The sequence below is a fragment of the Azolla caroliniana genome, unplaced genomic scaffold (genome assembly GCF_043228905.1).
Source record: "Azolla caroliniana isolate FFs.n. ecotype wild unplaced genomic scaffold, voAzoCaro1.0.p SCAF_14, whole genome shotgun sequence".
Classification (NCBI taxonomy): domain Eukaryota; kingdom Viridiplantae; phylum Streptophyta; class Polypodiopsida; order Salviniales; family Salviniaceae; genus Azolla; species Azolla caroliniana.
In genome coordinates this window covers 12,896,917-12,969,005 of record NW_028230449.1, presented here as the reverse complement: position 1 = coordinate 12,969,005, position 72,089 = coordinate 12,896,917, and positions in this window count along the sequence as shown.

The following is a 72,089-nucleotide window of genomic DNA, read 5'->3' as shown; positions in this document are numbered from 1 at the left end:
CAACCGGAAGCCGATCGGACGAGACCAATCCGGAAAGAAGCTAATCTGACTCAACCGGAGATCGAAGCAGTCGAGGCCGATGAACACAAGGAAGAGGCCACACAAATGCACTACATGGATGACAAAGGCCAAGCGGATTTGAAGGGTGTTACCGAGGATGAGATCTCGACAAAGAAGGAGAACTCTAATGTGAGGATTGTTAACTCTAACACAAGATTATATGATGAGAGTGAACGAAGAATATGGTGGATCGGATGGTGACAATGGTTCAGGTGGAAGGAATGGGCGTGCTCAAAATGGAGAGACAAAGTCGACATAACGAGAGAAACGGAGGGTACTACGGGTAAAGGAGAATTATGAGCACCAGCAATTTCGACACATACCAGAGGATGTGCGGGTTCAAATGGGGCAAGTGTCATAGTGTATTTTGTCCACTACGTGAAAAACGTATAAAGTACCTGATTCAATAAATATGAAGAAATAGAAGAAAATATAAAAATATGTATTACATTCATAGGGCAAGATTCGAACCTTGTACTTCCATGTTAACAATTTGAAGCCTTACTAATGTACTAGTATATTATAAGTATTAAAGTTATCAATTCTAGCTATACAAAAGTTCATCATGAAAGAAAAGTTGCTCATGCATAAACACTCGAGTAAAAAAGAAAAAGTATGATAGAAAACGCTAACACATCTAGTGTGCATGAACACTCGAGTTAGAGAAAAAGCATCATGCTTGCATGTAGGAAGATTACTTAGTCTCTCCCATCGCTATATAAGGGTGGGGGGGAGCAAATTGTAATGGTTGTTGATTTTTTTCGTAAGGGTCGATTAATATATTTGTGGGATTCATGAATTTTCTATCTATTTCTCTCTTTCAATCTAAATTCATATTCTTTCATAAGTATCGATTAATACACTATACTCGTGGGATTCACGAGTTTCCTATCTTTCTTTCTTGTTCCCACCTGACTCACGCAACAATATGGTGCCGAAAGGCACGACAACGTTGGAATCGACCAACCCTCAACGATCGATTAGCACATATGAACCCAAGCCAAGACGAGAGTCGGCAGAGACATCCAGATTGGAGCCACCAATGGGTGGAAGAAGATACCCACTCAGAGAAAGAAGAGCACTAACTACATATGCAAGTCAATCCATCCTCTTGACTGATGAAGGTGAGCTTGTGTGCTATTAGGAAGCCATTGCCGATGAGCACAAAGAGAAATGGTTGAGCGCAATGCAAGATGAGATGGACTCCTTGCATGAAAATTATACCTATGACCTAGTAGAGTTACCGAAAGGTAAGAAAGCACTCAGGAATAAATGGGTCTACAAGGTGAAGTCTAGAGAAGTCGACAACACACACAAATATAAATCCCTCATTGTGGTGAAGAGGTTTCAATAGAAAAGGGTGTCGACTTTGACGAAATGAGGGATTTCACGACTAATGATACGTAGTAGAGGCTACATTTGTAAAGAGTCCATACAGTGTATAAGTATAAATACACTTAGGGCAAAACGTGAGAGTTAGAGAATAGAAGAAACAGAGTGAAGTAGCGCTAGAGGAAGAGCGTGAGGTGTGAGCAGAGAGACAGTGAGAGAGCGGCGCCATAGCTGTGTGCGTAACAGTAGACGCCAAGAGCCCTGCGTGGCTGATACACTCGAAGGAGTGTTGTAACATTCGGTGTTGTATATCCACTATACATAGTGAAGCTCTGATCCTATGGTTTTATCCCGTTTTAGTGTTTGCACGTTAAATCTCTGTGCACTATTGTTGTCCTGTTTTCTGGCATATCTATGATTCGTATTTCAGCACAATTCGTTTATTGTGATTCGACCGAGCGATTTCTCAACAAACGTGTATCAGAGCTTGAGGTGCAAACATGGAAGGAGGTGTGAGCGGTTTCCCAGGTATGATAGTTCTCAACTCACAGAACTATGCAGACTGGAAGATCAAGATGGAAGACCTTCTCATAGTTAAAGACCTGTACGAGCCAATCGACAGAGAAGAAATACCCAGAGGGGTATTGGAGTCAGACTGGAAGCTTCTGAATAGAAAGACGGTGGCCACTATTTGACAATGCGTCGATGTAAGTGTCCTTCAGCATGTGGCGAACGACACAAATGCTCACGAGATGTGGCAGAAGTTGTCGGGTCTGTATGAGAGGGAGAACACGCTCAATAAAACTTCGTTGATGAGAAAAATTGTACGGCTGAAATACAGAGACGATGAGAGCATCGTCGAACACATGAGCACATTCATGGGGTATGTAAATCAACTTGTTGTGACCAAGTTTCCCTTGGATGATGCAATGCATGCTATCCTATTGATGTGCCCACTGCCGGACAGTTGGGAGAACCTGGTGGTTACTCTCATCACCTCCTGTCAAGAAGAGAACCTATCTTTACAGATGGTGAAGACAAGCATCCTAAATGAGGAGGCAAGGAGGAAAGACAAAGGAGTCTTGTCCTAATCGGAGTCGAATCTGACTCAACATATGGACAGAGGAAGAGACCGGTGAAGAAGAAGTCTGCAACCAATAGACAAATCCCACGCCAGATTGAAGTCCAGAGGTAAGCCCGTGTGCTTTTATTGTGGAAAGCCTGGACATTTCCAGAAGGACTATTGACACTTAAATAAAGATAAGAGTGTCGGAAATAATGTCGAACCCAGGAATATTCCTGATGTAAAGAACACTTCAGCCATTGCTACGAGCAATGAAGAACTCCTGTTCATTTGTGAACAGACAAGTGCAGATCTTGCAAGTGAAGATTGCACGTGGGTGATTGATTCCGGGGCATCGTTCCACATAACTCCGTCAAGAGAGTATTTCTCGACTTACATAGCCGGGGATCATGGCTATGTAAAGATGGGTGACAGTGGAGAGTGCAGGGTAACTGGAGTCGGAAGTGTTTACTTAATGATGTCGACAGGGTGTCGACTGACTCTGAAGGATATTCGACACGTCCCCGATATCAAATTGAATTTGATATTGACTGGACGGTTAGATGATGAAGGCTATAGTGGTAGTTTTCGAAATGGCAAGTGGAAGTTCTATCGAGGAAATCTTATAGTGGCCCGAGCACAGAAAGAAGGCACATTATATATGATGCATGCCCGACTGTGCAAATCAGAAGTAAATGTGGCAGCCGACTCGTCTGGTGAGATATGGCATAAGAGGCTAGGCCACATGAGTGAGAAGGGAATGCACCTATTAGCCGACCAGAAACTTCTACCAGAAGTCAAGGGACTGCACCTAGAGAAGTGCGTCAACTGCTTAGTCAGAAAGCAGAATAGAGCAGCATTCCACACAAGACCACCGAGGAGAAGAGAAGTGCCACTGGAATTGGTACACACGGATGTGTGATATGTGGATGCTCCATCGCATCGAGGTGGACAATACTTTGTGACGTTCATTGACGACTATAGTTGGAAGACATGGGCCTTCGTACTGAAGTCGAAGGATCAAGTACTATCAGTTTTCAAGTAATTCCAGGCAAGAGCCGAAAGAGAGTCGGGTCGGAAGTTGAAGGTTGTCCCAACCGACAACGGTGGCGAGTACAAAGGGCAGTTCGAGGAATACTACGAGAGCCAAGGTATTTGGATCGAATACACAATGCCAAAGACCCCAGAGTTGAACGGGGTTGGAGAGAGGATGAATCGAACAATCATGGAGAGGGTAAGGAGCATGCTCTCTCATGCGAAATTGCCGAAATCCTATTGGGCTGAGGCGATGTACACAGCTATTTATCTGATCAACAGGTCTCCCTCAGTAGCATTGAAGGGTGATGTCCCACAGAGGGTGTGGACGGGGAAGGATGTCTCCTACCAACATCTGAGGGTGTTCGGATGTCTGGCGTACATGCATGTATCAAAAGATCAGAGGTCAAAGCTCGATAGTAAGTTGAAAGCATGCATATTCATGGGATACTCTGAAGATGAGTTCGGCTACAGGCTATGGGACCTAGTCGACAAGAAGGTAGTGAGAAGTCAGGATGTAGTCTTTCTAGAAGATAAGACTATTGAAGACTAGAAGCAACAAAAGTCAGAATCGACTCCCGAGTCTACCTTGACCACCATCTACTTAAGGCCAAGTGAGTCGTCACCAACAACTGTAAGGAGACAGCAGGCCGACAGAGCCGAATCTGAGTCGATCAACTCCGAGAGACCGACTGACTACAAGTCAGAGTCGGCAGAGCTGCAAAGGTCAATTGAAGAATATGAGTTGGAGTTGGAGTTGTCCAACCAGGAGAGGTCGATTGATGAGCAGAATCCCAAGCAGAGAGAAGAGTTGGCAGAGACATCTGAAAGAGAGCCAACAAAGAGTGGAAGAAGATACCCACTCAGGGAGAGGAAATCACCGACTACATATGCCAGTCAACACATCCTCTTTACTGATGAAGGTGAACAGGAGTGCTACGAAGAATCCATTGCCGATGAGCATAGAGAAAAATGGCTGAGCGCGATGCAAGATGAGATGGAATCCTTGCACGAGAACTTCACCTACGACCTAGTAGAGTTGCCGAAAGGTAAGAGAGCACTCAGGAATAAGTGGGTGTACAAGGTGAAGACTCGAGAAGCTGACAGTGAGCCTAGGTATAAAGCTTGTATACTGGTTTCCAAGAAACGAAGGGCGTCGACTTTGACGAAATATTTGCACCAATTGTTAAGATGACATCCAATGGAACTGTTCTAAGCATAGCGGCCAGGATGGATCTGGAGATCGAACAGTTGGATGTCAAAACCGCATTTCTGCACAGGAGCTAGAAGAAGAAATCTATATGGAGCAACCCGAAGGCTTTAAGGAGGAAGGGAAAGAGAATCTGGTGTGGAGACTCAAGAAAAGCTGGTACGGTCTGAAACAAGCTCCACGCCAATGGTACAAGAAGTTCGAGTCCTTCATGATGGAACACCGATTCTAGAAAACACAGGCCAATCATTGTGTGTTCGTCAAAAGGTACGAAGAAGGAGACCTCTTGATTCTCTTGCTATATGTTGATGACATGTTGATAGTCGGTCAAGATACAAGCAAGATTGGAAGCTTGAAGAAAGCTCTCGGCAAATCATTTTCCATGAAAGACCTTGGACCGGGTAAACAGATCTTGGGAATGCACATAGTTTGAGACAGAACTCAAAAGGTGCTATGGTTGTCACAACAGAAGTATGTGACAAAGATCCTAGAGAGATTTAACATGTCAAACACAAAGCCGGTCAGCTCAGTGTTGCCGACAAATTGCAGGTTAAATGCAAAGCAGTGCTCGGGAGGGGAGAAGGAGAAGGCCGAAATGAGAAAGGTACCGTATGCCTCGGCCGTCGGCAGTCTAATGTATGCTATGGTCTATACGAAACCTAACATAGCATTTGTTGTAGGAGTAGTAAGCCAATATATGAGTAATCCAGGAAGAGAACACTGGGCAACGATGAAGTGGATACCTAGGTACTTAAAAGGCACCTTAGAGGTGTGCCTAGGGTATGGTGTCGGAAAACCTGTGCTGGAAAGTTTTACCGACTCGGACATGTCGGGAGATATCGACTCGAGCCGATCCACGTCAGGGTACGTGATGACCTATGCAGGGGGAGCAATGTTGTGGGAGTCACGACTGTAGAAGTCTGTAGCTTTGTCGACTACAGAGGCAGAGTATATGGCAGTGGTAGAGGCTGGCAAAGAGATGATCTGGATGAGAAGTTTTCTGACCGAACTAGCGATGAAGCAAAAGGAGCTCTTGCTTCACTGTGATAGCCAGAGTGCCATAAATCTTGCCAAGAATGCTACATACCATTCCCAGACCAAGCATATACAGAGAAGGTATCACTGGTTGGAGGAGAGAGTCTAAGAAGGAGAGTTTTCCTTGGTGAAGATCCATATTGACGACAATGGATCCGACATGCTAACGAAGAACCTACCTATGGACAAACTCAAAGTCTGTCGACAGAAGACAAGACTAACTGACTTCCTCCCACAGGAGTGAAGGGGGAGTTTGTCGGGAATATGTCCCTCCAGTGGGAGGAAGAACCGATTGTCCAAAAGTTCCTCACAGTCGATGACTATGAGGAGCCGACTGATCGAACCAAGGAGTGCCGACAATTGAAGACAGGGAAGATCTGACTGCTCAGAAAGCCGACAGTCGAAGAGTCGAAAACAGGGAGTCGACTGTTTGATAGTTTGACTATTATTATTATTATAGCAATAATAATAATGATATGTAGTAGAGGCTACATTTGTAAATAGCCCATACAGTGTATAAGTATAAATACACTTAGGGCAAAACGTGAGAGTTAGAGAATAGAGGAGACAGAGTGAGGTAGCACTAGAGGAAGAGTGTGAGGTGTGAGCAGAAAGACAGTGAGAGAGCGACGTCATAACTGTGTGCGTAACAGTAGACGCCAAGAGCCCTGCGTGGTTGATACACTCAAAGGAGTGTTGTATATCCACTATACATAGTGAAGCTCTGTTCCCATGGTTTTCTCTTGTTTTAGGGTTTCCACGTAAAATCTCTATGCACCATTGTTGTCCTGTTTTCTGGCATATCTGTGATTCGTATTTCAGCACAATTCATTTATTGTGATTCGACCGAACGATTTCTCAACAATTCGAATCCTTCATGCTAGAACACGGGTTCCACAAAACACAGGGAGATCATTGTGTGTTTGTAAACAGGTGATGAAGGTGACTTGTTAATTCCCTTATTATATGTTGATGACATGTGGATAATTGGACAAGACACGAAGAAGATCGTGAGCTTGAAGAAAGCATTACGCAAATTGTTTGCCATGAAAGATCTTGGACCGGCTAAACAGATTTTAGTGATGCATATAGTTTGGGACAAAACTAAGAAAGTGATATGGTTGTCACAAGAGAAGTATGTGATGAAGATCCTAGAGAGGTTCAACATGTCAGAAGCAAAGTGAGTCGGGTTTGTGTTGTCAACCAATTGCAAACTCACAGCTAAGGAATGCCCAAGAGGGGAGAAAAAAAGTACTATATGCCTTGGCCGTCGGCAATCTAATGTATGTTATGGTCTATACGAGACCAGACATAACATTTAATGTGGGAGCAATACGCTAATACATGAGTAATCCAAGTAGAGAACACTGGGCAATAGTAAAGTGGATACTCAGGTACTTGAAAGGCACCTCAAGGGTATGCCTAAGGTACGATGTCAGAGAACCTATGCTCGAAGGTTTTACCAACTCCGACATGTCAGGGGATGTAGACTCCAACCAAACCACATCAGGGTACGTGATGACCTATGCAAGGGGAGCAGTATCGTGGCAATCACGACTGCAAAAGTCAGTGGCCTTGTCAAACACATAGGCAGAGTATATGGCAGCGATAGAGGCTGGAAAAGAGCTTATTTGGATGAGAAATTTTCTTAGTGAGTTGGGAATGAAGCAAAGGGATTTCTTGCTTCATTGTGATAGCCAGAGTGCCATGCCTCTAGCCAAGAATGTTGCGTACTACACCCGAACCAAGCAAGGTATCACTGGTTGCGAGAGAAACTAGAGGAAGGAGAGTTTACCCTCATGAAGATCCATACTGACAACAATGGATCCGACATGATGACAAAGAACCTACCAATGACCAGACTTAGACTCTGGCGACAGGGACAAGGCTAACCGACTCTACCCGTAGGAGTGAAGGGGGAGTTTGTTAGGAATATGCCCCTCCTATGGGAGGAGCCGACTGGTGGGACCGAGAGCCAACAATCGAAGACATGGTATAGCCAACTGGTCGAGCTGAGTGTCGATAGTCGATGTCATGGAGAGTCGACTAAGTGAGTCGACCTAGAAAGAGTCGACATGATTAGTCGACAATGTTGCAGATGTGATCCAAGTCGAAGAAACGACTGATTAGTCGGGCCAACTGGATGGTTGACGACAAGGCCGACTAGTCGGGCCGGCTGGATAGTCGACACTGGAGTTAGTTAGTCAAATCGACTAGTCGATCAGTCGGAGGATTAACTATTATTGTTATTTAGTATGATAATAGGAATGATGGTAGTAGTGATTACATTTGTAAATATCCCATACTGTGTATAAGTATAAATACACTTAAGGCAAACGTAGAATGTAATGTTGAATAGAAAGTGCAAACCATAGTGACATGTTGTGTAAAGGGTGAGAGAGAGTGTGATTGGCGCCATAGCTATGTCTAGATGCCAAGAGCCCTATGTGGTTGATACAATCTATTTAGAAGAGTATTGTATATTGTCTCCTTTGTATTCTCTATTGTATAATGGATCTTTATTCTCATGGTGTTCCCCGTTTAGGGTTTCCACGTAAAACTATGCATTCTATGCATTTGTTGTTTTTCTGTTTCCGCGTTATTGTGGCATATCTGTGATTCATATTTCAGCACAATTCGTTTATTGTGATTAGACCGAACAATTTCTCAACAATTCGAATCCTTCATGCTAGAACACGGGTTCCACAAAACACAGGGAGATCATTGTGTGTTTGTAAACAGGTGATGAAGGTGACTTGTTAATTCCCTTATTGTATGTTGATGACATGTTGATAATTGGACAAGACACGAAGAAGATCGTGAGCTTGAAGAAAGCATTACGCAAGTTGTTTGCCATGAAAGATCTTGGACCGGCTAAACAGATTTTAGTGATGCATATAGTTTGGGACAAAACTAAGAAAGTGATATGGTTGTCACAAGAGAAGTATGTGATGAAGATCCTAGAGAGGTTCAACATGTCAGAAGCAAAGCGAGTCGGCTTTGTGTTGTCGACCAATTGCAAACTCACGGCTAAGCAGAATCATAAGGATCAAATCCCAACAGAATATTATAGGTAGAATTAGTGTCAGGCTCATTTAAGAGCATTCAAGTATTGATGGTACTTGTGTCAGCCCACTTGCCAGGGCTTGTATAAAAACTGCTCACTGAGCAAGGTGTATGTTCAAAATATTGATTATTGTTGAATATGAGTTTTGTTATCTGCTCGCTCAGTCTCTCTCTCTCTCTCTCATATTCTATGTGTTTACCTAACTGTTGAGTTTCCGAATAATTGACTATGTACTTGGTGTCTTTCGCTCACTTTTCCGCACATGAATCTTTTTATAGTTGCATTACTACCAGGTTAACTTCTTGCTCCCCTGCCCATGTTGAATACTCCCAAAAAGTTGTCACATTGTCAACAATGCTCCAATTTTCTAGGAAGTCAATTTGCATTGTATGTATAATGTCCCCTAGTACTGTTTTCAATCAACTACTTAGAACTTTAGCCATGATCTTATAGGCATTGGTGAGAATCATCAATGCTCGCCAATTATCGAGTAATGTCAGATCTTTTCCATCCTTGTGTACTAAATAAATCATTCCTCTACACATTGTTGTAGGCATTACACCTTCTACCATAATGTATTGCATCCCTACCAACATGTCATCCTTAATTAAATGCCAACGTTTGATGTAAAAGTATATAGGGAGTCCATCAATACCTGCACAACTTTGTTTGTTCATATCTGCAATTGCATCCCACAATTCCTGCATACATATAGGGGTATTTAGTTGGTCCATCATCTTAGCAGTAACTCTCTTTGGTATCCTATTTATTATATTTCTAAAAGCATCATGATCAATCTATTCCTCTTTGCATACATTCAGTAGTTGCATATAATAGCTCGAGCCCATTTCAATCATTTGTGTTGAGCGGCAAGCTCAATTGGTGCCGGATCGGCTGAATAAGATAGAGCCAATGAGCGAGATGGACCAGTGAGCACCCGATAAGCAAAAGAGTCGGTGAGTTGGGGAGCCGGTTAGCAAGATCCATCAGTAACCGGAAGCCTAGTAGCAACTAGACTACTAGGGAGTTAATACTCTCGTAGTTAGTGTCAGACACTTAAGTGAGCATTGAAGTACACCGTACTTTTGTCAGTCTGTATGGACTTGTATAAAAGTGTTCATTGAACACATACTATGTACAGAGTGTTGATATAATTTTTGAATAGTGATTCTTGTTCTGCTCTCTCTGTCTCTCCCGCATACTGTTAAGCTCTCCATTAAACCTGCTCTCTGTTTTTTGTTTTCTATTGCTTCCGCACGCTATTTGTTTTTACATGGTATCAAAGCACGAGGGTTGAGAACCTCTACAGCCGACATTCGCCTTCGCAAGAAGAAAGCCTAACCTTTGTAAAGAACAAAGAAAAAACAATGGATAGAGGAATGGCTAGCTCTCCTCTGGTGGAGAAGCTCGATAGATCTAACTGCGCATCTTGGTCATACAAGGTGCACCAATACCTACTTGGGCATGGTTACTAGAGCTATGTCGACGGAGCTAACAACACAGCACCTAATACGGCACACAAGGACTTCCCGGTGTGGGAACCATCGGCAAGTATAGTGATGTACTGCTTTGCGTCCAGTGTCGGAGAGTAGCTGTTGAGCCACGTCCGAGATGCCAAGACACCGAAACATGCTTGGGGAAACCTGAAGAAGGTGTTCGCCGCAAGCACTAGAGCCCGAAAGCTGCAACTCCGACAGGAGTTGAGCAATGTCCGACAGAAGGACATGTCGGTGGCTGATTACACGGCCTGAATCAAAGAGATCTGTGACTCGCTTGCCTCTATCAACGTCATGGTAGAGGAAGACGAGATGGTACAGGTCTGTCTTGGGGGCCTAGTGTCTAAGTTTCGAGCTTTCCGGACAGCTATATGTACGAGGGAGAATACGCCATCATTTTTTGAATTACAGTCGATGCTCCTTGTAGAGGAGAACCACGCCGGTGCGTCAACAAGTGCACCCATTGACAGCCGGATGTTGTACACAGAGGCGGATCGGCCCCATGGGCGTGGTGGACGAGGCGGGTCGGCACGCAATGGAGGCGGCTGGCAAGGGCAAGACCGACGGCACAGAGACTGTGCCGACAGCAGTTCTGGGACTTCCACAAGTAGGGGGAGTCAAGGTGGAGCCAGAGGCCGGCAAGACAAATGCGCCACGGAATGCTGGTACTGTGGCAAAACGGGCCATAGAGAAAGTGAGTGCTAGAAGAAGTGCGCCGATTTGGACAGATCTGGATCCGGCAAAACCAGTCGGGAGAACCCGCAAAGCTCGCACTACGCGCAAGGATCGAAAGGATCCGGAACCGGGAAGACCGGTAACGGGCCAACCTTGGTGATGAAACACGAGGGTAACTCGATGAAGAAGACCACTTCCAAATCGGAGGAATTGTGGTACGTTGTTTCCGGTGCGTCAAATCACATGATGAACCACAAAGAGTGGTTCTCCTTCTTGGAGAAACCGGAACAACCGGGAGTTGTCGAAACCGGAGACGACACTCCTCACCCAATCGTGAATGTCGGAGAAGTTCCCCTAAGCCACGTCGGACAGAGGGGGAAGCTGATAAACGTATTACACGTTCCGACTATCACGAAGAACCTGGTGTCGGTCGGACAAATTGTCGACCAGGGAATGCAGGTGCGGTTTACGCACCTCGGGTGCTTCATCGAGGAGGAGAGCCAGATTATCGCGCAAGGGCGCAGAGGTGGGAGGATGTTCATACTTGACACCAATGACATCGGCACCGCCCTGTTTGTCAAAGGACAGAAGGTCGAATCGGACATCGACCTGTGGCACAAGTAGATCAGCCACGTCAATTACCGAAGGCTTCAAGACCAGCAGACGAAACAAGTTGTTTTCGGTTTGCCGAAGTTTAGTGGCCGGAAGGCCCAAGTATGTGAAACCTGCCAACTCGGGAAGCAACGCCAGCTTCCATTCCCCACCGAACAAAACCGTAGCTGTAACAAGCTCGACCTTATTCATTCGGATGTATGGGGATCGGCACAGAACGTGAGTCTTGGCGGGAGTCGATACTTCGTCTCCTTCATCGATGACTATAGCCTACACACATGGATCTACCTCATTGAGCGGAAGAGTGAAGTCTTCGACTGTTTCCGGAACCTCCATACCATGGTGGAACAGGAATTCGAGAGGAAGATCAAGTGCATGTGGTCAGATGGTAGAAAAGAATATTTTTCCGGCCAATTCAAGAGTTATCTGCAGCAAACAGGAATTCGGAGAGAGTTTAGCTACAGATACACACCGGAGCAAAATGGTGTGGCCGAAAGGAAGAACCAGTCGCTTGTCGACGCGGCAAGCGCAATGCTCGAAGAGAAGAGCATGCCCCATTTCTACTGGGCGGAGGCGGTCCGGACGGTCGTCTACATCCAAAACCGGATCGGTGACACGGTGTCCGCGCATGAGCTATATTTCAGGCGCAAGCCGAATTTGAGACACCTTCTGATTTTCGGCAGCATAGCATATGTGCATGTGCTGGATGAGAAGTGGAGGAAGCTGGATGCAAAATCGGAGAAGTGCATCCTCGTCGGCTACTCACATGAGCAAAAGGGGTATAAGTGTTATAACCCCCGGACGAAGCAAGTCTGAGTTAGCCGCGATGTTGAGTTTGATGAGACGGCATCATGGTATGCCTTACCAGCTCCGACTTCTGAACCCGACCCGATACCGGAGGATGAGGCTAGTGAGCCTGAACCAGTCCAGATAGAAGATGATGAATTCGGGACTCAAGAAGAGAGTCCGGAATCGTTTTGGTTGAGTGGGCCGAACGAGAGTCCGGAATGCGAAGATCACGCACCGGTTGCGTAAGATGGGGTTTGCGGCCTCCAAGTCCGACTCTTCATTGTTCATTCGGCAAGGTCCGGACGGTCCGGTTTGCATCTTGTTGTATGTTGATGATCGGTCATCACCGGACCCGGACTCGATGAAATGAGCCAAGTCAAGTCCCAATTGTCGGATGCGTTTGAGATGAAGGACCTAGGGGACCTTCATTATTTTCTTGGGATCGAGGTGATCCGAACCCCCGACGGCATATTGCTCTCACAGAGGCCCTATGTGTTGAATATGTTGTCCAAGTTCAGCATGACAGAATGCCGACCTGTCTCTACACCCATGGACCGGAACCAGAAGCTTTGTCCCAACTCCGGACCGGCCTGCGTTGAGAAACGGTTCCGACAAATTGTCGGAAGCCTTATATATTTGACTATCACCCGACCCGACATAAGCTATCAGGTCGGTGTGATTAGCCAATTCATGCAGAAGCTGACCGTAGAGCATCTTCAGTTCGCGCACTGAATATTGCGGTATGTGAGCGGCACGAAGGACCGGGGACTGTTATACCGGTGAGGAATAACTGAAGAGCTGGTTGGTTACACAAATGCCGACTGGGCCGACGATGCATCAAATCGCCGATCAACCTCTGGTTATATGTTTTCCCTAGGTATCATGGCTGTTGCGTGGAGTAGCAAAAAGCAGCCAACAATTGCTCTGTCGAGCACTGAGGCTGAGTATCGGGGCGCTACCATTGCCACCTGTCAAGCCATTTGGCTTCGGCGACTGCTGCAAGACCTACGAATTGAGGTACCGACCCCGATTCTGATCTACTGCGACAACATAAGTAGCATGCAGCTCACCAAGAACCCTGTATTCCATGCTCACACAAAGCACATAGAAGTGCACTATCACTTCGTGAGTGAGCATGTCCTGAGCGATGAGGTCGAACTTCGGTATGTTCACACGGATCGGCAAGTTGCTGACATCTTCACCAAACCACTCGGATCGGACAAGTTGCAGCACTTCACCGAAATGCTTGGTGTACAACATCTCAACGTGCCACACTTGAGGGGGAGAATGGGCAAAAACACCGGAATGGGCAAAGGCAAAGAGATTGCCTAATGCGCCGGTGAGGGAAGAACCGATAAAGGGAGAGACAAGAAGAAGAAAGGAGCCGAGTCGATAAAGGGAGAGACAAGAAGAAGAAAGGAGCCGAGTCGATAAAGGGAGAGACAAGAAGAAGAAAGGAGCCGAGTCGATAAAGGAAGTCGACACATCCAAACAAGTCGGAACAAGCGGCAGCGGTGGAGGAGTCAAGAAGGACCGAGCCGACCGAAGCAAGAAGGCCACGACCCGGACATGGTCCGACGTGGTGAAGGGCCTCGAATTGGAAGATGAATCAGGAGGGACCGATTTGGACAAGAGCTGGAACGAATTGGAGACAGTCGATTTGGTTCAACAGACAGATTCGGAAGGACCGGATCAATTCAAGGCCAAGAGGACGAGATGGCAGCGAAAGTCAACGCCAACACGAAGGAATCGATGAACCGGCACGCGCCGAATCTATTGTCAACTAACTATTGTATAGACCATGTAAATGGCATTTCTAAAGCCCAACTACCAGCAACACAACTATCAATAATTTTTCTTGATCAATGAAGAAGTCATCCCACCACACTTCTTGTGCATCATACTTCTTTGCATTATCAATATGCTTCCTTTTTTCTTTTAAGGCTTGTATCCAATAACTCTTTTGTTTATCTACTAATACACCGTGCAATTCCTTTTTAGTCTCAATTGGCATTTGTTTTGCACCATAAACTGTAGTAGATGGCATATGGAGCAAGAATTGATAACCACATTCAGGCTCCCAACATGGAGAAGACGAATACTGCTTTGCATATAGCAATGTAGAATTAGTTAAATCATTTCTCTTTATTAACAAAATATGATTGAAACTTATATTATTTAGTTGGGATAACACTTTACAATTGCCCTCCCCACCATCTGATATGAATATTTTGAAGCCATATATCTCCATTAGGTGCACAACTTTCGGACGTGGCATATATGCATCAGATATGATATGAACCAGCCTGGGTAAAGTGAAAGCATCATCACGAGACAACTACCTTGAGAATGTACTAAACGTCTGATCAATATGGTCATGAGTGTGACCAAATAGAAGGAAATTCACCTTTATTCTCCTGAACACACCTTGGTTCACCAACATACTCAAATACCCAAAAATAGTTGAATTCTTATTTTCCCTAGTAGTATTGTCCATCAAAACCCTCTAAATCACAGTAACCGTAAGGTTGGGGCCATTATGGACGTTAGGGTATGTAATGAAGACATGAGGTTTAATCATCCCATGATAAGCCAAGCAACCAACCACATGCATCTGTACGAGAAATTCATCATTGACATCTTTAGGAAGCCTCTGCATGTGGGGTAGACACGTATTCTTCTTATCCATGCCATTGATCATTAGACACATGTATTGAGTTGGATTCTTCAATGATTTCTCTCTATGAACCATTGCCCTCTTTTGCTCTAACATCTGAGCTTTGTGATGTTCTTGTAAAACCTTTTTATGATCGTCCTTTTCTTTTGTTGTTTTGGCACCCTTAGCCATGCTCTTCAGGTTTGCACATATTGAACAGTAACCCATACGGACTTTTCGAGGTATGAAAACATTTGAGTATTGCGCAATCCACAGTCTTGTAAATTGGTTATAGGTGATGTACTTCTCGCTTGAGGTCAACATCTCGGATTTGTAAGCATCGTATAGTTCTCTATGCGTGTAGTTATTTGAGAGATGCAATCAACCTATAGTTGGCATTACTTCGCAGTTGAGCTCAAAGTATTTTTTCATCCAACTGGTTACATTTCTTCTGACTGCTCCTTCCATACTTGGAATGTAATTGACATTGATACTAATATCACCATTAATAACTCTTTGTTGCACTTTATGTAATATCATATTGCTAACACAAAGAAATTTTAAATGCTACTCTACAACATTGTTGTGCACCATTTATGTAATACTCAAAGGAGATTGAAATTTCTGATGATTTGTCGGAGACCATTTGCATGTGTGTCACCAAATAAGTGTCCTACTCATCACCAATGAGTGAAAAATAATAACTTCTCAATTCACATAATTTAACCTTCCCCAACATTGACAAGCATCCATGAGTGCAACATCAGTTCGAGACATCTAATGTTAGTTGTTTCTCTTATGTCACCAAGTTGAACCAGTGTCGCTACATTCGATGTGGAACTCTCCTGAAATGGATTGGGCTAGCGGTCTTCATGTCTTCCTTACATATATTGGTGTCATCATCCACCTCAAGAACGTTGGTCTTTATTCGAAATTCAATGGCTTGGCTAACACTCTTTGCATGGTCTTCATGGTTAGAAATTTCATTGTTGTCATACTCATCAAGTGAGAACTCATTACTCACTTCCATAATTCTTGGCATCTGGCAACATATTCCAAATCCATATTGTATTTGTCAACAAAAAAAAGGTGAAGCTATTGACATTAAATATTCACTCATAGAAAAAGGAGAATTTTCACTCATTTCTAAAAGCACTTTGTTCTTTCCAAAAGTAGTTTCCCTTGTTCAAAACTAAGAGATCTAAAATAAGAATAGCTACAAAAGCTATCTATCTATACACACTTTTTATTAAAAATAAACAAATATTTTTTAGTATATGCATGGACTTTAAATTCAATAACTCAAATTTAATATAACTAGAAATATTAAATTCTATTACTTTAATAAAAAAGAATCTATAAATTTTAATATACCTAGAAATTATTACTAAAATTTATGTGTACAATGGTTAAAGGATAGTTATGAAGTATACATAAATTGAGGTAAGTATAATTTAAAACTTTAAAGTAGACCTCAATTAATATCCCAACAAATTAAATGTAAAACAATAGTGTGTTTGTACTTTCAACTCAAAATCCATAACTAACTATAGTTATGTATAAAGATTTAATCTGTTTGTACTTTTTGGTGTATTTGCACGAGTAACTAACCCTACTTACTTACTTCCCTATAAATAGGTGGACCATTTCATTTTCTCTCCACGAGAGTACAAAGAGCACACTTACGATCAATTGAGCACTAGAACACCTAAGACCTTTACACCTACAACAAGGAGAGCACCTCAACCATGTGGACAACACCCTTCCGAACAACCAACATGTAATCTAGGAAGACACAAAGGACAGACTCTAGGTTAGTAGGATGAGTTGTACAAACAATTTTTTTTCTTGTACCCTACACCCACATTTTGTGCACCAATACCTGACTTGAATGGGCACCAACTCGTTACAATGTATTGAGTTGCTACTAAACTCGATACATTGTATCGAGCTGCTGCCAAAAGAGTAGTAACTCGATCAAGTTGTTGCCCAAACTCGATACATTGAATCGAGTTGCTACCCAAACTCGATACAATGTATTGAGTTTGTGCACCACTCAATACATTGTATCGGGTTTGTGCCAAAAGGGTAGCACCACGATACATTGTATCGACGTTGGGTAGTAACTTGATACATTGTATCGATTTATGGCAACAATATTGCGAGAAGTTAGAGAGAATTTGTACAAAATATTACATATATTTAACCCCAAATTATACATTTTTTTCACTTTAATGAAGCCTAATACACATAGTTCTATGCTTTTAGATTATAAATCAATCTCTATTGTCAAATTTTAATCTATTAATGCAATTTTCATCCATGACACTAGGTCCACTGACTTTCAGGAGGAATGTCCTATTAAGAAGATTAGAATTAAATATCAAAGTTCCCCAAAAGAAACTAGAAAGCTCCCAATAGTTACCTATCAGGGAAAAGGGAAAAAATTAATGGTCGAGGAAGATGTGGTTCGCTAGCCTTCTGACAAAGTAAGCCAAAAAATAATGGTGGGAGCAGTTGGCGGTGAAAACTTGCCAGACAAAGACTTTACAGACTACAACTCGATGCAGTACATTGACTTGAATAAAAAGTTCATACTTATAACTACTCGAGCTAAGGGTGACGGCCAACTGGCTAAAGAATGACCTTTCTTCTACGGACGTATATTGCGATTGGACTACAAAGACCCTGATTCCCAGAACCTTATATTATTAATAGAGTCATCAAAGGGTGTACTTAAAATGTACGTCTTGGCGGAAAGGGTAGTAAAAGAGGTGTGCGGACCTGAGGCCTTCAAGTTGGCAATTGAGACTATGAGCAACTTGATTGTGACTTTGTGTCCATGTATACAAGGTCATGTGACATTGAGAGAGTCGTCCCCCTCTCCTATGAAGGTAGCACCCAAAAAAGCACCCACACACTTGAGGCCTCCGAAGAAGAAAGTGACAAAGATGTCAGAGTCATCGTCCTCGAGCTCTATATATGACGACACAACTCGAACAACACCAAGGACAGAATTAGCGTCTGGTGTCTTGTCTTCTGAGCAAAATAATATTAGAAGGGAGATAATTTAGAGGAAGCTTGTCCGTAAAGGCCATGTGTTTAATCTCCCTATCACACACATCCACCGACCATCGATGGACGAGACAACTGGACATCGCCCACTTGAAATTAGAGAACCTCATAAGTTGCACGTCTAGAACCTTACCAAGAAGATGAAGATCAATCCTCATGCGAAAGTAGTATCATTCATTGTAATGGTTGATCCAACGGAGTGACAATGTGCGACATTGGAAAATTTTGATGTTAGAAAACATGATCAATATAACTACTTCATCATCGGGGGATCACATTCAGCCGAAGCTAGAAAGCAACTCATTAGAGAACAACCCACAACATTCTTTTTCAAGTACGCTGAATGCAAAATATATGTGGGTCTAACAGTTGAAAAGGCCAAGCTGCTAGCCTAGGATCACAACAACGACAATGACTATAGACAAAAAATTTCATCAATCAAGCGTATTAGGTTTTTCCACCATGAATACCTCGACATCAAGGCCAAATTTGAACCTAAGCTACATCTAGGTCTTCAATGTCAATGTCTTCATGAAGTTGAAATCATGGTTGATGACATTGTGAAGTCTGAAGGCATAAGAGAATACAAGTTGTGGTTCTAGCTAGCTTTTAGAGATGGTGATGTCTGGGATTTACAAGACAAGATTTTCACCATGTGGGAGAACAAAGAGGTCAAAGGTCAAAGGAAGAAAAAGTCTAAAGTGGATCCAACTTGAGTTAAAGCCAAGTGTGGCAAAGAAGATTGACTTAACCATCGGGGAAGCCGCTAATGACATGAAGTTGTCTCTGTGGAGAGCAATGTAAGGAATTAATAAGGAGCAACTTCTTGTGTCTGTCCTATCAAGGGTTGTGGCGAAGGAGCTTTTGCTTGAAGACATGGTCATAGGATTCAACAACTATCTTTTTTGGGTCTGACACGTTCTCCCCTATTATTTTTGTTAAGTTCTAACATTTGCTTCTGTTTCTTTAGTCATAAGGTTTATATGAAAATCCAAGAGTTGATGATGAAACAACTGGGTTGTTTATCTTGGGAACAAGTGACCAAGGACTATCCGACAACGTCTTCGTACAAGGCTTTGTCGGAATATCTCATAGAGTTTAAGGATTGGGTAATTTTTCATGCTTATTTGTCATTTTAGTACATTGTATAGTAACAATATTAAGTAACTAATCTTTATATTTCTTGCTATATGTCGAAACCATGTCGTAGCAAAAAGCTTGGTGAAGTTAAAGACATTCACAACTTTCCAACATCCTTTCTCGCACATTTGGAGAGGGCCCGAAAAGGAAAAGGATCGGCGCCTTATAAAGGTGTATGATGTTGAAGATGACGGCCTCGTAAAAAATATTAGCCACAAGAAAGATATCACCCGAGATCTATACTACAACGTCTATTGCGATGATGTAGCAGAGATGGTCCTAAAGCTACCGAAGAAAGAGTACGCACTCTTGATCGCGGATATACCATACGACTTTCGTATGGCAAGATCATCATACGATGATGAACTGTTTCGGTTCATACAGTTAGTGAAAATGGTCAAGGACTTTGCGGAATTGACAAGAGCATCCTTGTGGCGGGTCGTCATATTTCATTCGATGGATTGTTGTATGTTTTAGGATTAGGTTTGATGATAATAACGAAGATGGAAATGGTTAGCAATGATGGATTGATGATGAAGATAGACATGGTGTAATAGTGGAGATGATGAATGGTATGATGGTGAGAGAGATCATGTAGATGTTGTCAAGCGTTGAGGGGTGGGGGGTGGTGCCTAGAATGGCTCCACCCCCCTCCCAAGGGGGCTCAACATTAGGGAAGAGGGAGAGAAAGAGATGACAAGAGAGAGAGAGAGAGAGAGAGAGAGAGAGAGAGAAAACGCAAAGTTCGGAGATGTTGGAGAATGACAAACACTAATTTTGATGTATCTTCTTGCTACGGTGTCCGTTTCCTTTGTTCTTTAGCTCGTTTCGAAGCCTGCACATAGAGCTTTCTAAAGAGTATCTGCACGTATCATTTGGAGGTCTTGGTAGAACGTTACGAGTAAAAATTCCATTCGATTACATGCATCTCATGATCGCTTGCTTTGATTCCTTCTCCAACACAATTACTTGTAAGTGAAATCTCTCCTATTTCTTGTCATATGGATGGTAGTGTTTTCATGAATATGGATGAGTCTCCAAATTCTTCGAAGGCTGCGTGCATGGTTGAGTTAGTATCGAGCCCAAGAGGGGATGGTAAAAGAAAACGATGTATTGGAGATAATAGTAATGACATGTCTTATGTTGATGCAATGCGACAAGATGATATTGAGAAAGATGATAGTCATTGGGAACATTTAAGATGCATGGCAAATATATTAATGGAAGATTGTATAAGGGAGAATGTGAAAGTTGCCGAGGAGTTTGTTGACGATGAAGTGGCTAAGGTAGAAATAGACAATAAGGAGTTTTTGGGCTCATTTGCTAATTTTTGTGATAAAGGGGTCATATTGTTTTTCACGGGGAAGATACCTTTCCTTTGGAGGGTCAAACAATGGTTACGTGGGATTTTACAAGCTGATTGTGTTCAGGATGTTTATGCTGGTCCTCGTGGATTTTATGAGGTTGTTTTGGTATCACAAGAGTATAAAGAGAAATTACTCAATAAATTGCCAGTTTTTTATGAGAAAAGTTTGGTTCATATTGTTCCGTGGAGACCATTAGTGGAATACCAAGATATATTAAAGCAAGAGTGTCCCGTATGGGTTGAGGTAGAGTGCACATATTCAGTGGTTTGGCCAATATTACGGTCAGCGATGGAAAAGTTGGGAAAGATCTTGGTGCCTCCTAGTGCTAATGCTCAAAATCGATATCGGATGTGTATTCTTTGTTTACAGATTGCATGTTCTGGTTTACAGATTAAATGGGGTACATTTGCAGGGCATTGTTTCCATTGTGGTGTGTTGGGGCATTTTATGGCTGAATGTCCTCAAAAAAGAAATGATGTAGTGGAAGTGGTACATGAAGAGCCTACAACTCATGATCAGATTCAAGATTTGATCATTTCAGAGCAAACAAAGGAACCACAAATTGTGAATGAGAAGGATGGAAAGACTCTAGAGGATGAAGGACAATGGTCAATAGTTTCTGGAAAGGTGAAGAAGTCTAATAAAAATGTTGGGCATAATGTATCTATGGAGAAGGTCACATCGACACATCCCATGCGGAATAAACCATGGGCTCGTCAAGAGGACTATCCAAAGAAATTATCTTTTGATAATAAAGGTAATTTGTATGTTCCTTGGAATAAACGGAAATCGGTGCCTCGTTCACATGAGGAGCCATCGGGGTCTGGAGTTTTGCATTCCCATAGTAATTCATATGCAATCTTAGGGGATTTATTTCAGGATATGGCAGAAACATTAGCAATGAAGGAGAAGGAGATTTCTTGAATAAAAGGAAAAAATAAAGTATGAAGATCACCACATGGAATGTGAAGGGATTGTGTTCTAGATTTAGAATGCATGAGGTTTGGAGGATTGTGTTAAGTGAGCAATGGGATGTTTTATGTGCAGTAGAGCATAAAGATCATCGGAATGCTGGTTTAATTAGTTATTCTAAGGGTTATACATTATGTTATGCTGGCAAGGTTCATGGGGATTATTCTGGGATTGTCATGTTTATAAGAGATAAATTTCACCCAAAAGTAATTGTTTCAGATGAATTTGGAAGATTTATTGTGGTAGAGATATGTTATGAAGGGCAAGCTATTGTGTTAGTTGGTGTGTATGCATCAAATGTTTCACAAGTACGAAAGTTGTTATCGAGATCTCTAAACTCAGTGCTTCATAATGGTAGACCGGGTTTATTGATGGGAGATTTTAATGTTTGTTGTGAGACAGATCAATCAACATCTATCCACTCTATTATGGATGGACCAGAAGCTCAAGAATGGGGAGATTTTGAGACTGAAGTCATGTTAAGGGATATATGGAAATGGATCAAGGGAGATGAACCTGGTTATACCTTTCAATCGGCTCAATATAAGGATACTTGGAGTAGGTTGCATCAAATGTATGTAATGCATACCGAAGGTTTTTTACTAGAGATTTTGGATATTTCAGTGTCTTATGGGTCAATTATATCAGATCATTTCCCATTAATTTTTGAGTTCAATCACCACTCAATTAGAGGTTTTCATGAGTTTTTAGGAAAACCACCGTTGATTTTTAATTCATCATTTTTGGATCATGAGGTCTTCCATGCCTATATGTGTCAATTGATTGATGCATTTGCTTATCGTATTCAATTTGATGGGTATGTAGCGTGGGAAGTATTTGTTGCAAATGTTCAGAGGTTAACTAGATATTATGGAATTCACCATGCTTTTAAAAGGAGAAAGAAATTAAGTCTCCTAGTTAATTTGCTTGATAAATGCAACTCATTGTTAACTTATTGGCCAACAGATGTAGAGTTGATGGGATATCAAGAGGTATTAATTTCTGCAATGCATGACCTAACGGCAAAAAATTATCAACATGCTAGACTACATCATCTAAGACAAGAAGTGGATGATGCTAATTGTCAATCACATAAGTTTTTCCATGACCTTCATGAATCACATGCACGACATAATGTGGTAAGGTTAGAGGAAAATGGTATCATGTCTTCCGATCCTCAAGAAATTGTGAAGAAATGCATAGAATATTATACACAATTGTTGGATGTACAAGTGTGTATCGATGATAATGTTAAAAAGGATAGAGATGTATTTTTTAATGGAGTGAAAAATCATGTATCGCATGATGTGGCACAATCATTAGATGCTAATATTTCAGAGGATGAGGTGTCATGTCACATCTTGCTAATGATAAGAGTCCTGGGTGGGATGGATTAACACATGAACTCTTTAAGAAATATGTGATTAAGTTAAAGTGGCCTTTTACGATTTTATTTCAGAAGGTGTGGACATCAGGGGAAATGCCTCATTCTTGGAAGATTGGTTTGATCAAGCTTTTGCCGAAGGTGCGTTCTCCATCTTCCTTTGCTCAATGGAAGCCTATTTCATTGATAGGGGGGGAATGTACAAGATTTTTGCAAAAGTGATGGCCAATAGGTTGCATAAGGTTTTACCTTCTATTATTCATAATGCTCAATATGGGTTTTTAGCAAAAAGAGACATTTTACATAATATTTTAAATGTTCAAATGGCAATTGACTATGCAAAGGAGTCTAAACAAGAATTAGTGTGGCTACAATTAGATATCAAGAAAGCCTATGATAATGTGGATTGGTCATTTATAAATCAATTGATGTCTCATATGGGTTTTGGTGATCGTATGTCTAAGTTGATATACACATTAGGGGAGGGTTCGGTTTCACATGTGATGTTTAATGGAGGAGTAACCCAACCGATTTCTATTCGGAGGTCAGTTAGACAAGGATGCTCGGTAAGTCCTTTACTATTCACTATTGTGACACATCCTATTCTTGTTAAGTTACATAATATGGCTATGGGGGCAGAATTGCTTGGGCTAAGGTTGCCATCAAGGAAGCCATGTATTGTTCAAGCTCTCGTAGATGACCATATTATGTTTTTGGCACCTAATCGGGAAAATATTAGTAAGACAAGAGATGTGTGGAAATTGTTTTCAAATGCTTCGGGGTTGAGAATTAATATACATAAATTTGTCCTCATTTCATGTACAGAACAAGATGTGTTAGGGTTGGGGTGGTCAGGAAGGATAGTACATCGTGGTATGATTTGTCGTCATCTTGGATATCCAATTAGGGTGGAAGTTTCTCATGTGAAACTTATTGAGTGGGTATCCAAAAGGTTGGAGGATAAGTTTATGTATTGGAGATCTCAATTTTGGCCTCTTCATGTACGACTTAAGGTGGTCCAATCGATTATGGTCTCTATGGTATCTTATTATCTTCCTTTGCTCCCATGGTCAAAGAAAGCTCTTGAAATGTTGTCATGCTCGATGCAAATGTTGTTATGGAAAAGAAAAGGGAAAAGTGCCTTGTCATGGTTGGCATGGGATCATGTTTGTACTCCAAAGCGTCTTGGTGGGGCATCAATATTGAATCTATATGAGCATATGGTGGTTCGTCAATTTACTTTCATTCGATTCATGTTTGAAAGTGTACAATCTTGGACCGAAATGGTGGCATACTTTATAGAGAAGAATGGAATAAAGCTTGGAAACATGAAGGTTGAAGCGAATTGGTGGAATGTAATTAATTCTGACAGGGATGTCAAATGTACAGGGTCTATGATAGTTAATCATTTGTTGACATCTTGGCAAAGTATGTTAGATTTTGTGGAATGGGATCCCCCACAAGAAAGGGGATGTGCCAATTCATTACAAATGGAGGTTTTGGCAACATCAAGGTTGTTGAGGTGGGAAGGTAAACAAATTCTTAACCTTCAATTTAATCGGATGGCTAGATTGGGTTTGGTAAGAGTTAAGGATGCTACGTTGGTTTCACAAAGAAGATTAATGGCTTTTCGAACAATAAGATCAACATTTCGTATTCCAAAAGGTTATAACTTTATTTGGGATAAGTTTCAACAAATACTATCTTCGCATGAGCCAATTCCTGATTTAGATGGGCAATCTCAAGAGCTTGATTGGAGGTTTGTTGGAAATAAGAGATTGACTATGATCTCAACGAATGTTGCTTATCACAAGTTGATTGACAAACATAAGTGGTTGGAAGAAAGGGTTATAAAGATATGGGGTTTTCATAAGCCCATTACTTGGTGGTTTCATGTGATCAAGGCAGGTTGGTGTTCTCGATTGATGCTACGAGCCAAGGTATTTATTTGGAAAGTTATGGTTGGAGCTTTACCATTAGGGGATGCATTAAAAAGAAGAAACATTACTAAAGGATTGTGTTTCTTTTGTTCGGTGGAATTGGAACATAGTAGGCATCGATTTATTTCATACCCGATGGCTAGGATGGTTTGGAGGTGTATCAGTTTAGTGTGGATGTCTCTAACATGAGTAAGTCTATCTTCCTTCAGTTGGGTTTTTGCACATATGGAGAACAATGAACCGATGCCTCATTTTCAAATTATTTTTGAGTTCTTGAGGTATTGGGGGCTATGGTTCAATTGGAATATGCGGAATGCCTTCATTTTTTATTCGCAAGTTGGGGTGAGAAAATATGTTCTTAAGTTAAAAGGACTTCTTTTGTGGCAATTGACAGTGCTAGAGAAGTCACAAGATCTCAACCAAGAAGAGAGAGAACTCTGCAAGGTCACATATCATCATCTTCGCCATTTGAATTGGTGTGTAGGGTGGCATTGAGTTTGGTGTCGTAGTTTTCTTTAGATCCCTAGATAGAAGGGGTTCTATAGTTTGTTGTAAGTTAGTCATGGTGGTGTTTTTTCTTTCGTAATGAAAGCCATTATTTACGAAATAAAAATAAAAAAATAAAGAGAGAGAGAGAGAGAGAGAGAGAGAGAGAGAGAGAACTATTCATTGTTAAATAGTTACAAAAGGGTAGATACACAGGGGTGCAAGGCCCCTCGGACATTCACACCACTCACTCACTCACACCTCCCCGTATCTGTCCACATGCACACACGTGTGCATGTGTACACATACGTAATTACTCACACTCACAATTACATTTACACATACACATAAACAACATTATAACATTCCACCCTCGCTCTCCGTACATCTCGTACGGTAACATGGATTAAGGATATTCTGTGACACAAGCCTTGAGATCTCGATGCCATGGTATCGAGAACCTCACTTGGTAAGATTTGTATTTGCAATGGTTAAATTTTATTTTTGGCCTTTCGACTGTTTCGATACAATTTTTATTATGGTTTTTGGATTTTAATTTTACTTGGCAGGATTAAGACCAACATGAACAGAGGATCGACGTTTCGATTCATCAACACAATTGAATACATCACAATTGGCTATTTCATGAAATGCGAAAACAACGGATAAAGGAGCATTCAAATGAGGTTGGGGGTTCTAATATGCTTGTTTATACAACAATGACTCGTAAGTTGAGACATGTTACCACAATAGAATGTAGTCTTGTCAATCCTTTCTAGAAGCCCCAACGTCTGATAATGCGCCTTATCGAGATGTTCTCAAGCAAAGGGGATTGGATATTGGACTTATTTTCTAGCAAGGGTATGTTCGCCTTATTTTAATTGATCGTTATGGTATAGGATACTCAAAACTTCTTATGACGCTAAGTCATTTCTTTACTATATAACAAGTACAACATCAACATGTGTGTTGAAACTCTTTCGCAATTCTATTGCATTGGAGAAGGACAAGGAGCAAGTAAGTTTTATAAACACGAGGATCAAAGCGTTGTGAGTGTGTCCGGATCAAGATGAGGAGGTTGGGGCAAAGCACATTGCGGATACTGAACGTTTTCAAACTGCTTCTTGCGAGCCGATTCCTCCATTGGCTGGTGAGCCTAGGAACAGCTCAATGATGAACTTTTAGAGGACCCCACCATTTCCAACCTATCTAGAGCGAATACCAATGCACAAGATTTGGATGAGAGTCCTAAAAACAACGATGAGGAGAATGATCAAGATACCTCGATTGCCATGTAGAGTACGTAATGTCACCCCCTTTTTTGTAAAAGCATTTGGACATATTATAATGTATCAAACTCTCTTTAATCTAATGGTTCTATTCAATTGTTTGAGTAATTCCTTCTTGGTGGACTCTTTTTATACGTTACAATGGCATAATAGTATATATGTCTCTCGTTATAGCAAGTTTTCTTCTAGACCATGCATTACCAATGTTTAGGTGTTTGAATATAGATACACATTTACGCATTTCGAATGTTTTGATAACATTGGACAGTTGTCAATTACACATTGTAATGTAGTACAGTAATGTTGCTCCAGGCCGTGAATCTATGTTTAATGCATAGGATGGTTCTCCTTACCTCCATTGTATATTGCCTTCGTTTTTAGATTTTGATCACCAAAGAAATTTAGACTATTACACTGTTAGAATGTTAGACTATTAGAATGTTGGACTCTACAAAGTTTACCCAATAAAATTTAGCCTAAGGTAAGTGACACACATAGACCAGAAGGTAAAGTTGAGCTTGCGATGTTTAAGAACCACAAGTATTATTTAGGGAAGTTAAACTTTATCATATAACCACCATGGATTACATCTTGCAATTCAATATCAATTACTATAGGTATCAAGTTACATGCCTGCACCTAAAACTCATTAGGATTTTGTAGTTTGGATATCAAATGCTCATACCAAGTTGAACCATATGTTAAGATATAACTACATTTTATATTTAGGTATCATCGAGAACTATCCTTTTTCAGAAATGTATATCAAATTAACTGACAATGGAATAAATTTAAGATGTCTCAAATGCAGAATCCTTTGCCAGGTGGAACTATTAATCTCATTTGATTATCCATATCTTCCACTCAGAAAATGTTCTCAAAACATCTTTTGTGTAAAGCTCAACCAACTCCTCCAAATACATTTTCATTTCAGTTAATGTTCGATTTAAGATCATTTCATTTTGAGTAACTCCAAGTTTATAAATATTCATTCTACAGCTAGCAAACATCTCTCTTAGCGGTTAATGCAAGTAAATATCATAAACATTAACTAGATTGAAAAAGATGTGATACTGGTGTATCTAGTTTTTGTACATCGCCTATATTTACATCATTGTAGAATGAATCTAAAAGTGGAATGCAAGATCCTTCCACTTGTGAACGCGAACATGTTTGTTGGATTGCTTGTACAAGCATCTGCTTTACACGTGTCAAAGTCTACATCCCATTTGAATACATAGGTTGTTGCATTGTGCCAAGTCAACGGGTTGCCCTCGATAATTTTGCATATATATGTTTCAGGCATCACAGTGACATGGTAAAACCCATTTCCCATAAATGTGGTGTCCTTCATTCTTCTAAGATCTTCTTGTAGGCAACTCTGCAACTAGTCACACAACATCGCTCAATTCGGCCGGCTACCCACCACTTTCACCACAAATGATTCCTATCTAAGTTGTATTATTTTAGTCTCCATTATGCATTCTTCTTCCGGGAAGAGAACGAACACTCCCATAGCTTGTATTGAGCTACCACTCTTACTGTATATCCCATCTATCCCCTGTTATCAGTCATCATCATAACGATTATACTTGCGTCCCCTTGTTGGTGAGAGGGCTTCGTGCTAATGTTCGTGCAGCCTCCGATGCTTCTGAAACGTTGTTCGATGACCCCTCTATTTTCAACACTCCTCTTATCCCTACCATCCCTGTCGCTCATTCCTCCTTACAAAGTGTTTTCACCATGAACCCTGTTAAAGTTACATCTTTTGTATATAGTCTTAGGGTGTTTCTTAATACTAATGCAATATCTTCTTCTTTTTTGGGGGGTGGGGGGAGGACATCTATTTTCTTGGTGATTTGACTCACCATCTCCATGAGTGATGATTCTCCATAAGGGGGACAAGAATCTCCCAACTAACAATGCTCTAATATGTGATGGCACAACCACCCATGTGGATTTTCATATAAGTATCCATTTCTCATACCATCTCCATGTACTATAGAGAAAATACATGACTCATCCAAAATTTGTCAATGCTTTAAAGCCACGGAATCTCTTTATAACAAGATCATTTACCCTAGTGATACACTTGCTATTTGACAACCAACAAAAGGTTGTTCATCTATATTGTGTATCACATCTATGTATCAAACTAAAGACCTTTGAGTTTCCAAATTGTTGACACGACTATCTCATCCTTCCCTCTCTCCAAGCCAATCATGTAGGTAAATTTAACCTTCAAGAATGATGACAAAATATCTCTCTCTCATCAAAGTCAAAAGACAACCATCTTGTTGAGAATGAAGCTCAACCTAGCCTAGTGTGTGAACACACCATTGAGATTGTATGAACACTCAAAGGTCCAAAGTCACACCACTACTCTTTACACATTAACTATGTGTCATAGAATCATATTCTATGACACATAACTAATGAGTTTCCACATTCCCCATGACTCATGAGCTTCTTTAGTTTATGAAGAGAGAGAGTGACTATATAAAGCACTCTTCTCCTACTTTGTAATATGTCGGTTAACCTCCTTCGTAATATAGATCTTCTTGAGTATTTTCCATTGTCTATTCTATCAATATTGTGTGTGTGTGTGTGTGTGTGTGTCTCTCTCTCTCTCTCTCACACACACACACATAACACACATCTCTAAACTATTCTGTTGCACAAGAATGTTATCGGTTTTAGGGTTAGGGTTAATATTTATGATAATGATAATGATTGATGATAAAGATAGACATTGTGTAATAGTGAAGATGATGAATGGTATGATGGTGAGAGAGATCATGAAGATGTTGACAAGCATTGAGAAGCATTGCAGGGTGGGGGGTGGTGCCTAGAATGGCTCCACCCCCCTCCCAAGGGGGTTCAATGTTAAGGGGAGAGAAGAGAGAGAGGGAGAGAGAGATTGAGAGAGAAATGGTTATTGTATTCATTCATTCCCCATAAGGGGTTAAATAGGTACAAAAGAGTAGATACACAAGGGTGCAAGCCCCTTGGGCATTCACACCTAGTCACTCACTCACACCTCTTTGTATCCACCACACTCACACTTACATTCACACTCATAATCGTATAAGATTACACATACATTACATCTTTCACCCTCACTTATCAATCACCCGTACATCTCGTACGGTAACAAAGAATCACCATCGATTCTTTACTTGGTATCAGAGCGATTTGGTAGCTCAATCTAGCCCATCCGCATCTATTGTGTTCTACGCCGACATTCGAGAAGAACCAGCTCATCACTATCGTATTGCCGCTACATAGTTCGTATTCAAGAGAGAAGAAGAATGAAGACATCTACATCGAACACCATAAATACTCAAATGGGGGGCACTGTCACGAATGGGTGGAATGAGGCTAAGTACTAAGAGAGAGCAAGAGTATAAGCAAGATCACAAGATTGTCAAGGACAAGTAGACAAGGCTCAATATTAAGAGATAGTGGGAGAGAGAGCATAGACAAGAGAACAAGCAAGAGAGAGGATAGACAAATAAACAAGAACTGTATATGCTTTCATAACTGGTGTTGTTCACCTTGATTGTAATCAAGGTGCACCCTAGTATTTATACAAGAATGTGGAGGTATGCATGAAAGCTAAAAGACTTCTAGAGAGTGCATGAAGATGCATTCTCTAGAAGGTTCTTGAAAGTTCTAGTGATCAATCTATAATAAAATAAGTTGACTTTATTTACACAAATAGATGGATGTGGCTCAATTGGTAAGGGTTCCCAATAAGACCAGGAGGTCATGGGTTCAACCCTCACCATTCCATGTGGCATCTTGTCTATGACATTATCCTCTCTCTAAGGCCGCCTCCTTGGACCCGCGGCTGGTTTTTGTGGATAATGTTCATGAAATGCTCGAACTATGTCCGGGGCATGCTTGAGATGATGTGTCGGCTCCCATGTTGCTTCGGAGATGGGGTACCCTTTCCAGAGGACAAGGTGTTGAAGCTAGAGACAAGAGTCGAGAATTTGGTCGACCTCATATTCTTCTTCGGTTAAGAGCTGGATTGGTGGAGGAGATGGGTGTCAACCGGGAATTTCAGATTTATATCGAGGTTCTAGAAGGGAGACATGGAATACATTATGAATATGAAAGTGGGATGGTAGCTCTAAGCGGACAGCCATGGAACCAATTTTCTCAATGATTCGGAAAGGGACTAACTTCTTGTACTCAAGCTTCGGACAAGGACGAGTGGTGGCAATATTGCGATTGAGAAGTCAAACAAAGTTTCCTACCTCGAACTGGGGAGCATCTAAGCGATGATGGTCAGCTTGCTCCTTGTAGCGTTCGCCAGCAAGGGTGAGCTCCAAGGAAAGATCGTGATGTACATCCTCCAAGAGAGGTACCCAGTCCTCCGCAGAAGGATTAACAGAGTCAGAGGGAAGTGAAATGTTGAAGCGGGGGTGGAGACCGTAGATGGCGAAAAATGGAGTAACTCCCATAGATGCATGCAGAGAGTTGTTGTAGGCAAACTCGGCAAGTGGGAGAAGGTCAACCCAGTTGTCTTGTTGGTAACTAAGAGAGCACAACAAGTATTGTTCCAAGATTTGGTTAACTCGCTCCATTTGTCCATCGGTTTGCGGATGATAAGCGGAAGATAGATTCACAGTACAACGCCACCAAAAATTGGAAACAAATTGTGGTCCTCAATCAGAAGTGATAACGTTCAGGAGTCTATGTAGTCGTATCACATTTTTGAAAAACAAATCAGTTGTCTCCTCTTCGGTAATGGTTTTGGCACATGAAGCACAATGAGCCATCTTGGTGAAGCGATTGACCATCACAAATACCGAGTCATAACCACCAACAAAGGGAAGGTCAGTGATGAATTCCATGGAAAGAGAGGCCCAAGACCATTTGAGGATTGGGAGAGGGCAAAGGAGACCATATGGTCGATGATGAGATGCTTTAGAGCGAGCACAAATGAACTCTTTGACGAGTTTCCATGGTTGTGGCCACCAGTATCCCTGAGATATCAACTGCAAGGTTTTCGCAACGCCAAAATGACCAACAAGTGGATCAACATGACACTCGTGAAGCACCCTTGTCTGACAAGGACCTTCTAGGACATACAAAACATTATCTCGAAACAAAAGATTAACCTGAATTCTAAAACAAGCTAAATCAGGTCTTTTGGGTTCATGGGAGCGGTTTGTGATACTTGCCTTGATCTCTGTGGCGAACTTGTCAGTCGTAGTGGCTTCTTCTATTTGCTTGAGCAAAGAGTCATCCTAGAGCAAGCAAGTCGCGAAGATGTAGAATTGGTTCATGTTAAGAATTAGGTAAGTAATTAAGAAAGTTTTAATTAGTACCTAATTATGTGATTAATTGATAAGCAGAACATTAAGTGATATGTGTGTATGTGTGTGAGAGGAAGAGAGAGAGCAAGTTACACTTATGAACAACACCAGATGGGGGGATGAGTAACTATATTAAATTAGCATTATCATCATCAAATCCAAAAATACCCACAATGAGGTATATATACATCTCATGTGCAAAGGTGCACACGTGTGAGTGGAATATAGGTACTAAGGTGTAAGTCCTATATTAAATGTACTTAGGAGTGGAGGATCTAGAATATCCCACTTAAGTACAAGGTCCTATTTAAGGCATTATAGTCAACACTTCCAACTAGATTCTATCTATGTAACTACAAAGTTACATGGTTGACTAACTAACTAAACTAAGTTGAGCTTGATCTCTCAATAGTTCACATGGAATAAAACCCTTTTCAAGGTTCTCATCGAGATACGTTCAGAGTGCCTAGAGTTCTAGTTCCGACAACCCATAAATTGGGCCAAAGGGAGGACTGGCACCTTCTTGCAGATAGATCGAACAATCATAGCATCGATGCTCAAGCAAGTGATCATCATTCTTTTTCTCAAATATGTCCTTGAAGTCTTCATACTTGGACGGTAGTGAGTCAGTTGTTGTCCTCATTGGATTGCATGCGTCCATAGCTAGCTTCCATTGGGATTGGCTTGGACAATCGGACAACTGGGAATTTATGTTTACGAATGAACCTTTCGTCCATAAAACACGTTGCACCGGAATCTAGAAGTGTTAAGGATCTAATTGAAATCGACTTGAAATGGATGCTTACTGGAAAGGAGAAATCTTATGTTGATGTAGCCGAACTATGTGAGCGACACGAATGCGGATTGTCCAACCACATGGCTCCTACTGTAGTTGGACACCGTCATTTTCCCATTGTCGGGGCCTTCTTGCTGTATTGTTTGTAGATATTTGTCGTTGATTATTCTTGATTGGGCAAAAACGAATGAGATGGGTGGATGAACCACAATATAAACATAGTCTGTTGGTTCGGCGATACCTCCGTTCACCCTCGGTGAGTGGCGGGGTGCGAGCTCGATCAATTTCCATCGGCACGGGTTCATCGTACGATGATGATGGAGAAGATCTCGAAGAGGGTTGCCACCTTGAAGTTTCTCGTTCCTCTTGACGAAGCTCAAACAACTGATTGTCACAACTAACTGCTTGTGTGATGGCTTGCGACAATGATGTAGGCTCCGGAAAGTTGAGTAGTAAATTTTTAATCTCACTTCGAAGGCCCCGACGAAAATGGTCGCAAAGAGCTCGGCCATCCCACTAAACATCACATGCTAATTGTCTAAATTCAGAGGCATAAATGGATACCGAACGCACACCTTGATGTAATGAATAGAGTTTGATGATGGCAGTTCGGCATCGGTCCGTATTGTCGAATACGAGTGTATAATGGCCGTATTCACACTGTCCCTTTGGACAACCCAAGTTCGGGCTATTTCTGTAAATAGCATAAAGGGTAGTTGCCCTAGGATAGTCACTATATAAAGTGACTTTGTAACCTTTAGTGGAGGTTGGTTGTCATTTGTAACAATTGCTATTTGGAATATAACATTTCCTTTGTGCCTTTCTCTCTCTCTCTCCCTTTATGTCTATCTTGCTCATGCATACACAAGTTCTTCTTCATCACGAATGTTGCTTGCTCTTCCGCATTGACAGCCTTATCCCCAACATTTGGTATCAGAGCGTTGGAGGTTTTTCAACCCGCTACCGGCCGTCATCGCACAACACAACATTCTGTTTTTGTTTTCTTTGAAGAACAAAGAAGGGAGAAGAAAAACAAAAAGCTCGCATCTCACTTTGTTAAATCACAAATTGGAGTAAGCCAATTGGTTGTACTCTGTTCCTGTCATTGTAATCGCTTGAGGGGAGCTCCTTGAGCAACAACCGACACAATCGTGCTTCATTCGGTTAAACAACATCCGAATAGGTCAGCGGACGCTATCCACCCGCTTGCTGTAACCACCTACTGCAGATTGGTCTCCTGGCAACAACCACTTCGTGCTTCACTCGGCTAATCGACATTTGGAAGGATCAGTTGGATCCATCCCTCTCATCCCTGCAGTCATCCGAAGTAAAATCAGCCTAAACAATCGGTTTCGTGTAATCGGTATTCGGCATACAATCGGAAGCTAACCGGGCTCACTCCGACTCGGCAACATTCGGGAAGACCAGCTGGTTCTGTCCCTCAAGTTATCGAAGTCACTCCGAGCAGGTTCAGCAACAAGTATCCGAAACCAAACCGACTCGGATTCAAAACCGACTAGAACGATATCGGGTGAGCCGACCGGTTGCACCCCACTAAGGTTCGTAGTCAACTCCGAACCGAGTCTTACCAACCGAAACTGAAGCAGATGGCATCAACATCCGGCTCATCAGAGATGAGTCTAAGGAGGTTCGACGGTTCCAACTTCAACTTCTGGAAGGAACAAATGCAGGACTATCTCATAGTCAAGGGTCAGATACACCCGATTGAGAATGAAAATCCTCCTGAAGCATACAAGGCAAATGAGTGGCTAAAGCTAGTCAGAATCGTCAGCACCATGATTCAAATGCACTTGTCGGAGTCAGTGTACTTCACAGTGTAATCATGCACGACAGCGTTTGAACTTTGGAAAATACTGTCAGAAACTTATGAAAAGAAGGTTGCCGCAACGAAGATGTATCTGATCCGGCGCCTCTACAACTTGCGGATGAAAGAATCTGATTCGGTTCAGGCACACCTCAACGAGTACGAAAGCATAAGCTCCCAAATCTCGTCTCAGGGGATGGCAATCGAGGATGAACTCAGAGCAATGATACTCATGAGTAGTCTCCCCTCCTCATGGGAAACTTTCATTACAACCGTGTGCAATGCTTCAACAATTGTTGTTAAGTACTCCGAAGTCACGAGCGCAATCCTGACTGAAGCAGCTCAGAGAAAGTCTTTCGCCAAAGACTCAATAGATGAAGCTTACGTAGTACAAGGTTCAACCGACCGATCGAACAACCAGGGAAGAAATTCTTCCCGACTGCCGAACAATGAGCGAAGCCAAAGCAAGTACCGGGACAACCGAATCTACAACTACTGCAAAAAACCGGGACACATCAAAGCCGACTACCGAGCACTCAAAGAAAAAACCGACAAAGCTCAAAGAGCGGATCAGAAGAGTAGCCGGCATTACGTCAACTACGTCGACTCTTCAGTCGAAATTTTGACGACCAACCCGAACATACTGTCCATAGAGAACCCAGTCGAATCAGAAGTTCTGCTTACGACTGAGGAATCGAGCACATGGCTCCTGGACTCGGGCGCATCGTATCATGTGACACCTCAACGATCTCCGTTTAGGCAAAACTCGAACCGGCACTCCGACTCAGTTCGAGTCGGAAACTCGCAGCACTGTGCTATAATCGGAATTGGCATCGTAGAGCTGAATCTTCCGGGAGGCTCTACACTCATACTACACAATGTCTGACACGTTCCTGAGCTTTCAAGACCCTTGATCTCAGTCGGACAACTTGACGAAGCCGGCATCCGTGCTGGATTCTCATCAGGAGGGTGGACACTCCACAAAGGGAACCTCCTACTTGCTCGAGGACCAAAGGTACATTCTTTGTATCCTTTATATGTCACACTCAAAGAGGGTGAGTTATTTTTGGTTGATATCCCCGTGTCATCGTTATGGGACAGACAACTTGGACACCTCATCAAGGCCGGCATAACGCACCTATCCAAAGCCGGTTACATCCCCAAACTCTCCTTCTCGGATCACTAATTCTGCGAGCATTGCCAGTACGGCAAACAGGTAGCCACATCACACTCGACATCAGCACCAAGAGAATTGAGTCCCCTCAATTTGGTCCTCTCAGACGTCTGTGGCCCGATGCCACATCAGTCTCCTGACGGTGCTTCGTACTTCGTCAGTTTTATTGACGACTCGACTCGGAAGGATTGGGCTTACCCCATCAGAACCAAAGATCGGGTGTTCTCGATCTTCTCCGAATGGCTTGCAATAGTCGAAAATCAGACCAGTCGGAAACTAAAATGTCTCTGAACCGACAATGGAGGAGAATTCAAATCTGAAGAATTCGTCAAATTCTGTCGGGAACGTGGCATTCGACATGAATATACGGCACCCTATAGTCCGAAGCAGAACGGAATTGCTGAACGCATGAATCGGGCGATCCAAAAACGCGTAGTATCCATGCTCCAACACTCCGGACTGTCGGATGGCTTATGGGCGGAGGCTCTACTTATGGCAGTACACATAATAAATATGTCGCCAAGTAGACCTCTAGGACTTCAAATACCTCAGGAAATATGGACCGGCAGTAAGCCGAATTATGACAAACAAAGGATCTTCGATTGCGAGGCGTATGCTCTCATACCGAAAGAAGACCGCCAGAAACTCGAACCAAGGTCAAGGGAAATGTGTTTTTCTTGGGTATGGACCCGACGGCGAGATCGGATACCGACTCTGGGACCCCAAGCATAGACAAATCGTCCGAAGTTCGGACGTTGTGTTCAATGAGTCGGCTATGCATAAAACGGCCGAAAGGCCTATTGAAGTCCAAAGGGTAATATTTTCTGAAGTGCCAACCCTTCATGACGGCCCAGTCCACAACACGAGATCGGTTTCATGGGTAAGCAACAACTCTTGCACCGAATCCACCGATTCAGCATAGCCGAATGGCTCGGCTCCCGACCATCTGACATTGACACCCGGTGCGACTAGTCCAGTCATACCTCGTAGATCCGAGAGACTGTCGCAACCTCCGAAGAGGTACTCTCCCGGAATTTTCCTTACCGACGTCGGTGAACTGACGTCTTACAAAGAAGCATCGGCATCTACCGATTCAGCCACATGGCATCTGGCGATGGAGTCGGAGATGCACTCCATTCTGGCAAACAAGACTTGGAACTTGGTCGAATTACCGAAGAATCGACGTGCTCTTCCGTGTAAGTGGGTCTATCAACTAAAAGAGACGTCCGACTCAACCACCTTAAAGTACAAGGCCAGATTAGTTGCGAAGGGATTTCGACAAGAATATGGCGTCGACTTCGACAAAATCTTTTCACCAGTGGTGAAAATGACGACCCTTCGTTTCATGCTCGGCGTCGTGGCCGCCGACAACTTGGAGTTGATTCAGCTAGATGTAAAAATGGCATTCCTCCATAGTAACCTACAGGAGGAAATCTATATGGAGTAGTCGAAAGGCTTTGTGGCATCCGGCCAGGAACATTTAGTCTGCCGACTCAGGAAGAGTCTCTACGGCCTAAAACAGGCACCCTGATAGTGGTACAAGAAGTTCGACGACTTCATCCAATCGGTCGGCTTCTCAAAGAGCGATGAGGACCACTGTCTCTTCACCAAAACAGCTCAAGACGGGTCTCCCGTCTTCCTCATCATCTACGTGGACGACATGCTACTCTCCGGTCGGCATGCGGGAGAGCTCGCCGACCTCGTTCGGCAACTACAATTGAAGTTTTCCATGAAGGACCTCAGCCCGGCAAGACACATACTTGGTATGAAGATTAGTCGGTATTGCAATACACGACAACTTTTCTTGTCTCAAACCGACTACATCAGACGTGTCTTAGAAGGCTTCAACATGCAATCGGCCAAGTCTACTTCGATCCCGCTCCCTGTCAACCTTCGGATGTCTCAGCGAGACTGTTCGACATGCGGTTTGGAGGTGGAAGATATGAAGTCGGTACCGTATGCACCGGCAATCGGCTCCCTCATGTACGCGGTGGTTGCGACACGGCCTGATATTTCTCACGTCGTAGGAGTCGTCAGCAGATTCATGCACAACCCTGGCTGATTGCATTGGAACGCAGTCAAGCATGTGTTCAGATATCTAGCTGGCACAAAAGACCACGGCATTCTTTTCGGCCCGAACTCAACCTCAGGCGTAGTCGGTTACACCGACTCAGACTTCGCCGGCTGTGTGGACAGTCGGAAATCAACAACCGGATATTGTTTCAAATTCGGCAATGGAGCAATCTCATGGAAGTCAAAACTTTAGGAGTCCACAGCCACCTCAACGACCAAAGCAGAATATGTAGCTGCATCCGACGCAACAAAAGAAGCTTTATGGCTCGGTCGGCTGGTGCACACGTTTTGGTAGGTCGACTCCGACTCGGCTCCAGTTGACAGTCAGGGTGCTATTGCTTTCTCAAAAAATCCGGTTCACCACAACGCCTCTAAGCATATCGACGTTCGATATCACTTCGTTCGGCACTACGTCATTTCAGGGAAAATTGGTCTCGAGAAGATATCCACAACCGATAATGTCGCAGATGGAATGACCAAGTGTCTTTGGGTGGGTCGTTTCCGATCCCTTCGGCACGAGATGGGCGTAACGAAAAATCGGTCCGGTTAAAGTCGAACACACAGCACAGGATGGTTTCGGACCACCAACATCGGTTCTCTGAGGATTAGCTTTAGCTCTTCCGACCCGACCTATTCGGTCTTCTGTCTTCGGATCTTGCCGACTCTGACAAAACCGATTTGTCCGATAAACCTTGTATATATACCTGTAATTCTTTAGATAACACAAGGGCTAATTAGCTATCTAAAAAGCTAAAGCTATAATTCTTTAGATAAACCTTGTATATATACCCTAAACCCTAACGGGTGAAAGCATTGGAATGGGAACAATTAGCTATGTCCTTGACATAGCTAATTAGCTATCTAAAAAGCTACATGTAATCTGTATATTTTGGCAAATTTAGGGATGATTAGAATTTGATCTCAGAAAAAGACTAGCTAAACGGTGGACCATAAATGGTAATATTTCCATCTCCATAATAAATGATACGTATCTTTAAGATCTTCCTACTAAAAATTAGCTATAAAAAAAACTATTTAGTTGTGGTCATTTTAGCAGCTAAATAGCTATAATAGTGTTTCCATTCGCATGCTTTCACCAATACGCCCATTACGGGGAAGTGTCGAATACGAGTGTATAATGGCCGTATTCACACTGTCCCTTTGGACAACCCAAGTTCGGGCTATTTCTGTAAATAGCATAAAGGGCAGTTGCCCTAGGATAGTCACTATATAAAGTGACTTTGTAACCTTTAGTGGAGGTTGGTTGTCATTTGTAACAGTTGCTATTTGGAATATAACGTTTCCTTTGTGCCTCTCTCTCCCTCTGTGTCTATCTTGCTCATGCATACACAGGTTCTTCTTCATCACGAATGTTGCTTGCACTTCCGCATTGACGGCCTTGTCACCAACACGTATCCCCAAATGTTGCCTCAAACTCTGCCAGAAAGGCAAGAAAATTTTGTAGAAGTGGTGATGAAGTTTCAACCAATAGTGCAAACCAGGCTTGTGCAGCTCCGGAAAGAAGGGTCCTGATGAGACCAACTTGACGAAAATCATCCACATACTGTTGAGGTTGTAATTGGATAATAAGCTTGATCTGATTTATGAACCCTTGAAAGTGCTTCCTCATGCCATCAAACGTGTCAGGTAAACTAATATTGGGCTCCAAACTTGTAGTGGGATGGGAAGGAGTCGGAGAAAGCATAGACGAGGAGCCAGGCTCTATAGGTTGAACATTTGTTGATGTAGGGAGGAGAGTTGTTTTGTTCTTTGAGTTCCATCGGTGTTCCAATTTGAAGCTTCCGTAACGATTCCCGAAGGTTGTCATTCTCAAGTTGAAGTTGATACATGGCTTCCATGAGATGATATAATCTCTCGATAAGATCCGACATGTTGAGGCTTACAAAATGGGAAGGTGAATAAACTGTCATGAATGGGTGGAATGAGGCTAAGTACTAAGAGAAAGCGAGAGCATAAGCAAGATCACAAGATTGTCAAGGACAAGTAGACGAGGCTCAGTATTAAGAGATAGCGGGAGAGAGAGCATAGACAAGAGAACAAGCAAGAGAGAGGATAGACAAATAAACAAGAACTGTATATGCTTCCATAGCTAGTGTTGTTCACCTTTATTGTAATTATTGTGCACCCCAGTATTCATACAAGAATGTGGAGGTATGCATGAAAGCAAAAAGACTTCTAGAGAGTGCATGGAAACTTCTAGAGAGTGCATGAAGATGCATTCTCTTGAAGGTTCTTGAAAGTTATAGTGATCAATCTATAATGAAATAAGTTGAGTATTACACAATACAATAATGCATAGATGGATGTAGCTCAATTGGTAAGGTTGCCCAATAAGACCAAAAGGTCATGCGTTCAACCCCCACTATTCCATGTGGCATCTTGCCTATGACAAGCGCTCTCCCTAGCGAGAAGTTGGACCGAAACAACTTCACATCTTGGGAGTACAAGATGCACCAATACTGTTGAGAACTCGACGTTCCTTATGTCCGACGCTCGGCCACAACCGAGATTCTTTTCATACACAGGAAAAACAGGTAATGAAACGCGACACAAAAGAGGAGAAATAGTACACAGGAGATATACGTGGAAAACCCCAAAATAGGGGAAAAACCACGGCAGCCCACAAGCTGCAAACTGTCACTATGCAGAAATATACAACAGTGAGATCACTGAGGCAACGACCTCGTGCTCTCAGATCTTCGCCACAGGCGGCGGTTACAACAGAGGCAACGACCTCGTCTCTCTCTTCCTCTCTCTCTGTACAGTTACGCGCTCTGATTTCTTCTTTCACCAACAACCACTAAAAAAGGTTTGCCCTAAGTCATATTTATACTAAATATGACTTTTCGGCTATTTACAAATGTAGCCTCGATGGGCTCCATCCGGCTCTCCGCAGTCGGGTACTCCTGATCCGGTTCATACCGGGCCTACACCATCCGACTCTCCGAAGTCGGGTTCTCCCCATCCGGTTCATACCGATTCGGCCTTGGCCTGTCGGCCTCGGCCGAGTTTGTTCGTCGGCACTGTTCTTCTCCCTTCCCATCCGGAGGGACCTGTTTCCCAACAAACTCCCCCTTCACTCCGGCATGGGGTGTCTTTTCAGCCCGATCCTCTTCCGGCACGCGTCCAGCTTGTCGGGTGTCAGCACTTTGGTCAGCATATCTGACCCGTTCTCGGCCGTGTGGATCTTCGCCAATGCGAACTCCTGGTCATCTACCCTTTCCCGGATCCAGTGATACTTCCGTTGGATATGCTTCGTCCGGGAATGGTAGGCCGCATTCTTAGCAAGGTGGATGGCACTTTGACTGTTGCAGTAGAGTCGGTATTCCTCTTGCCGGATACCGAGCTCCCCGATGAAGTCCTTCATCCATAATATCTCCTTGCCGGCTTCCACAGCCGCCATGTACTCCGCTTCTGTGGTTGACAATGCAACCGTCTTCTGCAGTCTCGACTGCCACGAAACAGCTCCCCCTGCATATGTCATCACATACCCGGATGTAGACCGGCTGGTATCCACATCAGCCGACATGTCCGAATCGGTGAAGCTGTCTAGTTGAGGTTTTTCGGTGCCGAATCAGAGACACATATTTGAAGTGCCCTTCAAATACCGGAGTATCCATTTGACCGCGTTCCAATGCTCCTTGCCGGGATTACTCATGAACCGGCTCACCACTCCGACTGCGTATCCAATGTCCGGTCGAGTACAAACCATTGCGTACATCAAGCTCCCGACGGCAGAGGCATATGGAATCTTCATCATATCTGCCTTCTCTTCTTTTGTCTTCGGGCTTTGCTTGCCGGACAACTTGCAGTTTGCCGGAAGTGTCGATCCGACCGGTTTTGCATCTGACATGTTGAACCGGTGAAGCACCTTTGTCACATACTTCTCCTGTGACAGCCATAGTTGCTTCACTGACCGGTTCCGAATGATGTGCATCCCCAACATCTGTCTTGCCGGACCCAGGTCTTTCATTGAGAAGGTCCGGTTGAGAGCCTTCTTCAGCATCCGTATTTTGCCTTTGTCTCGTCCGACGATCAACATGTCATCCACGTACAGGAGGAGTATCAGGAAGTCCCCTCCTTCGAACTTCTTCACAAACACGCAGTGATCGGCCTGCGTCTTGTGGTACCCTTGATCGGTCATGAAGGAGTCGAACTTCCGATACCATTGTCGGGGAGCCTGCTTCAGTCCGTATAGGCTCTTCTTCAATCGGCATACCAGGTGCTCCTTCCCTTTCTCCACAAATCCTTCCGGTTGCTGCATGTAGATCTCCTCTTCGAGGTCGCCGTGAAGGAATGCCGTCTTCACGTCCAACTGCTCTACCTCGAGATCCAAGCTTGCTGCTATACTCAGCACCGTCCGGATGGAGGTCATCTTTACTACCGGGGCGAATATTTCGTCGAAGTCCACGCCCTTCTTCTGCTGGAACCCCTTCACCACGATCCTGGCTTTGTATCTCGGGGGGTTGCCGGCATCTCCCAGTTTCAACTTGAATACCCACTTGTTTCGGAGTGCCCGCTTTCCTTTCAGCAGCTCCACCAATTCGTACGTATGATTCTCATGCAGGGAATCCATCTCATCCTGCGTGGCACTTAACCATTTTCGGCTATGGGTGTCAACCTTCGCTTCTTCGAAGCTTTCCGGCTCCCCCTCATCGGTCAGCAGGACATGCTCTGCATCCGGAAATCTCTGGGGCGCCCTTCTCTCTCTGAGAGGATATCTACGTCTTCGGACTTCGGTAATCGGTTCCTCCATTTGCTCTACATCCGAATCCGATTCGGGGTCTTGACCGGTTCCGGTCTCAGCTTCCTCTACTTCTTCTTCTGCCGGTTCGGTATCCTCACCGTAACCGTCTGGTTCCTCGAGTGCTAACCGGTCTCTTGCCTGTTGGGTCTGCTCATTGTAGAGTCTATCCTTACCGGTCGACTCGGAGTTCACTATCTTCTTCTCCGACTCCCAGTCGGCGAGCGTCTTGTCCTCCATGAAGATAATATCTCGACTCCGGAATACCTTCTTGTCGACCGGGTCCCACACTCGGTAGCCGAACTCATCGTCACCGTAATCGAGGAATATGCATGGCCGGGTCTTTGGATCTAGCTTTCCTCTCCGGTCCTTTGCTACATGCACGTACGCGAGACACCCGAACACCCTTAGATGCCGGTAGGACACTTCCTTACCGGTCCATACTCTCTGTGGCGTGTCTCCGTCCAGGGGTACTGAGGGTGATCTGTTTATCACATATGTCGCCGTCGACAGTGCCTCAGCCCAAAACTTCTTGGGTAGTTTTGCATGTGCTAGCATACTCCGGACCCTCTCCATTATGGTCCGGTTCATCCTCTCGGCCAGTCCATTTAGCTCCAGCGTCTTCGACACGGTAAATTCGAGCCGGATTCCCTTCGAGCGGCAGTACTCCTCGAACTGCCCCCGGTACTCACCTCCGTTATCTGCTCGAACCGCCTTCAGCTTCCGGCCGGTTCCTCTTTCCACTCTCGCGTGGAGCTCTTTGAAGACGGATAACACCTGATCCTTCGTCTTCAGCGGTGTGGCCCACAGCTTCCGGCTGTGGTCATCTATGAACGTCACGAAGTACTGCGCTCCGGCATGTGACTTCGTGTCTACTTGACAAACATCCGTATGCACCAACTCCAGTGGTGCATTACGTCTCATCGGTGGCCTTGGTCGGAAGGAGGTCAAGTTCTGCTTACTGGCCAGACAATCAGTGCACTTCTCTAAGTGCACGTTCTTCACTGGAATGAGGTTGTCGTCTCCAAGCCTCTTCATCCCCTTCTCACTCATGTGACATAGCCTCTTGTGCCACAGCTCACCGGCAGTGTCGGAAGCCACGTTCACTTCTTCCGGACATAACCGGGCATTCATCAGGTACAGTGTGTTTACCTTCCGGGCCCGAGCCACAATCAGGCTCCCTTTGCTGAACTTCATGACACCGTTCCGGATGCTACCCGTGTAGCCTTCATCATCTAGCCGACCGGCTGATATCAGGTTTAGACGAACTTCCGGAACGTGTCGGACATCTTTCAACAGCAACTTGCATCCGGTTGGTGTTGTCAGCCACACGTCTCCTATGCCGACAATTCGGCATGTTCCTTCATTCCCCATCCGGACACAGCCGTGATCACCGGCTGAGTAGGATGAGAAGCATTTCCGGTCCGGGGTAAGATGGAACGACGCTCCGGAATCTACCACCCAGGTCATCTCATCGCCGGCATGGTTTATCTCACTCTCCTCGGTGATGAGCATCAACTCCTCTTCACTTGCCGCAATTGCCGCCGTTCCCTTCCGGTCCGGCCCCCTCTGGTCTTTACCGTTCCGGTCTGTACCGTTTCGGTTCGGGGTTTGCTTCGAATCGGTACCGTCGGTTTCCTTGTCTTTACGGAAATGCCTACAGTTCTTTTGGAAGTGTCCCGGCTTGCCGCAATAGAAGCAAGTAGGCCCCCCCCTTGACTTTGATCGTGTCCCCGACTTCTCCCGGTTCTGGGGACTACGGTTTCTATGTCTTCCGCGTTCCGATTCGGTGAGCGCTTTGGAGTCGAAACTCGTATCTTTGTCTTTCCGACGAGCCTCCTCATCTAGCAAGCTTGACTTTACTCTTGCCAGGGATAACCGTTTTCCTTCCGGCCCGGCGTTGCCCAAAGTAACAACCAACGTCTCCCAGCTATCCGGGAGGGAACTGAGCAAGAGTAGCGCTAGGACCTCATCGGCAAGAGGTACTTCCAATGACGTTGCCTGGTGAATCAGCCCCTGGAAGGCATTCATATGCTCCGCCATGCTGGAGCCATCTTGGTACCGGAGTCTTACAAGCTTCCGGAATACCGACGCCTGATTGACAGCATTTTTGTTCTGGAACATCATGTCGATCTTCTCCCAGAGCTCATGAGCCTTGCTCTCTTCATTGAAGTTGTTGTACAGGCTCATGTCGATGAAGCACCGTATGTACGCCGTTGTCTTCATGTGCATCACCTCCCATATCGCGGCGTCGATTTTGTTCGGTCTCTTGTCCCCGAACTGAACCGGCAACCAGAGGTCTTTAACCACGAGCATGTCCCTCATCTTCGACTTCCACACTGAATAGTTGGAGCCGGTGAGCTTGAACATGCCGCCAAACGATTCGTCCATTTTCTGTGTCGATTTCGCTCTGATACCACTTGTTGAGAACTCGACGTTCCTTATGTCCGACGCTCGGCCACAACCGAGATTCTTTTCATACACAGGAAAAACAGGTAATGAAACGCGACACAAAAGAGGAGAAATAGTACACAGGAGATATACGTGGAAAACCCCAAAATAGGGGAAAAACCACGGCAGCCCACAAGCTGCAAACTGTCACTATGCAGAAATATGCAACAGTGAGATCACTGAGGCAACGACCTCGTGCTCTCAGATCTTCGCCACAGGCGGCGGTTACAACAGAGGCAACGACCTCGTCTCTCTCTTCCTCTCTCTCTGTACAGTTACGCGCTTTGATTTCTTCTTTCACCAACAACCACTAAAAAAGGTTTGCCCTAAGTCATATTTATACTAAATATGACTTTTCGGCTATTTACAAATGTAGCCTCGATGGGCTCCATCCGGCTCTCCGCAGTCGGGTACTCCTGATCCGGTTCATACCGGGCCTACACCATCCGACTCTCCGAAGTCGGGTTCTCCCCATCCGGTTCATATCGATTCGGCCTCGGCCGAGTTTGTTCGTCGGCACTGTTCTTCTCCCTTCCCATCCGGAGGGACCTGTTTCCCAACAAATACCTTGTCGGTCAAGGTTATTGGAGTTACATCGAAGGAGCACAAGAAAATCGACCCGACCCAAAGGACGCCGACTACGCAACATGGGAGCAAGTGGTGAGTCGAGTAATGTATTGTCTGGCGACATGTGTTCACGACTACATGCTCGGCTATCGAAGGAGCACAAGAAAATCGACCCGAACCAAAGGACGCCGACTACGCAACATGGGAGCAAGTGGCGAGTCGAGTAATGTGTTGCTTGGCGACATGTGTTCACGACTACATGCTCAGCTACATTTGAGAAACCGAAACACCAAAGGAAGCATGGGAGAATTTACGAAAGATTTTCACTGCCAACACAACCGTGAGAAAGCTTCAACTCTTCCAAGAGTTGAACAACATCCAACAAAGGGATATGTCCATCACAAGCTCCACCTTGAAGATCAAGGAGATCTGTGATGCACTCAGCTCGATAAGCATCAATGTGGACGATGATGAGATGGTGCAAATATGCCTCGGCGGCCTTGCACCACTGTTTGGTGCGATGAGGATCATTGTACTAGCACGAGAGAATCCTCCCTCTTTCTTCGATCTTCAATCCATGTTGTTGGTTGAAGAAAACCATGTTCGAACAAGGAGCAATGCCTCGGAAGGCCACATGCTCTACACGCATTCGAACGGAGGAAGAGGACGTGGCCGAGCAAGAGTCCGATTCGGCCAAGGACGAGATGGATAGGGTCCGACATGTAGAAAAATAGCGCGGAATGTTGCTCGGCCACAACCGAGTCTTGAATCACTTTGATTAGAATCAAACACAGAAATGGGAAGACTGAGATGACACGGGATGTTTACGTGGAAAAACCCTAAATAGGGAAAAAACCGTAGGAGCCCACAAACTCCAAACTATAACTATATGCGAAAGGTACAATCAGAGACTCAGAGGCAACAACCTCGAGCTCTGTATCGCTCTATGTCTCACTCTCTCTCACTCTTTGTACAATATATGGTCTCAACAACAACTGACAACCATACTTTTAAATGATTTCCCTAAGTCATATTTATACTTATATTAATTTTAGGCTATTTACAAATATAGCCTCAATGGGCTTACTCTAACATATTTACAAATATGTCCTTGGATCCGGTTTGCACCGGATCCATCCGGATTCACTGGTTCCAATTTCCGGATCTTATCTTGAACCCTTCCGAATCCGGTTTCTTCATCTGGCTCGTCCGGATCCCATCCTGAGGGACCAAATTCCCAAAAAATCCCCCTTCACTTTGGCATGGGATTTCTCGTTAATCCGATCCGTTTCTGGCTCACATCCAACTTGTCAGTTGAAAGCACCTTGGTCAGCATATCCGATCCGTTCTCCTTCGTGTGGATCTTCGTCAACACGAAGTCTGGATCTTCTACCTTCTCCTAGAGCCAGTGATATCTCCTCTGGATGTGCATGGTCTGGGATTGGTAGGTTGCATTCTGCGCAAGGTGAATGAGACTTTGATTGTCGCAGTACAACCGGTATTCCTCCTATCGGATTTCTAGCTCTTTGATGAAGTCCTACATCCAGATTACTTCCTTGCCTTCTTCCACAGCTACCATATACTCTACTTCCGTTGTCAATAGTGCCACAGACTTCTGCAAACGTGACTGCCACGATACGGCTCCCCCTACATAAGTCATGACATATCCGGATGTAGACCGGCTAGCATCTGCATCAGCCGACATATCCGAATCTGTGAATCTGTTGAGTTGGGGTTTACCATATCCAAACCAGAGGCACATACTCGAGGTGCCTTTCAGATACCGGAGTATCCACTTGACCGTTGTCGTGAAGATTCACGGCCATAGTGAAAAAACCGGGCCTATTGGGAATATCGGCGAGGTGCGGCGTGAGCACTCACCCTTGTATACCCGTGTAAGATAATGGGGTGCCGAATAGGAGTCAAGTTGGGACACAGAATCCCATGTAATAAGGGATTTATCCCACATTGTAACATCCCTTCCTCCTTGGGCTATAAAAGGAAGGGAGGGTCCCTTGTAGAGGGGTTGCCCATTTTGAGTTAGAAGGGTATACCACCTAGGTCTAAGGTATGATAGTTTTTCTCTTCTTTCTTCCTTACTTACTTTCTTTAGGGTTTCATCTAGGTCTTCTTCTTCGTCATCATGGGAGTTGAATCTTCGTGTCTGTTTAGGGTTTAGTCCAGTTAAGACCTTGTATGTCCTAAGGGGTTTTCGCTTCTACTCTATCTCCTATGCAAGACCCCGATCGGCGTGACGAGCCCAAGAGCTCCCCGATCGATGGCTTGGCAGCAGACTGTTTTTGTAACCTAACCTCCCTTAGTCTGGCTCGAAGCCGGAGTTGTATCTTGCTCTTGTACATATATAGTGAAGTTCTGTGCATCTGTGTCTGTGTCTACATCTTTGGAATTTTCTTCTTTCCTTTTCTGTACATAAGTGGTGTGTGTTGAGTCGGTGTTGCACGTATTCTCTCTCTCTCCCTCTCTCACGTTCGATAGCCTTCGGTACACGTCTGGAATCGCTCCGTTTTCTACCACAACCGGTGCAGCCAAGACCGGAGAGAGTCGGTTTCCCGGCATCCATCTCTTCCTCGTCCGAAACCCCCGTGGTTCCGCCCCTTTTGACACATACCCACAGATTACCGCGACACCGCGTTCCAGTGGTCTTTTCTTGGATTGTTCATGAACCACCTGACTACTCCGACAGCATATGCAATATCCGGTTGGGTGCACACCATTACGTACATTAAGCTTCCGACGGCAGAGGCATATGGTATCTTCATCATATCCGACTTCTCTGCCTTTGACTTCGGGCTCTGCTTTCCAGACAACTTGCAATTTTCCGGAAGTGTTGATCCAACCGGTTTCGCCTCCGACGTCTTGAACCTTTGGAGTACCATTGTCACATACTTTTCCTGTGACAACCACAACAGCTTCTTCGATCGATCCCGAATGATGTGCATTCCCAATATCTGTCTTGTCGGACCCAAATCATTCATTGAGAAGGTCCGGTTCAGAGCCTTCTTCAACATTTGTATCTTGACTTGGTCTCGTCCGATGATTAGCATATCATCCACATAAAGGAGAAATATCAGGAAATCTCCTCCATCAAATATCTTCACAAATACGCAGTGGTCAGCTTGCGTCTTGTGGTACCCTTGGTCGGTCATGAAGGAGTTGAAATTCCGGTACCATTGTCGGGGGGCTTGCTTCAATCTGTATAAGCTTTTCTTCAAACGGCACACCAATTGCTCCTTCCCTTTCTTCTCAAATCTTTCCAGGTGATGCATGTAGATCTCTTCTTCGAGGTCGCCTTGTAGGAATGCCATCTTGACATTTAGTTGCTTTACCTCGAGGTCCATGCTTGCCACTATGCTCAATACCGTCCAGATGGATGTCATCTTTACTACCGGGGCAAAAATCTCATCGAAGTCCACTCCCTTCTTCTTCTAGAAACCCTTCGCTGCAATTCGGGCTTTGTATCTCAGCGGGTTTCTAGCATCTCCCGGTTTCAGCTTTGACACCCACTTGTTCCGGAGTCCTCTCTTCCCTTTCGGCAACTCCGTCAATTCGTATGTGTGGTTCTCATGCAGGGAATCCATCTCGTCCTACATGGCACTTAACCCCCATAAGTTGTGGGTGTCTTTCTTTGCTTCTTCGAAGCTTTCCGGCTCCCCCTCATCGGTTAGCGATACGTGCTCTGCATCCGGATATCTCGGGGGGGCTCTTCTCTCTCTAAGAGGGTATCTTCGTCCTTGGTTTTCGGCAATTGGTTCTTCCATCTGTTCTTGATCCGAATCTGTTTCGGGGTCTTGTCCGGTTCAAGTTTCAACTTCCACTTCTTCTTCTTCGGTCGGTTCAGTTTCTGCTCTGAATCTGGCCGGTTCTTCGAGTGTCATTCGGCTTCTGACCGGATGGATCCTCAGCTCCTTCAGTTGATCTTTGCCTGTCGAGCTGGAATTCATTATCTTTTTCTCCAACTCCCAGTCGTCAATGGTCTTATCCTCCATGAAGATAATGTCCCGACTCCAGAAAACCTTCTTGTCGACCAGATCCCACACCCGGTAACCGAACTCATCAATGCCGTATCCGAGGAATATGCATGGCTTGGACTTCAGATCCAGCTTTGCTCTCTTGTCCTTCGCAACATGCACATAATCGAGACACCCGAACACCTTTAGATGCCAGTAAGACACGTCTTTACCAGTCCATACTCTTTGTGGTGTGTCTCCATCCAAGGGTGTTGAGGGTGATCTGTTTATCACATAGGTCGCTGCCATCAGCGTCTCAACCCAAAATGTCTTGGGTAGCTTGGCATGTGCTAGCATGCTCTGGACTCTCTCCATTATGGCCTGGTTCATCCATTCAGCCAGCCCGTTCAATTCCGGCGTCTTCAGCACGGTGAATTCAAACCGGATTCCCTTTGACCGACAGTACTCCTCGAACTGCCCCCGGTATTCTCCTCCGTTATCTGCTCGAACCGCTTTCAGCTTCCTACCGGTTTCTCTTTCCACTCTCGCGTGGAGTTCCTTGAAGACAGACAACACCAGATCCTTTGTCTTCAGCGGTGAGACCCACAGCTTCCGGTTGTGTTCGTCTATGAACGTCACGAAGTATTGCGATCCGGCATGTGACCTCGTGTCGACTTGACACACATCAGTATGCACCAGTTCTAGTGGTGCATTCCGTCTCATCGGTGCTCTTGACCGGAAGGAGGTTCGGTTTTGCTTGCCGGCCAAGCAATCGGTGCACTTCTCAAGTTGCAAGTCTCCTCATCCCCTTCTGACTCATACGGCACAAGCTCTTGTTCCACAACTCACCGGCAGTGTCGGATGCTACGCTCACTTCTTCCCGGCATATCCGGGCCTGCATGAAGTACAGTGTGTTGATCTTCCGGGCTCGAGCCACAATCAATCTTCCCCCTCTGAATTTCATGACTCCATTCCAGCTGCTACCCGTGTAGCCTTCATCATCTAGCCAACCGGCTAATATCAGGTTCAACCGAACCTCCGGAACGTCTCAGACATCCTTCAACATCAACTTGCATCTGGTTGATGTTGTCAACAACACATCTCCTATGCCGATGATTCGGCAGGTCCCTTCATTCCCCATCCGGACACAACCGTGATCTCTGGTTGTGTAGGATGAGAAGCATCTCTGGTCTAGGGTCGGGTGGAACGACGCTCCGGAGTAGACAACCCACGTTGTCTCGTTGCCAACAAGGTTTAACTCATTCTCCTCGGTAATGAGCATCAGTTCTTCTTCACTTGTTGCGATTGCCAACGTTCCCTTCCGATCCGATCCTTTCCAGTCCGAACCCTTCTTCGAATCGGCACTGTCGGTTCCTTTCTCTTTCCGGAAATGCCGACAATTCTTCTGGAAGTGCCCCGGCTTCCCAGAGTAGAAGCAAGTAGGCCTCCCCCTCGACTTCGAACTCGTTCCCGATTTGTCCCGATTTTGGGGACTCCGATACCGGCCTCTTCCCCGGTTGTGGTCATCTTCCATAAACAAGGCCTTCGGATAGGTTCCGGACTCCCGCTCCTTTCGGCGAGCTTCTTCATCTAGCAAGCTTGATTTTACCCTTGCTAGGGACAACTACTTTCATTCCGGCCCAATGTTGCCCAACGTGACAACTAATGTCTCCCAACTATCTGGGAGGGAACCGAGCAGGAGCAATATGAGTACCTCATCCGCGAGAGGTACTTCCAATGAGGTGGCTTGGTGTATTTGCCCCTAGAAGGCATTCATGTGCTCCGCCATACTAGAGTCTTCATGGTACCGGAGCCTCCCTACCTTCCAGAATACCGAAACCCAATTAACGACATTTTTGTTCTAGAACATGATGTCGACCTTCTCCCAGAGTTCATGAGCCTTACTTTCTTCATTGAAGTTGTTGAATAGGCTCATGTCCATGAAGCACCGGATGTACGTCGTCGTCTTCACGTGCATCACCTCCCATATTGTGGCATCGATCTTGTCAGGTTTCATGTCCCCAAACTGTACAGGCAGCCAGAGATCTTTGACCACGGGCATGTCCCTCATCTTCAACTTCCACACTGAGTAGTTGAAGCTGGTGAGCTTGAACATGCCGCTGAACGACTCTTCCATTTCCTGTGTTGTTCGTTCTAATACTAGATTGTAGAAAAATAACGCGGAATGTTGCTCGACCACAACCGAGTCTTGAATCCCTTCAATGAGAATCAAACACAGAAATGGGAAGACCGAGATGACACAGGATGTTTACATGGAAAAACCCTAAATAGGGAAAAAACCACGGGAGCCCACAAACTCCAAACTATCACTATATGAGAAAGGTACAATTAGAGACTCAGAGGCAATGACCTTGAGCTCTGTATCATCACCAAGCAGCGGTTACAACAGAGTATCGCTCTGTGTCTCACTCACTCTCACTCACTCACTCTCTGTACAATATATGGTCTCAACAACAATTGACAACCACACTTTTAAATGATTTCCCTAAGTCATATTTATACTTATATGACTTTTAGGCTATTTACAAATATAGCTTCAATGGGCTTACTCTAACATATTTACAAATATGTCCTTGGATCCGGTTCGCACCAAATTCACTGGTTCCGGTTTTCAGATCTTATCCGGAACCCTTCCGAATCCGGCTTCTTCATCTGGCTCATCTGATTCTCATCCGGATCCCATCCGGAGGGACCACTTCCCAACATGACCTACGAAAACAACTCCCAATTTCGGCATCAAGGAACCTTCGAAAGAAGGGGGAGCTTCCATTCCGGTTCGAGCCTACAAAACTCGATCGAATGTGGATATTGCGGCAAAATCGGTCACCACGAAGAAGAGTGCCAAAAGAAGATGTGTGAGTCGGCTTCCACTAGCCGACAACTCATCAATTACGCCACCAACTCTGACTATGAAGATAATGGCAAAATGTTTGTATTGAGACATAGAGCAAATTCTATGTCAGCCTCTACTTCGACTAATGCCTCCAATCCAGAAGATGTATGGTTCGTTGACGCAGGTGCTTCGAACCATATGACGTCCCATCAAGAATGGTTCAAAGACCTTCCAGAGCTGGATCGACCCGGTTATGTTGAGACCAGAGACGACATCACTCATCTGATTCAGCATGTCGGCAATGTCCCATTCGGGAAAGAAGGTGAACAAACTTGCATCAAAAATGTCTTGCATGTACCCACCAGAACGAAGAATTTGATCTTGGTCAGCCAAATTGTGGAGCAAGGGATGCAAGATCGATTCAACCAAGGTGGTTGCTTCATCAAGAAGGAAGGCCGACTAATTGCTCGTGGTCAAGAGGAAGGCTGAATGTTTATCCTCAAAGCAAACAAGGTAAAATCGGCCATGTTTGCAAAGGGCCTCAAGCCTGACACCAACATAGAGCTATGGCATAAAAGAATCAGACATATCAATCTCAATAAACTCAAGGCGATGCAATCGAAAGGAGTCTTCATTGGGCACCCGACCTTCAAAGAGAAAGAGATTAAAGGAGTATGTGAAGCATGCCAATTCGGCAAGCAACATCGGCACCCGTTCCCGAAGGAGAGGAACTTGAGCAAAGGCCTATTGGACATAGTCCACTCGGATGTGTGGGAACCGGCATAGACTGCCACATTCAGAGGATGTCGGTACTATGTTATCTTCATCGATGACTTCTCTAGATACACATGGATGTTTCCCATGAGGATGAAGAAGGAAGTGTTTTCACAGTTCCAAAAATTCAAAAGCGAAGTTGAAAAGACAATTGGCCGCCATGTACGATGTCTTCAGTCAGACGGAGGTAAGGAATACTTCTTAGATGCATTCACGGCATACCTTTGCCAAGAAGGAATTTGGCGAGAATTCACTTGCCGACACACACCACAACAGAACGGTGTAGCCGAACGCAAGAATCGACACATCCTCGAAGTAGCACGGGCCATGCTCAACGAGAAGCATATGCCCAAGTCATATTGGACAAAAGCTACAAATACTGTCGTGTACCTCATGAACTGGTGCACAACATCCGGAGTGCACGAGGTCACCCCGCACGAGAAATACTATGGGAAGAAGCCGGATCTATCCCATTCAAGGATATTCGGCTCCATTCTCGATGAGAAGAGGCAAAAGCTTGACCCAAAATCAGAGAAGTGCATCCTCGTGGGGTACTCACTAGAGAAAAAGGGGTACAAGTGCTTCAACCCCTCTACTCGGAAGGCTCGTGTAAGTCGGGATGTCGTCTTTGACAAATCGACATCATGGTACAAACCCGAGCCGACTCCTCCCAAACCATCTACGAACAACCTCGACAACACAGAAGACGATGATCAACGAAGGTCAATACCCGAAGAGAGTCCGATCTCAACCAGATTGAGAGGACCAGAAGAGCCTCCAAGCAACCAAAGCATATCTCGGTCAAGTCCAAAGATGGACAAAGGGAAGGCCAAAATGCAGGAATATGAAGGCGATCACTTCGACAACAACGAATCGGTTCACTCACTCGATAGTGAGTTCGATGGCTATGTTGTGCCTCTTATAAGGTCACCCAGAGTTAAGAAAGCACTCACATTGGGAAATGAGAAACTCCGTCACTCCACCCGAGAGAAGAATCCGGTTAGCCGATTCAGCTACAACGACTATATGGCATATCACTATGCCTTTATGATGGTGGCAGCAGCTCGAGAACCGGAGAGCTTTGCCGAAGCCACTAAAGATCCACAATGGGTCAAAGCGATGAGCGAGGAGATGCAAGATCTCAACAAGAACAAGATATGGGATCTCGTCCCTCACTCACCGCACATGAAGGCAATCGGTTGTAGATGGATATACAAAGTGAAGTATAATGCTGACGGTTCCGTCAACCGCTACAAAGCTCGCCTCATCGCAAAGGGTTACGCACAAACATAGTGAGTCGACTATGAAGAGACCTTTGCCCTAGTGTCAAAGATGACAACCATGTAGATCATGATAACGCTTGTTGCAGCGAAAGGGTGGCACCTCCACTAGATGGATGTCAAGAACGCCTTTCTTCAAGGCAAATTAGAATTAGAGGTGTACATGGTACAACCACCCAGCTTCGAATCTAACATTCATCCGAAAGTCGTTTGCCGACTCAAGAAGCCTCTCTATAACCTTAAGCAAGCACCACATGCTTGGCACTCAAAGATAACACAATATCTTCATCGAATCGGCTTTTGAATGTCAAAATCTGACAATTCTCTCTATGTAAGAAGCGATTCTGAAAGTCTGATTGTCATCATCCTATACGTGGATGATCTGGTCATTGGAGGTGCGCATCTAGTCGACATCAACAAGGTCAAGCCCCTCCTCTCAAGCAAATTCGAGATGACGGACATGAAAGAGCTCCATTACTTCCTTAGCATTGAGGTAATCTGGACTCCAATCAGAATAATGATCTCTCAACGGCACTAAATCTTCAACTTGTTATACAAGTTCGGGATGACCGAGTGCAAATTTGTGGCAACCCCTCTAGATCAAAACCTCAAAATGGATGCCGACTCCGGCACCACAGAGTGTGAGCCGACTCAGTATCGACAACTAATCGAGAGCCTCATCTACCTCACGATCACTCAACCCGACCTAAGCTATCTAGTCGGCCTCCTTAGCCAATTCATGCAAACTCCACGAGATATCCATTTGGATTGTGCTAAGTGAGTGCTACGATACGTGAGTGGAACGATGGACTATCGCATTCTCTATAAGTCGGTCATGCCAATTCAACTCAAAGGGTACACAGATGTCGATTGGGCCGACTACAAAGCCGATTGACGATCAACCTTTGGTTTCGTCTTCTTCCTCGGAAGTGGATCCATCTCTTGGAGTAGCAAGAAGCAACCAACCATCGCTCTTTCGAGCACATGGGCGCAACGGTGGCTGCATGTGAAGCCATATGTCTCAAGAGGATATTGAAGGATCTAGGCGTTCCCATTAAAGATCTGATTCCCCTTTACTACGACAACATGAGCAGTATTTATTTGGCTCGGAACCCAGTGTTCCACGCACGCACGAAGCATATCGAAGTGCACTATCACTTCATTCGAGAGCACGTTCAGGCTGGAGATGTCAACCTTCAACACATCAACATGAATCTTCAAATAGCTGACATCTTAACCAAAGCCCTAGGAGCCGACAAGCTTCGGCAATTTATGTCAGACCTATGATTGATTATCCCTGACTTGCCAAGCTTGAGGGGGAGTACATTCGAACCGGGTATCAACCGAAGCGGACACCAAACAAAGAGAACCGAATACTGTTCGAATCGGGTACCAGCCGAAGCGGACAAGCCGACCAAAGTTGAGCTTGAGGGAGTGTGTTGAGAATCAAGCTCAACCTAGCCTAGTGTGTGAACACACCCTTGAGAGTGTATGAACACTCAAAGGTCAAAAGTCATACCACTACTCTTTACACATTAACTATGTGTCATAGGATCATATTCTATGACACATAACTAATGAATTTCCACATTTCCCATGACTCATGAGCTTCGGTAGTTAATGAAGCGAGAGAGTGACTATATAAAGCACTCTTCTCCTACTTTGTAATATGTCGGTTAACCTCCTTTGTAACTCTATTCTATCGATCTTGTTTCTCTCTCCTCTCCTCTCCTCTCTCTCTCTCTCTCACACACACACACATAACACACATCTCTAACTTATTCCACTGCACAAGAATCACCATTGATTCTTTATTAAAGACCTTTGAGTTTCCAAATTGTTGACACATCTATCTCATCTTTCCCTCTCTCCAAGCCAGTCATGTCGGTAAATTTAACCTTCAAGAATGATGACAAAATATATCTCTCTCATCAAAGTCAAAAGACAACCATCTAAACTATGACTGTGTTAAATAGTTAATACTATCACTTGACCTTTCCTTATTGGTTACCGTAGGTCATATTTGGTCTCCAAAGTAGCGATCGGCAATGGTTCAATTTGAACCGAACAAAACCATGAAAGTGTGGCTTAATGGTTTAAACGATTTGGTTCATGTTCAAGTTTTTGGGAACAGTTCGGTTTCGGTTCACTTCGGTTTGGGGGTCAACGGTTTGGTTTGGTTTGGTTCGAACATTTATTACCTTACCAGTTTCAAGTTTTAATGGTTGAAAACCGTGGTTTAAACTTGCATAGTATGAACCATACGTACCAACTTCAACTTTAAAGGATTTGACAGTTTAATTTTGACACTTGATTATTTGCTTAAATAATTTTTTGAACAACCTTTTCATTTTTAAGCCTAATTCTGACATTTTAGGAAAAATCTTTAAAATTTTGGAAAATTAAAATTTGAAAATTGAAGAATTTAAAACTTTTAATTGAATTTTGAATTTTTGAATTTTTGAATTTTGATCAAACTTGGAAACCGAAACCGAATTCTGAAACCAGGGTTTTAATGATTTAACGGTTGAAAATCTCTAAAGCTATTTGATTTGAGCTTAGATTTTTTGTAATGGTAAAGTTTGAACAATTTTGGTTTAAACAGTTTCGTCTTAAATGGTTTCGTGATTTGGTTTGGTTAAGTTTAAGTTTCAATTTTTTAAACGGTTTGAGTTTGACACTCTCGAACCAAACTAAACCGTTGTCAATTGCTACTTCAAAGGCAACACAAAATCTGTCTGTTTCTCATATAAGTCATAAGATGTGACTATCTCAACTATAGCCCAAATGGCTCTTCCTCTCTCTCAATAAAATGGTAACTTCTTCACTCTTAATATCTTACTTCAGTAGCTTGCTAGAATCACCCAAGTTTGAAGTTTGGATATATAAACTTTTGAAGCTAGAGGGAGAAGAAAGTATTTTGGACAATTTTTGGGTTTGAACATTATAACATGAAGATGTTGTGTACCTTTAAAATGTCGCAAGATTTGGTATGTTTTTCATTCTATACTTTGCCTTTATTGCCAAGTTTGGTGGTAAAATCCTCCTCCCCCAACCCCCACCACATACCCAAAAGAAATAAAACAAGAACCATCACCACCACAGTCCAATATATAAGTGGGCCTCACATCACACTTCTTGTAACCTTCTCATTCTTCTTTCCTTGACAACCTTACAATATAAATATATGAGTTTATCCAAAATTGTTCACAACTTCCTTTCACCTTATCCATATCTCCATGACTTGGAAGAAAGAAAGAAAAGACAAGAACGTAGTTTATATAATAACCATATCTTATCCATTCCTCTGTTAGTTCGTTAGTTGGTTAGTTTGTTTTGTTTTATACATGTTCATAATGCTTATCCATTTATTCTACAACACCTTCTTTTGTTTTGTTTTCCTTTGCTTTATTGAACCTCTACCGACCATGGGAAACTTCTAGCAACATTCCTATAAATATATTTCTTTTATCCACATGTGTAGAATATGAATTGTAGATAAAGTTGCGTGGTGAATTAACAACTTGATAAGTTGTTCGTTGATTGTGTCAAAACCCTATAAGACACCACAAATATATATATATATATATATTGTTGAAGTTCATTCTTGAATAGAACAAACTTATGAAGGAATACAATAGTGGCAGGTATGCAAAATCAAAGGGGTATAGCTTATGGATGCATGGTGCACATATAGCTTAATGGTTTTAACCAATGGAATATATTTGACGAAGCAAATTTATAATCTAATTAAACCAATTTATAGAACGTGTTCACATCTTCTGACAATCACATCAATTCCTAGATGTCGAATCCCTATGTATAGAGTTGGTGATCAAATTTTCGAGTCATTGATTTATGCCTCAAGATTATGAACATAAAAAATGTTCATCAATTGCCACTAGTTTAATAGTAACATAGGTTTAGGTTTGCACCACGCATTATATTTTTCCATAAATTGTTTTCATTGGCGATGTTCCTACGAATGTCCGAAGAGGCCCCCACACAATCCTTATGCTCCTCGACATTGGTTCGAAAAGTATTTCCATGATGATTATGCTTAGTAAATGACATTTGTGCACACCACGTGAACAAATACAAACATGTATACGCATGCACATGTTTGCGAGGGTAATCAATCTTGAATACACAAACACGTATTTATTTACTAGGGAAATGTTTACATGAAAACTCTAACATAACAAATCTTTTCCTTTTGATCCACTTGCACATCGAATAAGAACAAGTTATTCCACAACCTAGAGAAATATGTGGCACTTAAAGAAATATCTTGGCCAATATTGGCATAAATAAATGTAAGGCGGCGTTAGTCAAAGTGGCGAATAGAGTTAATGCTGCCAATACCACATTACGTAAGCGACAAGAGCAATAGGATGTGATGGTTGATGGCAACATACCATCCTATTAATTCTACAAAAGCATTGCTAGTTCAATTGGACATGAAATTTGGAAAACTCATTGAAAACTCATGGAAGGGCCTAGAGCTCATTCTCTTTACTCTTTTTAAGTCATCATGGAATCGATTATGAGGTTTAAATGTTACCACATATGTCCTCAAAACTCAATGCCAATAGACATGCATCATACTAAAATAATCTCAATCTCAAAATGTATATGCTCAAACAATTTCTCGCTCCCAAGTAGTAGAGTTTATCTATATCAGTAGTGTTGATTTTGGACTCATAATGGAGGTCACTCCGCAATAGAATATATGAAACCCAAATAACTTGTCAATGTGAACGTACTTACTTACATCATCAACGTGCTTAATCGAAGTGACTATTTCATTACCCAAACAAAAAAGGTTTGACTAGGTATATGCTTAAGAGTGTCTCATGTAGTGATCATTGAGGCTCATCAAAGTCTCAATGGTCATCCATCGAAGCAAAAATACACAAGTGTATATATACATACACAAGTGTATATATACATAATTAAGGCATTCTGCCTTTTGAGCATGTGTATATCCTTGTAAAACACTACTGTCATTTCTTACTGATTCACAGAAATAAAACAAAAGAGTCGTAGATGCGTGTCGAAATTTGTTGTCCGGACTTGTGGTTTTTTTCAAAAAAAAAAACATGTGATGGATGGATGGATATCACAATTTACAAACACCCTTTTGATTTGTTTAGTTTTCTGTGTTAAGGATATTCTCTGTTCTTGAGCATGTGTGCTAATGATGCTCTGCTTTTTTGGTTTTTGGCTTTTTTTGGCTTTTTGGGTTTATGCTTTCCTTGATTTGCCAAGTGCCCATCTTGCTTTCCGACTTTCAAGTTGTTAGACCAGTTCTTTCCCTTCATTTTCTTCAACTCAAGAATACAACTGTCTGCCACTCTGTCTTCTTTTTGGCTTTTAATACAAATGTTTGTTTTGCATTTCCTCTCTGTCTCTCTCTCTCTCTGTCTAGGTCTTTTCCAAAAGATCTTTTCTGTCAAATCCTGCTATGACTCTTTCTTATCCATTTGTGATTTACATATATAGCATTCCTTCTCGCTTCCATCCATCAATTGTCTCTTATAAATCCTTCTCAACTCTTATCCACCATATAACTTAATTATTAATCCTTCTAATCCCTATCCATTACACACTCCCACTCTTCTCAAACTCCATCCATTATAACTTCACATTAGCCCTTCTAATCTCTGCCCATTATAAGTTAATACCAACCCTTCTCAACTCTTACTCACTATAACTCAGCATCAATCTTTCTCAACCTTATACATCATCATAACCACATATTATAATCGATCAATCTCGACTCGATCTGCTATAACATAATACCAGTCAATCTCAACTTGATCCGTTGCACAGCTTAATACCAATCCCTCTTAACTCTCTCTACCCATTGAAATTAGAGACAACTTGATGGCATATGTCATTCTGTAGCATAGGCGAGAATCGGTTTCCTCTTCATATAACATATGCAGCATTTAATGTTATAGAGAAGACAAATAAGAATCCCCTTCCCATATAAGAAGTTACCATTTTCAATCCATCATATTGCCCAGAAGAAGTACAGAGGAATAATTCCTCTTGCATAATACAAGAAGAAAACAAGACTGTCTCCGGTAATATCTTTACATCTATATACATTTTTAAGATATCTCTTCCATAACACATAAAAAAATAATCTTCATCTGGTTCATACCATCTCCATTCCTACACATTTTAAGGAATTACTCATTACATGTGACAAAGAAGCTTGTGTTTAGACATCCATTGCATAATACATGAGAAAAAAATCCTCTATCCATGCAAACTCCTTTGAATAAAAATTCTCTTGCTAATTGGAAAGAAAATTCTGGCTATGCCACATCCATTTTTAACACTCCTGACCTGAGGCACTTCTTCTTGCATACTACATAAGAAAAGAACCTTCCATTCACACACATTTTTAAGACAATTCCTCTTGCATAATACATAAGAAAGGATTCTTCTTCTGTTCACATTTATTTTCCTGAAGAGGAGACCCATCACTGACGAATCATATTTCATCAAGAAGATCCATCAAAGAAGAGTCAATTCTCATCAAGGAGAGGTTCATCACTGAAAAATCCATTTTTATCAAGAGTAGAGCTATCACTGAAGAATCCATTTTCTCCAAGCAAGAGTTCCATCACTGAAGAATCAATCTTTATCGACAATAAATCTATCAGTGAAGAATTAAACAACTTTCTTCTCCTCCCGAAGAGCTTCATTGCCATCGACAGCAGTAGCAGTGAAGAATCAAGCACTCAACAAATATATGAGGATTAAACAAGACATTTGAGACGAAAATTCCATAAGAAGAGATGATTGAATCTGCATCATTGCGAGACTATTACTACAACAGATCAAGCATAAATATGGAAATGGAGTTCTTTAACAATTATCAAAACCAACAAGCCTACGTTGGAAAGCAAGACGAAGAAGCAACATGGGGGAAAGTAGGTGTATCTACATCAGAAGACAGTAAAAGCTCATCAAGGAGAGAGGAAGATGGAGGAGGAGGAGGAGGAGAAGAAGATATGGCAAACAGACAACACATGTCAGAGAGAGACGAATCACTACAGAAAGATGACGCTGAAGAAAGGAAGAAACGAAGAATGTTATCGAACCGAGAATCTGCAAGACGATCGAGGCTAAGAAAACAACAACATTTGGACGATCTAAGGTCTCATGTAACGCAGATGAGATCCGAGAAAAGTGAAATGTTGGCTCGATTCAATCTAACCTCCCGGCAATTAGCGCAGATTTCTACAGAGAATCAATCTCTGCATTCTCAGGCAATGGAACTTCAAGCGAAGCTTCATGAACTCATCCTTCTTTCTTCGTCCTGCTCCTCTGCCTCTGCTTCTGATTCATTTCATCGTAGATCTCAATAGATATTCAAATATAATGTTGCGGACGTCTCGCCCTTTCCACTTCTTCTTCGATAGCTCCGACAAGAAGCCATGGAATTTCAAACAAAGCATCATGGAATTCTTCTTCTTTGCTAAGATCCATAGACACGAGCAGACAAGAGGAACACATTCGATCTTCGATCAAAGCATGGTCATCGACGTATTCTTCTGTCTCTTTCGTCTGTTTCTGTTTCTGGTTTCTGCTTCTTCGATCTTCTCTCTGCTTGGTTAGGTCCATAGCCTCATAAAAGAAAACAAAACAAAAACAAAAAGCCCAGAAAGAAGCCATGGATCGTCAGTCACGCTTCCATTCTTCTGTCTTCTTCGAGCTCCCATAGCCAGGAAGCAGAGAAACTCCCGGCCGTTTCACACTTGGGCAGCGGACAAATGTGGTCACACACACACACACACACACATTTTTGGGGATATGTATGCAATGTATATGTACATATCTATGTATGTATGTGACTAGATACTATGTATGTATGTATGTATGTATGTATGTATGTATGTATGTATGTATGTATGTATGTAATGTATGTATGGTTGTATGTGGGTATGTCTGTATGTAGGTACGTACATACATATGTATGTATCATGTTATTTATTTATGTATGTATGTATGTATGTATGTATATGTATGTATCTACGTATGTATGTGACTAGATACTATGTATGTATGTATGTATGTATGTATGTATGTATGTATGTATGTATGTATGTATGTATGTATGTATGTATGTAATGTATGTATGGTTGTATGTGGGTATGTCTGTATGTAGGTACGTACATACATATGTATGTATCATGTTATTTATTTATGTATGTATGTATGTATGTATGTATGTATGGATGGATGCATGTATGTATCCATGCATATACATACGTACCTATGTATGTATGTATATGTATGTGCGTACATACGTATGTGTGTGTGTGCGTAGGTGCGTAGGTACGTACGTACGTATTGTATTGTATCTTCATTTGTATGCATGTATCTATTCGTGCATTTTATGTATGTATGTTGCCTTACACCCACGTCCACATGTGTGTGTGTGTGTGTGTGTGTATACTCGGCACATGAATGCTCCTACATTCGATCCCAGTTTTTGTAAATACATTTGTTGTTCTTCTTCTGTTTTTTAACGAGTAGTGTTGAAAACCGAAACACGTGGCTTAGGCCCATCTTCAAAACGATGTTCACACGATATTATCCAAAATTGTGTTACAGTTGTATTCGCTAATGAATCAAATTATTCTTTTTATTTGTGCCCCTCTACTGTTTGATTTATCATTGTTCATTAGACAACGTGTTCCCTCGTACGAGAGGTAGGATATCCCATTGGTCTTTCTATTCTCCAAGTTCAGAGACCTAAAATGTCAATGTGCTACATTCTCTATCTTTATTCCTAATGTCAATTCAATAATCTAAATAGAAAGCTACAATGTTGATGCAAATGCAAAGAGAGGGTGATGACTCTAACGGCTTCTTCGTGAGGCAAGAAATATTACTCATAAAGGGTGTTACAAGAGAGTTTGAGTAGCGATTGTGCCTAAGACATGAAGGTCGGTGTGTCCGCCTTCAAGATGTACATAACTACTTTTGAATTACCAATTAACATACATGCATGAACATTTCCAATCCAAGTTCACATCATGAATACAACATCATTAATCTATAGATTAACTCCACTTGATGGGCTCTTAATCGTACTACATAGCATATCAATTGTTTTTTTATTTAATAATGTTTTATATTACTCGTGGGAAACCTCAAGGCATCGTAAAAAAAAAACCCACAAAAAAATACTTTTGTGCAATATGATGGATCATGGGATAAAGAGGCGTCAAATTTCCAAATGACAAGCTCACACAATGAAATCAAATCGTTTTCTTTTCCCCTTAATTTCCATTGATTATAAATATAGGATTGCAAATACAAAAATACCCTATTGAATTTTTTAAGGGCAAACCATGCTTACAAATTGAATGACAATGTCAATATTGAATATTTCATCACCATCACAATGGAATCACTTAACCCATTGAGTTTACAATAAACTTGGTATCAAGTGAAAACAAGTTATCACCATATACATGATCGACACTGGTGAATGTATGGAACACGTCTCCTTGAGACTACATTATCAAACCACCCTCGATATCACTCTTTATTGCCCTATTTCCACCCACATCTATTCTATAGAGTAAAGAAGAAGGTAATAAGGTTTACTTATGTATGTGAGTCGTGTGTGAGATCAATGGAGAGGATTACTCTTTCACAAACAATAAAAGTAGGGCTTCAGTGTCAGTTGAATCAAGGTTGTCGTGAGCTTCCTCCTTCACTTTTTTCCTTTCTCTATCTTTTGATGTTGTGATCTCTCTCACTCTCTTTTCTTTCTTATCTCCCACACTCATAAATTGTAAGTGTTTGGTTTTCACTTCTAATTTTCTGGTTTTTTTTCTTTGCTACTCCTCTATTGTGGCATATTAAGAATGAGTAAAAAGTTGTGCTAAAATTACACAAATAGCCCCTGCTTTTTACTTATTACCTTTTTAGCTATGGGTTCTACTTCAATGAAAAAAACCACATGATTCTTCCCCTCCATCTCAAGAGTGTTATTTTTTGGGGGGAGGGGCACAACCAAAATTTGAAATATCATCAAGTTGGAGACAATCACAACTTATCTATACTCCGTAGTTGATTACCGTGTTGTTTTATTCATGGAACAGAAGGTAACAATGTATATACCTTATTTGTTGTAATTGGATGCTTTGATACAATTTTGGAACTAGTAACCATGATCCAAACTTATGAATGATTTTGCATCCCTAGTGGTGGAAAAGATTCCTAATCATAAACCAAATCTTATTCTTTTGGACAAATTTCTCTTTGGAAGGGATGCAATATGTGCATATTGGCTTCCTGTAGTATGTCTATTGTTTTTTTTTTAAGAAAAGAAAAGAAAAGAAAACTTTCGAGGTTCTTGATCCACTAATGTAGAAAGGAAAAGTGAATCCAATGAATACTCTCCAATTGCATTGAATTAACATATCTTAATCCCATTCTATTTCATTGCATATGTTGTTTAGCTTTCTTTCAATTTTCGATCAACTTTTTTACACATGGAGATCAAACAATACTACAACGTTATATGATTGCAAAGCATCCATAACAAAAAGCATATTGTGTGGGACATTATGAGACATAAAAAAAACATCAATATAGACCTGAATTCATAAATGTTTGCTTTTGGACATTTCAAATCCTTGGAACTAAACTAATTCAAACCAATTTCCCCATGTTTGGAAGAAATGAATGCCTTGAAGTGGTACTAAAGAAAGCACTTAGCTTATAATCTGTCATAGACATGACAACAGTCATGTCAAGATTTAAACTCTAAACCTCTTGACATATATAGTCAAGTGTTGTGTTCTAACCAACACATCCAAATATATGGTCATGTTATGTATATCGTAGTATATTATTAATAGATTATCTATTTCAAGTTCTAAGAGTTTATAGACATTTCTAGAACTAGAAGGTTCTAGAGGGTTCTACAATATTCTCCCGAATATTCTCCAAAATATTCTAATGCATGTACTTCGACTCACAGTATAAATACTTGTAACCTCCTTGGTCCTTTTCAAGGGATTCAACACCATTCATTGACACATCAATCTAGTATTCTTGTTTAACCCCATCTTCTCTCCTTGATTTACATCTCTGTCTTTATGCTCTTGTATTGTTCCTAGCGTCTTAAGTTCCTCATCTCACGATCCCAACTTCCTGAGTTTCTAGCCTCATCACGTCGAGTTCCACGTTCGTAACCTTATCGGTCGTAGCCTTGTCATCTGTGCTTTGTCGTAGTCTAGCGTTGATGTGTCTGTGACATAATCTTCTCTTATTGAATATTGTCCATAACTTTGTCAAATATCCATTGAGAATGCTTTGTTGACCTTTCTGATAAGAAATGTAATAGCACTTAATCACTTATGTGAGACAAAAATTATGTTGTGCAAAATTAGTCAAAGAAAACAACAAGATACACAACAAAAACTATGCACAATGTAAAGAATCAAGAGATGGATTCTTGTGAAGCGGAAGAGATATGAGTTATGTGTGTGTATGAGAGAGAGAGAGAGAGAGTGAGAGAGACAAGGAATAGGCAAGGTAAAAGTATATTGACAAAGGAGAAAGACTCAACATGATACAAGGTGGGAGGAGGGTGCTTTATGCAGTCACCCTCTCTCTTCATTAACTACAAGCCTCATGGAGCATGGGGAATGTGAAAGCTCATAAGTTATGTGTCATAGAATATGATTCTATGACTCATACTAAATGCTAGAATATAAAGTGGTGACATAATGGTGACTCTTGACCGTTGGAGTGTCTCTTTACTCTCAAGGTGAGTTCACACACTAGACCAAGTTGAGCTTGATTCTCAACATGCCCCCTCAAGCTCAAGTCGGGTCGGTTTTAGACTATATCCGAAATCCGCTTCAACTTGCGTTCTGGAGTCCGCGTCAACTTGTGTCGACTCGCATGTATGCGGAGTTGTGGAATCCGTGCTCTAGCTTGCGTTGTGCGTAGTTATGAAGTTAGTGCTTTGGCTTGCGTGCGTAGTTGCGAAGTCTGTGCTTCGGCTTGCGTCTTTCTTCGCGGCTTTGTTGCGTGGTTGCGGAATCTATGCGTTATTGCGTAGTGTCATGAAGTCAGTGCTTCGACTTGCGTGCGTAGTTGCGAAGTCTGTGCTTCGGCTTGCGTCTTTCTTCGCGGCTTTGTTGCGTGGTTGCGGAATCTACGTGTTATTGCGTAGTGTCTTCAATACTCCCCCTCAAGCTTGGCAGGTCAGGGATCGTCAATCCGAGATCGGTCATGAATTGACATAGCTTGTCGGCTCCTAAGGCTTTAGTGAAGATGTCAACCGTTTGAAGATTGGTGCTAATGTGTTGTAGGTCGACATCGCCAGCTAGAACGCGCTCTCGGATGAAGTGATAGTGCACTTCGATGTGCTTTGTCCGCGCATGGAACACCGGGTTCCGAGCCAGATAAATACTGCTCATGTTGTCGCAGTAAAGGGGAGTCGGATCCTTGATGGGAACGCCCAAATCCTTCAAAATCCTCTTAAGCCATACGGCTTCACATGCAGCTGTTGTATGTATGGCTGGACTAGCCGCAACACAGGTGTCTATCCGACACTTCTCCAAAGGGGTGGTAGGGATAGGATGTTAATACACGCGTATGATAATTACACTTAAGCACAGACGAAGACAAGATTAATCAGCATAAGCAAAACTATATTAATTCTTCGCGCTTTCATTACAAAACATCGGATCCTTTTATAGGCATCCGGCCAGATTACAATCGGTGCTCGGTAGGCAACCGTTAACCGAAACCGAATCGGTTCGGATCCGGATCGGTTACAACTACCGGATCCGTCCCTCCTAATAATTCTATTCCTATTTCTATATTTATCCGATCCGACCTTGCTTTCCCATTTGCCTTCTCTGACCGGCCAACACATGGCACGCCCGTGGGAAAGTGCATTGCACTTCGAACCCACATCCGGCTTCAGTCTTCCTCCAAATTATCAGGCAAACTCCGCTCCGAGGTTTCAAGTGTTGTTTTGCCTGTGCCGTCTCCGACGTCCGATTGGATTGGCTGCCTTTTCGCATCTTGCTGCTCCGACTCTGCTTGTACCGGTGGTACCGGTGTTTCTTATGTATCCTGTCCGGGTCTGTCCTGCTCCACCTCCGTTCCGTTCCCGGTATCGCTCTCTCCGGTTTCCACTGGTTGTGTCCTTTCCTCCCCGGATTCGGTACTTCTCTGTCTCCACTCTGCATCATCCCCGGCATCAACCTGCTCTTGCTCCGGAAGTTCTTCCTCGGGTACATTGTTGGTTGGGTCCTCTTCAGCCGGTCGCTCGCCCTCACTAATGGAGATCGGCGTTGTGTGTCCCTCGGCTTCCTGTCGCAGTCGGTCCTTCTCGTACCCTTCCAATTCTAGTTGGGTTTCGAGCTGTCCGTCATCCAACCTCTCTACTAACCCTCGGATTTCCTTGAGATGTTCTTCTGCTAGAGCATAGAAATCCTCCGACAGTTCTTCCCGGATGTTGACGATACTTTCTTCGTCCATTTTATAGAACCCATCTCCGTTTTTCTTCCGATTTTCTGCATCAGCTCGGAGTATCTGCAGTTCAGCTGCCTGTTGTGCCCATTCCTTCCAGAGTTTCTCCGTGCTTTCATTTATGCTGGCCTGAGCTCGGGTACTCCAGCTTGACATGATGAACTTAATTCGGTCAACCCCTGCTTTAGCCTGTTCCGAAGCTGCTTGTTTTTCCTTCCTTATCCGTTTGATGATGTCGGCCATTAACTGAGCTTGAGCTTCAGAGTCGACTTTCTGCTTGTCACAGGTACTCCGCCATTTGTTGATTTCGAAAGTCAACTTCACTTTTTCCTCGTTCCGGCTCTTTGTCAGTTCCCCTACTTTCTGCCGAAGTACTTCCATCTCCTTTCTTTGTTCCGACGTCAAGGTCTTCTCCGCCGATACTTCCTCCCTTGCTTTGGACAATTCCAAGCGGTTTTCCTTGAGCTGCTCTTTCAGCTTCTCCATCTGTCGGTCGTACGTTGCTGCCTGATTCTTGATGTCCGACGTGGCCTGTTTATAATCCTTACATAGTCGGTCGAATTCCTCCGTCTTCTGTTTTAGGCGTCGGTTCGCCTGAGCTCGCAACTGATCATCCCGGTCCTTTTGTTGTCGGAGTTCCTCTCGCAACCGCTCAATTTCCTGCTCCATTCGTCGGCGCAGCCTATCTTTTTCCTTTTGCAGTGTCCCGTTTTCTTCTTGTAGTCGGTCATTGGTGGCTTTGCTTCGGCGAAGGCCTTCCTCCATTCGCCGTCTGTCGTCTTCTACCAACTTCCGCTGCTCTCTTTCGTTATCTCTCAATGCCTCCTGAGCCTGTAATTCTTCTTTCAGAGTTGCTATTAACTTCTCGGTCTCAGGGCCGGTTTGCAAGGCCTTCTCCGTTTCTGGTTCGGCTTGCTTTTCTGATGTCGCGACCGGCTCTGTTCCATGTTGTGCTTGTCGGCTGCCTTCTTTTGCCTGTGCTATCTCTTCCTGCAGCTCATTTAATTGTGCCCGGAGCATGCCCATATCCTTAGTCATCGTCCTAGTCACTTCTTCTCTTTGCTCCTCCTCTTTCTCCATCTGGTCTGCTACTCCCGACAACTGCCCTGACACCCATCTTAGCCATTGTGCCTTTGTTCTGCCTTCGTTGGTGTCATCAGGCGTGCCTAGCTCCGGCTGTTTTTCCGGCTGTTTCTCCGGCCTCTTCTCTTGTTCCGGCGCTTGTTCCTTTCTTTGTTCTTCGAACTCCGCCGCCGTCGGTTCCGGTACTGCCGTCTTTGGTGCAGACGAACCTTCATCCTGTGTCGCTTCTGTTCCGGTTACTGGAGGCGGTTCTTTTGCCCGTTGCTGAGTTCCGTCCGCTGTTGGGGTCGGTTTTGTCGGTCGTTTCTCCTTTCCTTGCCTGGGTGGTAGTATTAACATCGGTTCGGATGAGTCTTCCTCTGTTTCAGCGTCCTCTTCAGCCGGTGCCACTATTGGTTCCTTTACTGGTACCGGTTCCGATTCGAGCGTTACTGGTTCGGTGTCGGTTTGCCTTTTGCTGGTCTTCTTTGCCACCTTCTCCTTGCCTTTTTCCGCCTTTTTCTTCTTCGTTGTCGGTTGCTGTTGCTGTTTCTGTGGCTGCCGTGATGAGCCTTCCTCCCGTTGCTGTCGGGAGGAGTCTTCTGCCCTCGGTTGTCGAGATGAGCCTTCTTTCCGCGGTTGTCGGGATGATCCCTCTTCTGGCGGCGCTTCTTCTTCCTGTGTCCATCCTGGAGTGTGTTTCTCTAGGATTCGTCGGCGCTTCATGGTTTGCTTCGGGGTAGTCTCCTGCCGACTTCTTTGCTTGTGCTTGATGGGGGACACCGGTGGGACCAACACTGTTAACCATTGGGATATTCCGGACCATGGCTTCTTCCCTTCCACCAAGTGCTTGATCGCCTCTTTCAGTCCTTCGGTGATGAAATGGAGCCAGTCCACCTGCAGGCCTTCGAATGTCGCGATGACGATCGCTGCTCGGTATTTGGCTATGGCTGCCGGACGAGGGTTCACGAACCCGTACTCCATCAGGGCGCGGGCCACCTCTCCGAACAGCAGGTTCTCTCCGCCCTGTGTGCGATACGCCTTGCTGCTAAGGGAGTATTCGCCGAAATACTCGAAGAATATTTGGCTCGAGGGTAGCTCTATCGTCTGAAGTCCTCCCTCCGAAATCCCTGTGAGCGCTTGTACCGCTCCTTCAGTGACCTCTGCTAAGTCCACCGCTGTTGCCGCCTGCTCTGGTTCCTTGTGTGGTGGAGCGTCAGCGACCCGCAGCAGCCCTCCTAATCCGTTCTCCGTCAGCCATTGTCGCGCTCCGTCCGACAGTGCCATCGCTTCTTCTTCCTCTGCTGCTGCCTGTGGTCTGAGGTCGGGGTGTGGGTGTTCTGCGCGTCGAATCTTGCTGTCTTGAGCCTGCGTTTGCTTGTGGGAAAATTCGTAAAAAGTGAAACCTTCCCCGGTTCTTCCTTTATATAGTGGCGTTTCCCTCGAGCCGCCTTTTCCTGTTTTTCGCGCGTACGTATCTTCTGCCATAATTAGCATCTCACTTTTTAATTTCGGCGGCTGCACGTGTTCTGCCTTGAATAGCATGTCCTATTTTTGGCGCCTCCGCATGCTCTGTCATGAATAGCATGTCCTATTTTTGGCGCCTGCGCATGCTGTCTGTCCTTTGCTGCCGCGTGTCATGCTTGCGCTTCTTTGCCGCGTGTGTCGAATCTCCTACGTGTCTGTCATTATGACTCCTTGATTGCCGCACGTATTAAGTCCTGTACCTCGGCGCCCCCACGTTCTGTGCTTTAAATAGCTCGTGCACCCGTGTGACGGTTGTAACTACCTCCTCCATCAGTACCATGATTTTCTTGATCTTCTTGTCTTGAATTTTCTTGACCGTATCACCACGTCATCATTTTTTTTATTTTTATTTTATTTTTTATTTTTATTATTATTATTATTATTTACATATGCCGCATCATTGTTCGGTTCCCCCCGATGTGTTCGGGTCGGTGCGCACTGTTGTCGGTTCCTCGTCGTTGTTACGCGTCGGTGTCGGTTCCTCGCCATTCGGGTTTTCCGGGTCTTGCTTGAAGGGGTTAGCTGGCATGTGCCCCTTATACGGTTTTAGGCGAAAACCATTTGCCCATTTGCCCACAACTTCTCCTGACAACGTCCCGAGCTGGTAAGACCCATTGTACTCCTTTGTGATCCAGAATGGTCCGGTCCACCGAAATCGCAATTTCCCTGGCATGCTCCCCATCCTTGTCTGGAACAGTAATACCGGTTTCCCGACCCCGAATTCCTTTTAGTTACCGCGCCGGTGTCGGTCTACAAAGGCTTTCCTCCTCCTTTGCTCTAGTTCTAGCTGTAGCAGGCTGGCTATTCGATTTTCTTCCAGTTCTAACAGCATCTTCAGCCGGATTCGTTCCGATTCCTTCTCGCTTAACCGCTCCTTAACCTGTATTCTTAAGCTAGGAATTTGGAATTCTACTGGCATGACTGCTTCCAAGCCGAATGCCAGTCGGAACGGGGTCGTCCGGATGCTGGTCTTGTACGCCGTTCGGTACGCCCACAACACGCTCTGCAACTTCGTATCCCAGTCGGTCCGGTTCTCATTGACGATTTTTCTAAGGATGTTCTGTAGCGTTTTATTCGTTGATTCCGCTAATCCGTTGGCTTGAGGGTAGTAGGGAGTGCTTCGTTTGTGTACTACCGCATAGAATGAGGTCAAACTTTCCACCACCTGCCCGAGGAAATGTCCTCCCTGGTCACTGATCAGCTCAATCGGGCATCCGTACCGACACCATATGCATTCATATAAAAATTTGGCCGTGGACGCCGCCGTGTTGTCCCGTAATGCCTTTGCTTCTACCCATTTGGTGCAGTAGTCGGTAGCCACTATTATATACCGATTTCCGGTCCGCATTGCCGGTGGCTTAAAGGGACCGACAAAGTCCAAGCCCCACTTTTGGAATGGTTCTAATGGCAAGACCGGGTGATGT